This window comes from Homo sapiens, unplaced genomic scaffold (genome assembly GCF_000001405.40).
Source record: "Homo sapiens unplaced genomic scaffold, GRCh38.p14 Primary Assembly HSCHRUN_RANDOM_CTG16".
NCBI classification, from domain to species: Eukaryota; Metazoa; Chordata; class Mammalia; order Primates; family Hominidae; genus Homo; species Homo sapiens.
The window spans coordinates 98,053-170,141 of record NT_167218.1 but is presented as its reverse complement, the minus strand read 5'-3'; the positions used below and the strand labels follow the sequence as shown (position 1 = coordinate 170,141).

At 43.8% G+C, this 72,089-nt stretch overlaps 1 long non-coding RNA gene across 4 annotated transcripts; it reads right to left on the bottom strand.

The window, feature by feature from the left end:
• Positions 1–42,994: 42,994 nt before the first annotated feature.
• LOC100505874 (uncharacterized) lies at positions 42,995–67,639 on the bottom strand. 4 transcript variants are annotated; one of them, NR_184563.1, is made up of 4 exons: positions 67,551–67,639; positions 64,006–64,163; positions 59,877–59,954; positions 42,995–50,397 (listed from the first exon to the last, which is right to left on the bottom strand). It is a non-coding gene; the product is annotated as an uncharacterized LOC100505874 (long non-coding RNA). The 4 variants fall into 4 exon arrangements; NR_135482.2 differs by having other exon boundaries at positions 64,006–64,064; NR_184562.1 differs by lacking the exons at positions 42,995–50,397; positions 59,877–59,954 and adding an exon at positions 60,102–61,205.
• Between the last annotated feature and the right edge of the window lie 4,450 nt (positions 67,640–72,089).

Genomic DNA, 72,089 nt, shown 5'->3' with positions numbered 1-72,089 from the left:
TGTTTGTCCTTCACATAGGATTCCAGAACCCTCCTGCTGTGGTCTGAATGTTTGTCCCTCACATAAGATTCCAGAACACTGCTACAGGATTCTGAATGTTTGTTCCTCACCCAGGATTCCAGAACATTGCTGTTGTGGTCTGAATGTTTGTCCCTCACATAGGATCCCAGAACACTCCTGCTGTTGTCTGAATGTTTGTCCCACATGTAGGATTCCAGAAAAACCCAGCAGTGTTCTGAATGATTGTTCCTTACATAGGATTCCAGAACACTCCTGCTCTGGTCTGAATGTTTCTCCCTCACATAGGATTCCAGAACACTGCTACGAATGTCTGAATGATTCTTCCTCACATAGGATTCCAGAACACTCCTGCTCTGTTCTGAATGTTTCTCCCTCAGATAGGATTCCAGAACACTGCTGCTGGGTTCTGAGTGTTTGTTCCTCAAGTACGATTCCAGAACACTGCTACGTGGGTCTACGTTTGTCCATTACTTAGGATTCCAGAACACTGCTACGAGGGTCTGAAAGTTTGTCCATTACATAGGATTCGAGAACACTGCTACGAGGTTCTGAACTATTTTCCATCACGTAGGATTCCAGAACACTCCTGCTGTCGTCTGAATGTTTGTCCCTCACTTATGATTATAGAACACTGCTGTTGGTTTCTTAGTGTTTGTCCCTCACGAACGATTCCAACACTGCTACTTGGGTATGAATGTTTGTCTGTCACATAGGATTTCAGAACTCTCCTGCTGTGGTCTGAATATTTGTCCCTGTCTTAGGATTCCAGAACTCTGCTGCTGTGGTCTGAATGTTTGTCCCTCACAGAGGATTCCAGAACACTGCTGCTGTGGTCTGAAAGCTTTTCCCTCACATAAGATTCTGAACAGTGTTACGAGGGTCTGAATGTTTCTCCCACACTCAGGATTCCAGAACACACTAGCTGTGGTCTGAATGACTGTCCCTCATATAGGATTCCAGAACACTGCATCTGGGTTCTGAGTGTTTCTCCCTCACAAAGGATTCCAGACCACTGCTACGGGGTTCTGAATATCTGTCCTTCACATAAGATTCCAGAACACGGCTTCATGTGTCTCAATTTTGGTCCCTCACATAAGATTTCAAAACACTGCTGCTGTGGTCTAAATTTTTGTCCCTCACATAGGATTCCAGAACTCTCCTGCTGTTGTCTGAATATATGTACCTCACTTTGGACTCCAAAACAGTGCTACGAGGGTCTGAATGCTTGTGCTACACATGGGATTATAGAACACGCCATCTGTGGTCTGAATGATTGTCCCCCAAATGAGATTCCAGAACACTGCTACTGGGTTCTGTTTCACCCTCACATAGGATTCCAGAACACTGCTACAAGGTTCTGAATGTTTCTCCCTCAGATAGGATTCCAGAACACTCCTTCTCTTTTCTGAATGTTTCTCCTTCACATAGGATTCCAGAACTCTGCTACGAGAGTCTGAATGTTTGTCCCTCACATAATATTCCAGAACACTGCTACGAGGTTCTGAATGTTTGTTCCTCACATGGGATTCCAGAGCAGTGCTGCTGTGTTCTGAAAGTTTGTCCCTCACATAGGATTCCAGAACACTCCTCCTGTGGTCTGAATGTGTCTTCTTCACTTAGGATTCCAGAGAAATGCTACGTGGGTCTAAATGATTTTACCTCACATAGGATTACAGAACAATCCGGCTGTGGTCTGAATGTTTCTCCCTCAGATAGGATTCCAGAACACTGCTACGATGGTCTGTATCTTGGTCCTTCACATAGGATTCCAGAACACTCCTGCTGTCGTCTGAAAGTTTGTCCCTCACTGAGGATTCCAGAACAATGCTAGGAGGGTCTGAATGTTTGTCCCACACGTAGGATTCCAAATCATACCAGATTTTGTCTGAATGATTGACTCTCACATAGGATTCCAGAACACTGCTGCTGAATTCTGAGTGTTTGCACTCACATATGATTCCAGAACACTTCTGCTCTGGTCTGAATGTTTCTACCTCAGAGCGGATTCCAGAAAATTGCTGCTGGTTTCTGAGTGTTTGTCCCTCACGTACGATTCCAGAACACTGCTACGTAGGTCTAAAGATTTGTCCTTCTTATAGGATTCCAGAACACTGCTAAGAGGGTCTGAAAGTTTGTCCCTCAGAAAGGATTCCAGAACACTGCTGCTGTGGTCTGATAGTTGTCCCTCACATAGGATTCCAGAAGACTCCTGCTGTGGTCTGAATGTCCCTCACATAGTATTCCAGAACACTCCGGCTGTGATCTGAATGTTTGTCCAACACGTAGGATTCCAGAACACCCCAGCTGTGGACTGAATGATTGTCCCTCTCATAGGATTCCAGAAAACTCCTGCTGTGGTCTGAATGTTTCTCCCTCACATAGGATTCCACAACATTGCTACGAATGTCTGAATGATTGTAGCTCACATAGGATTCCAGAACACTCCTGCTGTAGTCTGAATGTTTCTCCTTCAGATAGGATTCCAGAACACTGCTGATGGGTTCTGAGAGTTGGTCCCTCACCGACGATTCCAGAACACTGCTACGTGGGTCTAAATGTTTGTCCATTACTTAGGATTCCAGAACACGGGTACGAGGGTCTGAAACTTTGCCCATTACATAGGATACGAGAACACTCCTACGAGGTTCTGAATTATTCTCCATCACGTAGGATTCCAGAACACTCTTGCTATGGTCTGAATATTTGTCCCTTACTTAGGATCCCAGAACACTGCTGTTGGGTTATGAGTGTTTGTCTCTCACGAACGATTCCAGTACACTGCTACGAGGGTCTGAATGTTTGTCCCTCACATAAGATTATAGAACACTGCTACGATGGTCCGAATGTTAGTCCCCCACATAGGATTCCAGAAAACTACTGCTGTGGTCTGAATGCCCCTCACATAGGATTCCAGAACACTCCTCCTGTGGTCTGAATGTTTGTCCCTCACGTAGGATTCCAGAATACTGCTGTTGTTGTCTGAAAGTTTGTACCTCATATAGGATTACAGAACACTGCTAAGAGGGTATTAATCTCTGTCCCTCACGTAGGATAAAAGAACACTCCTGCTGTGGTCTGAATGTTTGTCCCTCACTTTGGATTCCAGAACAATGCTACAAGGTTCTGAATGTTTGTCCCACACGTAGGATTCCAGAGCACCCCAGCTGTGTCTGAATGACTGTCCCTCACATAGCATTCCAGAATATTCCTGCTCTTGTCTGAATGGTTCTCCCACAGATAGAATTCCAGGACAGTGCTGCTGGGTTCTGAGTGTTTGACCCTCACTTATGATTCCAGAACACAGCTACGTGGGTCTAAATGTTTGTCCCTCATACAGGATTCCAGAAAACTGCTACGAGGGTCTGAATGTTGTCCATCACATAGGATTCCAGAATACTGCTACGAGGTTCTGAATTATTCTCCATCACATAGGATTCCAGAACACTCCTTCTGTGGTCTGAATGTTTGTTCCTCACTTAGAATTCCAGAACACTACGGTTGGGTTCTGAGGGTTTGTCCCTCACGTACAATTGCAGAACACTAGTACGTGGGTCTAAATGTTTTTCCCTCACATAGTATTACAGAACACTGCTGCTGTTGTCTGAATGTTTGTCCCTCACAAAGGATTCCAGAACACTGCTGCTGATTTCTGAGTGTTTCTCCCTCACATAGGATTCCAGAACACTGCTACAAAAATCTGAATGATTATACCTCACAGAGGATCCCCGAACACTCCTGCTCTGGTCCGAAAGTTTCTCCCTCAGATAGGATTGCAGAACACTGCTGCTGGGTTCTGAGTGTTTGTCCCTAACATACAATTCCAGAACACTGCTAAGTGGGTCTAAATGTTTATTCTTCATGTAGGATACCAGAACACTGCTGCTATGGTCTGAATGTTTGTCCCTCACTTAGGATTTCAGAACCATACTACGGGGGTCTGAATGTTTGTCCCTCACATAAGATTCCGGAACACTGATACGAGAGTCTGCGTGTTAGTCCCTCACATAGGATTCCACAGATAGGATTCCAGAACACTGCTGATGTGTTCTGAGTGTTTGACCCTCATATAGGATTCCAGAGCACTGCTACATGTGTCTAAAGGTTTGTCCCTCACATAGGATTCCAGAACACTGCTGTGAGGGTCTGAAAGTTTGTCCATCACATAGGTTTCCAGAACACTGCTACGAGGTTCTAAATTATTCTCCATCACATAGGATTCCAGAACACTCCTGCTGTGGTCTGAATGTTTGTCCCTCACTTAGGATTCCAGAACACTGCTACTTGTTTCTGAGTGTTTCTCCCTCACATAGCATTCCAGAACACTGGTACAAAGGTCTGAATGATTGTACCTCACGTAAGATTCCAGAACACTCCTACTCTGGTCTGAATGTTTCTCCCTTAGATAGTATTCCAGAACACTGCTGCTGAGTTCTGAGTGTTTGTCCTCACTTAAGATTCTAGAACACTGCTACGTGGGTCTAAATGTTTATCCCTCATATAGGATTCCAGAACACTGCTACGAGTTTCTGAATTATTCTCTGTTACATAGGATTCCAGAACTCTCCTGCTGAGGTCTGAATGTTTCTCCCTCACATAGGATTCCAGAACATTTCTGCTGGGTTCTGTGTGTTTCTCCCTCACATAGGATTCCAGAACACTGCTAAGAGGTTCTCAATGTTTGTCCATCACATATGATTCCAGAACCCTGCTACGAGTTTCTGAATTATTCTCTGTTATATATGATTCCAGAACACTCCTGGTGAGGTCCGAATGTTTCTCCCTCACATAGGATCTCAGAATATTTCTGCTGGGTTCTGTGTTTTTCTCCCTCACATAGGATTCCAGAACACTGCTACAAGTGTCTGAATGATTGTACCTCACGTAGTATTCCAGAACTCCCCAGGTATGGTCGGAATGATTGTCCCTCACATAGGATTCCAGAACACTCCTACTCTGGTCTGAATATTTGTCCCTCACGTAGGATTCCAGAACAATGCTACGAGGGTCTGAATGTTTGTCCAACACGTAGGATTACAGAACACCCCAGCTGTGTTATGAATGATTGTCCCTCACATAGGATTCCAGAAAACTCCTGCTCTGGTCTGAATGTTTCTCCCTCAGATAGGATTCCAGAACTCTGCTATGAATGTCTGAATGATTGTACCTCACATAGGATTCCAGAAGACTCCTGCTTTGGTCTGAATGTTCGTCTCTCACTTAGGATTCCATAACACTACTGTTGGGATGTGAGTGTTTGTCCCACACGTACGAATCCAGAACACTGCTATGTGGGTCTAAATGTTTGTCCCTCACAAAGGATTGCAGAACACTCCTGCTGTGGTCTGAATGTGTGTCCGTCACATAAGATTCCAGAACACTTCTGCTGTTGACTGAATATGTGTCCCTCACTTAGGATTCCAGAACATTCGTGCTCTGGTCTAAATGTTTGTTCCTCACATATTATTGCAGATCACTCCTGTGGTCGTCTGAATGTTTGTCCCTCACATAGGATTCCACAGCACTTCTGCTGTGGACTGAATGTATGTCCCTCACTTAAGATTCCAGAAGACTGCTGTTGGGTTCTGAGTGTTTCTCCCTCACTTACGATTCCAGAACACTGTTACGTGGGTCTGAAGGTTTTTCCCTCACATAGGATGCCAGAACATTGCTACGAGGGTCTGAATATTTGTCCCACACGTAGGATTCCAGAACACCCCAGCTGTGGTCTGAATGACTGTCCCTGACATACGTTTCCAGAACACTGCTGCTGGGTTCTGAGTGTTTCTCCCTCAGATAAGATTCCAGAACACTGCTATGAGGGTATGAATTTCTAAACCTCACATAGGATTCCAGAACACTCCTGCTATTGTCTGAGTGTTTGTCCCTCATGTAGGATTCCTGAACACTCCTGCTGTGGTCTAAATGTTTGTTCCTCACATACTATTTCAGAACACTCCTGCTGTCATCTGAATGTTTGTCCCTCACATAGGATTCCAGAACAATGCTACGAGGGTCTGAATGTTTGTCCCACACTTAGGATTTCAGAACACCCCAGCATTGGTCTGAATGATTGTTCCTCACATAGGATTCCAGAACACTGCTGGTGGGTTCTGAGTGTTTCTCCCTCACATTGGATTCCAGAACACTGCTACGAGGTTCTGAATAATTGTACCTCACATAGGATTCCAGAACACTTGTAAGAGGGTCTCAATGTTTGTCCCTCACATAGGATTCCAGAACACCGCTACAAGAGTCTGAATGTTTGTCCCACGCATAGGACTCCAGAACACTCCTGCTGTTTTCTAAATGTTTGTCCCTCACATAGGATTCCAGAACAATGTTGCCAGGGTCTGAATGTTTGTCCCACAAGTAGGATTCTAGAACACCCCAGCTGTGGTCTGAATGATTGTCCCTCACATAGGATTCCAGAACACTGCTTTTGGATTCTGAGTGTTTGTCCCTCACGTAAGATTACAGAACACTCTCACGTCGGTCTAAAAGTTTGTACTTCACATAGGGATCCATTTCACTGCTACCAGGATCTGAATGTTTGTCTCTCACATAGGATTCCAGAACACTCCTGCTGTGGTCTGAATGTGTGTTCGTCACATAGGATTTTAGAACATTCCCGCTGTGGACTGAATATTAGTCCCTCACATAGGATTCCAGAACACTGCTGTTGGGTTCTGAGTGTTTGCCCCTCACGTTCCAGAAAACTTCCACGTGGGTCTAAAAGTTTATGCCTCACATAGGAATCCATATCACTGTTATCAGGGTCTGAATGTTTGTCCTGCACATAGAATTCCAGAACAGTCCTGTTGTGTTCTAAATGTTTGCTCCTCACATAGGATTTCAGAACATGCCTGCTGTCCTCCGAATGTTTGTCCTTCACTTAGGATTCCAGAACCCTCCGGCTGTGGTACAAAGGTTTGTTCCTCGTATAGGACTTCAGGACACTTCTGCTGTCGTCTGAATATTTGTCCCTCACATAGGATTCCACAACACTCATGCTGTGGTCTGAAGGTTTGTCCCTCACTTATGATTCCAGAACACTGCTACGTGGGTCTAAATGTTTGTCCATCACATAGGATTCCAGAATACTGCTACGAGGGTCTAAATATTTGTCCCTCACATAGGATTCCGGAACACTGCTACGAGGGTCTAAATATTTGTCCCTCACATAGGATTCTGGAACACTCCTTTTGTAGTCTAAATGTTTGCTCCTCACATAGGATTTCAGAACAATCCTGCTGTCTTCTGAAAGTTTGTCCCTCATATAGGATTCCAGAACACTCCTGCTGTGGTCTCAATGTTTGTTCCTCACATAGGATTTCAGAACAATCCTGCTGTGGTCTGAATGTTTGTCCCCCACTTAGGATTCCAGGACACTGCTGTTGGTTCTGAGTATATGTCCCTCACGTACGAATCCAGAACACTGCCATGTGGGTCTAATATTTGGCCCTCACATAGGATTCCAGAACCCTGCTACGAGGGTCTGAAAGTTTGTCCCGCACATAGGACTCCAGAACACTTCTGCTGTTTTCTGAATGTTTCTCCCTCACATAGGATTCTAGAACAATGCTACGAGGGTCTGAATGTTTGTCCCACATGTTGGATTCCAGAACACCTTAGCTGTGGTGTGAATGACTGTCCCTGACATACGATTCCAGAACATTGCTGCAGGGTTCTGCGTGTTTCTCCCTCACATAAGATTCCAGAACACTGCTACGAGAGTATGAATGACTGAACCTCACATAGGATTCCAGAACACTCGTGCTATTGTGTGAGGGTTTGTCCCTCATATAGTATTCCCAAACACAACTGCTGTGGTCTAAATGTTTGTTCCTCGCATAGGATTTCAGAACACTCCTGCTGTCATCTGAATATTTGTACTTCACATAGGATTCCAGAACACTCCTCCTGTTGGGTTCTGAGTGTTTTTCCCTCATGTAGGATTCCAGAACACAGATACATGGGTCGAAATGATTCTCCCTCACATAGGATTCGAGAACACTGCTTTGAGTTTCTGAATATTTGTCCCGCACATAACATTCCAGCACACTTCTGCTGTGGTATAAATGTTTGTTCCTCACATTGGATTTCAGAGGACTCCTACTGTCGTCTGAATGTTTGTGACTCACTTAGGATTCCAGAGCACCCTTGTTGTGGAGTGAATGTTTGTCCCTCACTTAGGATTCCAGAACACTGCTCTTGGGTTCTCAGTGTTTGTCCCACATGTACGATTCCAGAACACTGCTACATGGGTCTAAAGGTTTGTGCCTCACATAGGATTCCAGAATACTGCTACGAGGATCTGAATGTTTGTCCCGCACATAGGATTCCACAACACTCCTGCTGTGGTCTAAATGTTTGTTCCTCACATGGGTTTCAGATCACTCCTGCTGTGGTCTAAAAGTTTGTTCCTCACATATTATTTGAGATCACTGCTGCTGTCGTCTGAATTTTTGTCCCTCACATAGGATTCCACAACACTACTGCTGTGGACTGAATGTATGTCCCTCTCTTAGGATTCCAGAACACTGCTGTTTTGAGTGTTTGTCCCTCACGTAGGATTCCAGAACACTGTTACGTGGGTCTGAATGTTCTTCCCTCAGATAGGATTCCAGAACACTGCTACGAAGTTGTGAATGTTTGTCTTGCACATAGGATTCCAGAACACTCCTGCTGTGTTCTAAATGTTTGTTCCTCACAAAGGATTTCGGAACAATCTTGCTGTCGTCTGAATGTTTGTCCCTCACATAGAATTCCAGAGCACTCCAGCTGTGATCTAAATGTTTGTTTCTCAGGTAGGATTTCAGAACACCCCTGCTGTCTTCAGAAGGTTTGTCCCTCACATGGGATTCCAAAACACTCCTGCTGTGGTCTGAAAGTTTGTTCCTCACTTAGGATTCCAGAACACTGCTGTTGTGTTCTGAGTCTTTGTCCTTCTTGTACGATTCCAGAACACAGCCACGTGGGTCTGAATGTTTGTCCTTCACATATGATTCCAGACGCTGCTACGAGGGACGAAATATTTGTACCACACATAGGACTCCAGAACACTCCTGCTGTGTTCTGAATGTTTGTCCCTCACAAAGGATTCCAGAATACTGCTGCGAGGGTCTGAATGTTTGTCCCACACATAGGATTCCAGAACACTCCTGCAGCGGTCTAAATGTTTGTTCCTCACACAGAGTTTCAGAACAATCCTGCTGTCGTCTGAATTTATGTCCCTCACATAGGATTCCAGAACACTCCAGCTGTGTTCTAAATGCTTGTTCCTCACGTAGGATTACAGAACACTCCTGCTGTCTTCAGAATGTTAGTCCCTCACATAGGACTCCAGAACACTCCTGCTGTGGTCTGAATTTTTGTCCCTCGCTTAGGATTCCAGAACACTGCTGTTGGGTTCTGAGTGTTTGTCCCTCAGGTACGATTCAAGAACACTGCCACGTGGGTCTAAATGTTTGTCCCTCACATAGGATTCCAGACACAGCTACGAGGGTCTGAACTTTTACCCCGCACATAGGACTTCAGAACACTCCTGCTGTGTTCTGAATGTTTGTCCCTCACATAGGATTTCAGAACAATGCTACGATGGTCTGAATGTTTGTCCCACACGTAGGGTCCAGAACACCCCAGCTGTGGTCTGAATGACTGTCCCTGACATGCGATTCCCAAACACCGCCGCTGGGTTCTGAGTGTTTCTCACTTAGATAGGATTCCAGAACACTGATATGAGGGTATCAATGACTGAACCTCACATAGGATTCCAGAACACTCCTGCAATTGTCTGAGTGTTTGTCCCTCACATAGGATTGCTGAACACTCCTGCTGTGGTCTAAATGTTTGTTCCTAACCTAAAATTTTAGAACACTCCTGCTGTCATCTGAATGTTTGTCCCTCACATAAGATTCCACAAGAATGCTACGAGTGTCTGAATGTTTATCCCACACTTAGGATTTCAGAGCACCCCAGTATTGGTCTGAAAGATTGTCTCTCTCATAGGATTCCAGAACACTGCTGGTGGGTTCTGAGTGTTTCTCCCTCACATTGGATTCCAGAACACTGCTACGAGGTTCTGAATGATTGTACCTCACCTAGGATTCCAGAAAACTGCTAGGAGGGTCTGAATGTTTGTCCCTCACATAGGATTCCAGAATATTGCTACGAGGGTCTAAAAGTTTTTCCTCACATAGGACTCCACAACACTCCTGCTTTGTTCTAAATGTCCCTCACATAGGATTCCAGAACAATTCTCCGAGGGTCTGGACGTTTGCCCCACACGTAGGAATCCAGAACACCCCACCTGTGGTCTGAATGATTGTCTCTCACATAAGATTCCAGAACACTGCTGCTGGGTTCTGAATGTTTCTCCCTCACATAGGATTCCAGAACACTGCTACGAGGGTCTGAATGTACGTCACATAGGATTGCAGAACACTCTTGTTAATGTCTGAATGTTTATCCCTCACATAGGATTCCAGAACACTCCTGCTGTGGTCTAAATGTTTGTTCCTCACTAAGGATTTCAGAACATTCCTGTTGTCGTCTGAATGTTTGTCCCTCACATAGGATACCACTACACTCCTGCTGTGGATTGAATGTTTCTCCTTCCTTTAGGGTTCCAGAAAACAGTTTTTGGGTTCTGAGTGTTTGTCCCTCACGTACGATTCAAGAACACTGCTAGGTGGGTCTAAATATTTGTCCCTCACATAGGATTCGAGAACCATGCTACGAGAGTCTGCATGTTTGTCCCACACGTAGGACTCAACAACACTCCTGCTGTGTTCTGAATGTTTGTCCCTCACATAGGATTCCAGAACAATGCTACAAGTGTCTGAATGTTTGTCCCACGCGTAGGATTCCAGGACACCCCAGCTGTGGTCTGAATGACTGTCCCTGACATTCGATTCCAGAGCACTGCTACTGGGTTCTGAGTGTTTCTCCCTCAGATAAGATTTCAGAACACTGCTACGAGGGCATGAATGACTGAACCTCACGTAGGATTCCAGAACACTCCTGCTGTTGTCTGAGTGTTTGTCTCTCACATAGGATTCCTGAACACTCCTGCTGTGGTCGAAATGTTTGTTCCTCACTTATGATTTCAGAATACTCCTGCTGTCATCTGAATGTTTGTACCTCACGTAGGATTCAAGAGACATTGCTGTTGGGTTCTGACTGTGTGTCCCTCACGTAAGATTCAAGTACACAGCTACGTGGGTCTAAATGATTCTCCCTCGTATAGGATTCCAAAACACTGCTATGAGGGTCTGAATGTTTGTCCCACACATAAAATTCCAGAACACTCCTGCTGTGGTATAAATGTTTGTACCTCACATAGGATTTCAGAACATTCCTACTGTCGTCTGAATGTCTGTCCTTCACAGAGGATTGCAGAACACCCCTGCTGTGCACTGACTGTTTGTCCCTCACTCAGAATTCCAGAACACTGCAGTTGGGTCCTGATTGTTTGTCCCTCACGTATGATTCCAGAACATTGCCACTTGGGTCTAAAAGTGTGTTACTCACATAGGAATCAAGAACACTGCTACCAGGGTCTGAATGTTTGTCCCTAACATAGGATTCCATATCACTCCTCCTGTGGTCTAAATGTTTGCTCCTTACATAGGATTTCAGAACCATTCTGCTGTCGTCTGAATGTTTGTCCGGCATATAGGATTCCAGAATTCTCCTGCAGTGGTCTAAATGTTTGTTCCTTACATAGGATTTCAGAACACTCCTGCTGTGGTGTAAATGCTTGTTCCTCACTTAGGATTTCAGAACGCTCCTGCTGTCATCTGAATATTTGTCCCTCACATAGGATTCCAGAACGCTCCTGATGTGGTGTGAATGTTTGTCCCTCACATAGGATTCCATATCATTCCTGCTGTGCTCATATCACACTGCTGCGTGGGTATAAATCTTTGTCCCTCAGATAGGATTCTAGAACACTGCTATGGAGTATGAATGTGTGTCCTGCACATAGGATTCCAGAACACTCCTGTTTTGGTCTGAATATTTGTCCCTCACTTAGGATTCCAGAACACTGCTGTTGGGTGCTGAATGTTTGTCCCTCACAAAGGCTTCCAGAACACAGCTACATGGTTCTAATGTTTGTCCCTCACATAGGATTCCAGAACACTGCTACGAAGGTCTGAATGTTGCTCCCTCACATGGGATTCCAGAACACTCCTGCTGTGGTGTGTTTGTTCCTCACATAAGATTTCACAACACTCCTGCTGTCTTCTGAATGTTTGTCCCTCACATAGGATTCCAGAACATTCCTGCTGTGTACTGAATGTTTGTCCCTCACTTAGGATTCCAGAACACTGTTGGGTTCTGAGTGTTCGTCCCTCACGTATGATTCCAGAACACTGCTACGTGTGTCTAAAGGTTTGTCCCTCACAAAATATTCCAGAACACTGCTATGAGGGTCTGAATGTTTGTCCCACACATGGGATTCCATAACCCTCCTGCTTTGGTCTAAATGTTTCTTCCTCACATAGGATTTCAGAACACTCGCTCTGTCGACTGATGGTCCCTCCCATACGATTAGAGAACAAACCTGCTGTGGTCCAAATGTTTGTTCCTAACATCTGATTTCAGAACACTCCTGCTGTTGTCTGAATGTTTGTCCCTCCCATAGGTTTCCAGAACACTCCTCCTGTGGTCTGAATGTTTGTCCCTCACTTAGGATTCCAGAACAATGCTATCGTGCTCTGAGTGTTGGTCCCTCATGTATGATTCCAGAACACTGTTACATGTGTCTGAATGTTTCTCCCACATATAGGATTCCAGAACACTGGGACGAGGGTCTGAATGTTTGTCCCACACATAGGATTCCAGAACATTCCCGCTGTTGTCGAAATGTTTGTTCCTCACATAGGATTTCAGAACACTCCTGCTGTAGTCTGAATGATTGTCCCTCACATAGGATTCCAGAACAATACTGCTGTGGCCTAAATGTTTGTCCCTCACTTAGGAATCCAGAACACTGCTGTTGGGTTCTGAGTGTATGTACCTCACGTACGATTCCAGAACACTGCTATGTGGGTCTAAATGTTTGTTCTTCACGGAGGATTCGAGCACACTGCTATGAGGTTCTGAATGTTTGTCCCTCACATAGGATTCCAGAACACTCCTGCTGTGGACTGAATGTCCCTAACTTAGGATTCCAGAACACTGTTGTGGGGTTCTGATTGTTTGTCCCTCTCTTACAGTTCCAGAACACTGCTACGTGGCTCTAATGGTTTCTCCGTCACAAAGGATTCCAAACACTGATACAAGGCTCTGAATATTTGTCCTGCACACAGGATTCCAGAACACTAACGCTGTTTTCTAAATATATGTTCTTCACATAGGATTGCAGAACACTCCTGCTGTCGTCTGAATGTTTATCCCTCACATAGGATTCCAGAGAACTCCCGCTGTGGACTGAATGTTTGTCCCTCACTTAGGATTCCAGAACACTACTGTGCGGTTCTGAGTGTTTGTCCCTCACATACGATTCCAGAACACTGCTACATGGGTCTAAATGTTTATTCCTCACCTAGGATTACAGAACACTGCTACGAGGTTCTGAATGTTTGTCCCACACATAGGATTCTAGAACACTCCTACTGTGGTCTAAATGTTGTTCCTCACATAGGATTCCAGAACACTCCTACTGTGGTCTAAATGTTGTTCCTCACATAGGATTCCAGAACACTCCTGCTGTCATCTGAATGTTTGTCCCTCACATAGGATTCCAGAACACCCCTGCTGTGGTACAAATGTTTGCTCCTCACATAGGATTCCAGAACACTGCTACGTGGGTCTAATTATTTGTCTCCCACATAGGATTCCAGAACACTGCTACAAGGGTCTGACTGTTTGTCCCGCACAAAGGACACCAGAACACTCCGGTGGGCTCCGGAAGTATTTTCCTCACATAGGATTCCAGAAAAATGCTACAAGGTTCTGAATTTTATTCCCACACGTTGGATTCCAGAACACCCCAGCTGTGGTCTGAATGATTGTCCTTCACATAGGATTCCTGTACACTGCTACGAGGGTCTGAATGTTTTCCCGCACATAGGACTCCAGAACACTCTTGCAGTATTCTCAATGTATTGTCCTCAATTAGGCTTCTAGAAAAATGCTACGAGGTTCTGAATGTTTGTACCACAGGCAGGATTCCAGAACACCCTAGCTGTGGTCCTAATGATTGTCCATCACATAGGATTCCAGAACACTGCTATTGGGTTCTCAGTGTTTCTACCTCACATAGGATTCCAGAACAATGCTATGAGGATCTGAATGATTGTACATCACATAGGATTCCAGAACACTCCTGCTGTTGTCTGAATATTTGTTCCTCAGGTAGGATTCGAGAACACTGCTGCTGGGTTCTGAGAGTTAGTCCCTCACATAGGATTCCAGAACCCTGCTGCTGTGGTCTGAATGTTTGTCCCTCACATAGGATTCCAGAACACTACTGCTGTGGTCTGTATGGTTGACCCTCAAATTGGATTCCAGAACACTCCTGCTTTTGTCACGGTGTTTGTATCTTACATCGGATTCCAGAAAAATCTTGCTGTGGTCTGAATATTTCTCTCTCACATAGGATTGCAAAACATTCCTGCTGTGGTCTGAGTGTTTGTTCCTTAAATAGGATTCCGGAACACTGCTGCTGTGGTCAGAATCTTTGTTCCTCACATAGGATTCCAGAACACTCCTACTGTGAGCTGAATGTTTGTCTCTCATATAGTATTCCAGGACACTACTGCTGTGTTCTGAATGGTTGACCCTCACATAGCATTCCAGAACACCCCTCCTGTGTTTTGGGTGTTTTTGCCTCACATGGGATTCGAAAACAATCCTGCTGTTGTCTGAATGTTTCTCCTTCACATAGGATTCCAAACATTCCTGCTCTGGTCTGAGTGTTGGTCCCTCAAATGGAATTCCAGAATAATGGTACTGAGTTCTGAGTTTTGTCCCTCACATTGGATTCAAGAACACTGCCACGAGGGTCTCAATTATTCTACCTCGCAGAGGATTCCAGAACACCCCTGCTGTGGTCTGAATGTTTGTCCCTCACTTAGGTTTCCAGAACTCTGCTGTTGGATTCTGAGTGTTTGTCCCTCAGGTACGATTGCAGAACACTGGTATATGGGTCTAAATGTTTGGCCCTCACATAGGATTCCAGAACACTGCTACGAGGGTCTGAATGTTTGTCCTGCTGATAGGATTCCAGAACACTCCTGCAGTGTTCTGAATGTATTTTCCTCACGAGATTCCAGAACAATGCTACGAGGGTCTTAATGTTTATCCCTCACATGGGATTCCAGAACACCTCAGCTGTGGTCTGAATGGTTGTCTCTCACATAGGATTCCAGAACACTGCTGTTGGGTTCTGAGTGTTTCTTCCTCATATAGGATTCCAGAACACTGCTATTGGGGTCTGAATATTTATCCCTACATAGTGTTCCAGAATACTGCTACGAGGGTCTCAATTATTCTGCCTCACTTAGGATTCCAGAACACTCCCGCTGTGGTCTGAATGTTTGTCCCTCACTTAGGATTCCAGAACACTGCTGTTGGGTTCTGAGTGTTTGTCCCTCACTTATGCTTCAAGAACACTGCTACGTGGGTCTAAATGTTTGTCCCTTACAGAGGATTCCGCAGCACTTATACGTGGGTCTGAATGTTTGTCCCGCACATTGGACTCCAGAACACTCCTGCTGTGTTCTGAATGTATTTACTCACATCGGATTCCAGAACAATGCTACAAGGGTCTAAATGTTTGTCTCACACGTAGGATTCCAGAAAACCAAAGCTGTGACCTGAATGATTCTCCCTTACATAGGATTCCAGAAGACTGCTGCTGATTTCTGTGTTTTTCTCTCTCACATAGGATACCACAGCACTGCTACGAGGATCTGAATGATTGTTCCTCACATAAGATTCCAGAACACTCCTGCTCTGATCTAAATGTTTATCCCTCAGATGGGATTCCAGAACACTGCTGCTGTGGTCAGAATCTTTGTTCCTCACATAGGATTCCAGAACACTCCTGCTGTGAACTGAATGTTTGTCTCTCATATAGTATTCCAGGACACTACTGCTGTGTTCTGAATGGTTGACCCTCACATAGGATTCCAGAACACCCCTCCTGCGTTCTGGGTGTTTTTGCCTCACATGGAATTCCAGAACAATCCTGCTGTGGTCTGAATGTTTCTCCCCCACATAGGATTCCAAAACTTTCCTGCTGTGGTCTGAATGTTTGTCCCTCAAATAGTATTCTGGAACACTGCTACTGTGTTCTAAGTGTTTCTCCACCGTATAGCATCCCAGAACACTGCCACTTGGGTCTAAATGTTTCCCCCTCACGTAGGATTCCAGAACAGTGCTACAAGGGGCTGAATTTTTGTCCCGCACATAGGACTCCAGAACACTCATGCTGTTTCCTGAATGCATTTTCCTCACCTAGGACTCCACAACAATGGTACGATGGTCTGAATGTTTGCCCCTGAAGTAGGATTCCAGAAAACCCGAGCTGTGGTCTGAATGTTTTTCCCTCACATAGGATTCCACAACACTTCTACTGGGGTCTGATTTGTCCCTCTCATAGGATTCCAGAACACTGCTAAGAGGGTCTGAATTATTCACCCTCACATTGGATTCCAGAACACTCCTGCTGTGGTCTGATTGTTTTTCACCAACTTAGGATTACAGAACACTCCTTTTTTTTTTTTGAGTGTTTGTCCCTCACGTACAATTCAAGAACACTGCTATGTGGGTCTAAATGTTTGTCCTCACTTAGAATTCCAGAGCACTGTTACGAGGGCCTGAATTTTTGTCCCCCACAAGGGACTCCAGAACTCTTCTGCTGTGTTCTGAATGTATTTTCCTCACATAGGATTCCAGAGCAAGGCTACGAGGGTCTGAAAGTTTGTCCCACACTTAGGATACCAGAACACCACAGCTGTGGTCTCAATGATTGTCCCTCACATGGGATTCCAGAACTCCGCTGCTGGGTTCTGAGTGTTTCTCCCTCATATATGATTCCAGAAATCTCCTATTCTGGTCTGAATGTTTGACCCTCAGTTAGGATTCCAGAACACTGCAGTTGGTTTTTGAGTGTTTGTCTCACACCTACGATTCCAGAAAACTGCTAAATGGTTCTGAAGGTTTGTCCTCATATGGGATTCCAGAACATGGCTATGAGGTTCTCAATTATTGTACCTCACATAGGATTGCAGAACACTCCTGCTGTGGTCTGAATGTTGTCCCTGAGATACGATTCCAGAACACTGCTTTTGGGTTCTGAGTGTTTGTCCCTCATATAGGATTCCAGAACAATGCTGCTGCAGTCTGAATGTTTATCCCTCACATAGGATTCCAGAACAATCCTGCTGTGGTCTGAATGTTTGTCCCACATATAGGATTTCAGAACACTACAGCTGTGGTCTGAATGGTTGACCCTCACATAGGAATCCAGAACAATCCTGCTGTCGTCTGAATGTTTCTCCCTCACATAGGATTCCAAAAACATTCCTGCAGTGGTCTGAGTGTTTGTCCCTCAAACAGGATTCCAGACACTGCTACTGGGGTCTGAATGTTTGTCCCTCATATAGGATTACAGAATACTGCTATGAGGGTCTGAATTATTCTCCCTCACATAAGATTCCAAACACTCCTGATGTGGTCTGAATATTTCTCTCTCACTTAGGATTCCAGAACCCTGCTGTTGGGTTCTGAGTGTTTGTCCCTCACGTATGATTCCAGAACACCGCTACGTGTGTCTAAATGTTTTTCCTTCACATAGGATTCCAGAACAATGCTACGGGGATCTGAATGTTTGTCCCACACATTGGACTGCGGAAAACTCCTTCTGTATTCTGAATGAATTTTCCACACATAGCATTGCAGTACAATCCTACGAGGGTAGGAATGTTTGTCCCACAATAGGGTTCCAGAACACCCCAGCTGTCATGTGAATGGTTGACCATCACATAAGACTCCAGAACACTCCTGCTGTGGTCTGGGTGTTTGTGCCTCACATGGGATTCCAGAACCATCCTACTGTGGTCTGAATGTTTCCCCTTCACATAGGATTCCAAAACATTCCTGCCATGGTCTGATGGTTTTTCCTTCAAATTGGATTCCAGAACACTGCTACTGGGGTCTGAAAGTTTGTCCCTCACATAGGATTCCACAACACTGCTACGAGGGTCTGAATTATTCTCCCTCACAAAGGATTCCAGAACACTCCTACTGTGGTCTGAATGTTTGTCCCTCAATTCAGATTCCAGAACACTGCTGTTGGTTTCTCAGTGTTTGTCCCTTACGTACGATTCCAGAAGACTGCAACATTGGTCTAAATGTTTGCCCCTTCACATAGGATTCCAGAGCACTTCTACGAAAGTCTGAATGTTTGTCCCTTACATAGGACTCCAGAACACTCCTGCTGTGTTCCGAATGTATTTTCCTGTCATAGGATTCCAGAACAATGCTACGAGGGTCTGAATGTTTGTCCCACACATAGGATGTCAGAACACCCTAGCTTTAGGTCTGAATGATTGTCCCTCACAAAAGACTCCAGAAAAGTTCTGCTGGTTCTGAATGTTTCTCTCTCCCATAGGTCTCCAGAACACTGCTACGAGTGTCTGAATGATTGTACCTCACATAGGATTCCAGACCACTCCTGCTCTGGTCTGAATGTTTTTCATTCAAATAGGATTCCAGAACACTGCTGCTGTGGGCTGAATGTTTCTTCCTCACATAGGATTCGAGAACATTCCTGCTGTGGTCTGAATGTTTGTCCCTCATATAGGACTCCAGATCACTACTGCTGTGGTCTGAATGGTTGACCTCACATAGGATTCCAGAACACTCCTGCTGTGGTTTGGCTGTATGTGCATCACAAAGGATTCAAGAACAATCCTACTGTGGTCTGAATGTTTCTCCCTCATATAGGATTCCAAACATTCCTGCTCTGGTCTGAGTGTTGTTCCCTCAAATGGAATTCCAGAATAATGGTACTGAGTTCTGAGTTTTTATCCCTCACATTGGATACAAGAACACTGTCACGAGAGTCTCAATTATTCTACCTCACAGAGGATTCCAGAACACCCCTGCTGTGGTCTGAATGTTTGTCCGTCACTTAAGTTTCCAGAACTCTGCTGTTGGGTTCTGAGTGTTCGTCCCTCAGGTAAGATTACAGAACACTGCTACGTGGGTCTAAATGTTTGGCCCTCACATAGCATCCCAGAACACTGTTACGAGGGTCTGAAAGTTTGTCCCACTCATAGGATTCCAGAACACTCCTGAAGTGCTCTGAATGTATTTTCCTCACATGGGATTCCAGAACAATGCTACGAGGGTTTGAATGTTTGTCCCACAAGCAGGATTCCAGAACACTCCAGCTGTGGTCTGAATGATTGTCCCTCACATAGGATTCCAGAACACTGCTGCTGGGTTCTGAGTGTTTCTCCCTCACATAAGATTCCAGAACACTGCTACCGGGATCTGTATGTTTGTCCCTCACATAGTGTTCCAGAATAGTGCTACGAGTGTCTCAATTATTCTCCCTCACATAGGATTCCAGAAAACTCCTGCTGTGGTCTGAATGTTTGTCCCTCACTTAGGATTCCAGAACACTGCTGTTGTGTTCTGAGTGTTTGTCCCTCACATATGCTTCCAGAACAATGTTACCTGGGTCTAAATGTTTGTCCTTCACATAGGATTCCAGAACACAGCTACGTGGGTCTGAATGTTTGTCCCGCAAGTAGGATTCCAGAAGAGCAAAGCTGTGGTATGAATGATTGTCCCTCACATAGGATTCCAGAACATTGCTGCTGGTTTTTGTGTGTTTCTCCCTCACATAGGATACCACAACACTGCTACATGGATCTGAATGATTGCACCTCACAAAGGATGCCAGAACACTCCTGCTCTGGTTTGAATCTTTGTCCCTCAGTTAGGATTCTAGAACACTGCTGCTGTGTTCTGAGTGTTTTTCCCTGACATAGGATTCTAGAATACTGCTGCTGTGTCTGAAGGTTTGTTCCTCACACAGGACTCCAGAAAAATCCTGCTCTGGACTGAATGTTTGTCCCTCATATTGGATTCCAGAACGCTGCTGCAGTTGTCTGAATGGTTGACCCTCACATAGAATTCCAGAACATCCCTGCTTTGGTCTGGGTGTTTTTGCCTTACATGGGATTCCAGAAGAATCTTGCTGTAGTCTGAATGTTTCTCCCTCACATAGGATTCCAAAACTTTTCTGCTGTGGTCTCAGTGTTTGTCCCTCAAGTAGGATTCCAGAGCACTGTTACTGGTTTCTGAGTGTTTATCAATCACATAGGATTCCAGAACACTGCTATGTGGGTCTAAATATTTTTCCATCACATAGGATTCCAGAACACTGCTACGAGGGTCTGAATTTTTGTCCGGCACATAGGACTCCAGAACACTCCTGCTGAGTCCTGAATGTATTTTCCTCACATAGGATTCCACAACAATGCTTCGAGGCTCTGAATGTTTGTCCTACACGTAGGATTCCAGAACAACCCAGCTGTGGTCTGAAAGATTGTTCCCCACATAAAATTCCAGAACACTTCTACTGGAGTCTGAATGTTTGTCTTTCACATAGGGTTCCAGAACACTGCTACGAGGGTCTGAATTACTCTCCCTCACATTGGATTCCAGAAAACTCCTTCTGTGGTCTGATTGTTTGTCCCTCACTTAGGATTACAGAACACTGCTGTTTTATTTTTTTGAGTGTTTGTCCCTCACGTACGATTCCAGAACAGTGCTATGAGTGTCTGAATTTCTGTCCTGCACATAGGAATCCAGAACGCCCCTGCTGTGTTCTGAATGTATTTTCCTCACATAAGATTCCAGAATTGTGCTACTAGTGTCTGAATGCTTTTCCCACACTTAGGATTCCAGAACACCACAGCTGTGGTCTGAATGATTGCCACTCAAATAGGATTACAGAACACTGATTCTGGGTTCTGAGTGTTTCTCCCTCACATAGGATTCCAGAACATTCCTGTTCTGGTTTGAATGTTTGTCCCTCACTTAGGATTCTAGAACACTGCTGTTGGGTTCTGAGTTTTTGTCCCTCACGTACGATTCCAGAACACTGCTATGTGGATCTAAAGGTTTTTCCTCACATAGGATTCCAGAACACGGCTATGAGGGGATGAATGATTGTCCTTCACATGGGATTCCAGTATACTGCTGGAGGGTTCTGAGAGTTTCTCCCTCACATACGATTCGAGAACACTGCTACAAGGCTCTGAATGATTGTACCTCACATGGAATTCCAGAGAACTCTTGCTCTCATCTGAATGTTTGTCCCTCAGATAGCATTCCAGAACACTGCTACTGGGTTCTGAGTGTTTGTCCCTCACATAAGATTCCAGATCACTCCTGCTGTGGCCCGAATGTTTGTTCCTCACATAGTATTCCAGAACACTCCTGCTGTGGTCTGAATGTTTCTCCCTCATATAGGATTATAGAACATTACCGCTGTGGTCTGATGGTTGACCCTCACATAGGATTCCAGAACACTCTTGCTGGGTTCTGGGTGTTTGTGCCTCACATGGGATTCCAGAACAATCCCCCTGTGGTCTGAATGATTGTCCCTCACATAGGATTCTGGAACACTGCTGCAGGGCTCTGAGTATTTCCCCCTCACATAGGATTACAGAACATTGCTACTGGGGTCTGAATGTTTGTCCCTCACAAAGGATTCGAGAACACTGCTACGATGGTCTGAATTATTCTTCCTCACATAGGATTCTAGAAAACTCCTGCTGTGGTCTGAATGTTTGTCCATCACTTAGGATTCCAGAACACTGTTGTTGCATTCTGAGTGTTTTTCCCTCACGTAGGATTCCAGAAAACTCCTGCTGTTTTCTGAATGTATTTTCCTCACATGGGATTCCAGAACAATGCTAAGAGGGTCTGAATGTTTGTCCCACACGCAGGATTCCAGAACATGCCAGATGTGATCTGAATGATTGTCCCTCAAATAGGATTCCAGAACAGTGCTGCTGTGGTCTGAATGTTTGTTCCTCATATAGGGAAGGACAAACATGTAGACCCACGTAACATTTTTCTGGATTCATAGAAGAGGGACAAACTCTTAGAACCCAACAGCAGTGTTCTGGAATCCTCAGTGAGGGACAAACATTCAGACCACAGCAGGAGGATTGTGGAATCCTATCTGAGGGAGAAACACTCAGAACCCAGCAGCAATGTTCTGGAATCCTATGTGATGGATAATCATTCAGACCACAGCTGGGGTTTCCTGCAATTCTACATGCAAGACAAGCATTCAGACCCTCGTAGCATTGTTCTGGAATCCTATGTGAGGACAATGCATTCAGAACACAGCAGGAGTGATATGGAGTCCTATGTGTGGGACAAACATTCAGACCATGTTAGCAGTGTTCTGGAATCCTATGTTAGGGACAAGCATTTAGACACATGCTGCAGTGTTATGGAATTGTACGTGAGGGACAAATACTCAAAACCCAACAACTGTGTTCTGGAATCCTAGGTGAGGGAGAAAAATTCAGAACCTCATAGCAGAGTTCTGGAATCCTATGTGAGGGACAAACATTCAGACACCAGTACCAGTGTTCTGGAATCCTATTTGAAGGAGAAACACTCAGAAAACAGCAGGAAGGTTTTAATGCTATGTAAGAAACATTCAGACCACAGCAGGATTGTTCTGGAATCCCATGTGAGGTGCAAACACCTAGACCACAGCAGGAGTGTTCGGGAATCCTATATTAGGGACAACCATTCCGACCACAGCAGTAGTGTTCTGGATTCCTGTATGAGGGACAAACCTTAAGACCACAGCAAGAGTGATCTGGAATCCTATGTGAGGAACAAACATTCAGACCACAGCAGCAGTGTTCTGGAACCCTATGTGAGGGACAAACACTCAGAAGCCCACAGCAGTCTTCTGGAATCCTATCTGAGGGAAAAACATTCACAGCAGGGCAGGAGTTTTCTGGAATCCTATGTGAGGTACAATCATTCAGACCATCGTAGCAGTGTTCTGGAATTTTAAGTGAGGGAGAAACACTCAGAAACTAGCAGCAGTGTTCTGGAATCTTATGTGAGGGAGAGTAATTCAGACCCTCGTAGCAGTGTTCTGGAATCCTATGTGAGAGACAAGCATTCAGACCCCAGTAGCAGTGTTGTGGAATCCTATGCGAGGTAGAAACACTCAGAACCCAGCAGCAGAGTTCCGGAATCCTATGTGAGGGACAATCATTCAGACCACAGCAGGGTGTTCTGGAATATTAAGTATGGGACAAACATTCAGACCCTAGTAGCATTGTTCTGGAATCCTATGTAAGGAAAATACATTCAAAGCACAGCAGGAGTGTTCTGGAGTCCTATGTGCGTGACAAACATTCAGACCCTCGTAGCAGTCTTCTGGAATCCTACGTGAAGGAAAAACATTTAGTCCCACGTAGAAGTGTTCTGGAATCATACGTGAGGGAGAAACACTCAGAACGCAACAGCAGTGATCTGGAATCCTAAGTGGGAGATAAACATTCAGATCACAGCGAGTGTTCTGGAACCCTATGTGAGGGGGAGATGCTCAGAACCCAGCAGCAGTGTTACGGAGTCTTATGTGAGGGACAATTATTCAGATCACAGCTGGGGTGTTCTGGAATCCTACGTGTGGGACAAACTTTCAGACCCTTGTAGCATTGTACTGGAATCCTATGTGAGGAAAATACATTCAGAACACAGCAGGAGTGTTCTGGAGTCCTACGTGCAGGACAAACATTCAGACCCTTGTAGCAGTGTTCTGAAATCCTATGTGAGGGATAAAAATTTAGACCCACGTCTCAGTGTTCTGGAGTCATACGTGAGGGACAAACAGACAGAACTCAACAGCAGTGTTCTGGAATCCTAAGTGAAGGACAAACATTGAGACCACAGTAGGAGTGTTCTGGAATCCTATGTGAGGGAGAATAATTAAGACCCTCATAGCAGTGTACTGGAATCCTATGTGAGGAACAAATATTCACACCCGAGTTGCAGTGTTCTGGAATACTTTTTGAGGGACAAACATTCACACTAGAGAAGGAATGTTTTGGAATCATATGTGAGGGAGAAATATTCAGACCACAGCAGGATTGTTCTGGAATCCCATGTGAGGCGCAAACACCTAGACCACAGCAGGGGTGTTCTGGAATGCTACGTGAGGGTCAACCATTCAGAAAACAACAGTAGTGTTTGGGAATCCTATATGAGGTACACACATTCAGAACAGAGTGGGAGTGTTCTGCAATCTTACCTGAGGAACAAACATTCAGACCACAGCAGCAGTGTTCTAGAATCCTATGTGAGGGACAACAACTAAGAACACAGCAGCAGTGTTCTGGAATCCTATCTGAGGAACCAACATTCAAAACAGAGCTGGAGAGTTCTGGAATCCTCTGTGAGGTACAATCATTCAGATTCTCGAACAGCGTTCTGGAATCCTATGTTAGGGAGAATAATTCAGACCCTTGCAGCAGTGTTCTGGAATCCTATGTGCGGGACAAACATTCAGACCCCAGTAGCATTGTTCTGGAATCCTACATGAGGGACAAACTCTCAGGACCCAACAGCAGTGTTCTGGAATCCTAAGTAAGGGACAAACATTCTGACCACAGCAGGAATGTTCTGGAATCCTACCTGAGGGACAATAATTAAGACCCTCATAGCAGTATTCTGGAATCCTATGTGAGGGACAAACATCCAGACCCCAGTAGCAGTGTTCTGGAATCCTATGTGAGGGACAAACACTCAGCACCCCGCAGCAGTGTTCTGGAATTCTATATGAAGCACAAACATTCAGATCACAGCAGGAGTGTTCTGGAATCCTATGTGATTAACGAACATTCAGACAACAGCAGCAATGTTCTGGAATACTATGTGAGGGACAAACACTCAGAATCTAGCAGCAGTGTCTGGAATCCTATCAGAGGGGCAAACATTCAGACCACAGCAGGAGGGTTCTGGAATCCTGTGTGAGGTACAATCATTCAGACTCTCGTAGTAGTGTTCTGGAATCCTGTGTGAGGGAGAAACACTCAGAACCCAGTAGCAGTGTTCTGGCACTGTATGTGAGGGACAATCATTGAGACCTCAGCAGGGGTGTTCTGGAATCCTACATGTGGGACAAACATTCAGACCCTCGTAGCATTGTTGTGGAATCCTATGTGAGGAAAATACGTTCAGAAAACAGCAGGATTGTTCTGGAGTCCTATGTGCGGTACATTCAGACCCTCGTAGTAGTGTTCTTGAATTCTATGTGACGGACAAACATTTAGAGCCACGTAGCAGTGTTCTGGAATCGTGTGTGTGGGACAAACACTCAGAACCCAAAAACAGTGTTCTGGAATAATAAGATAGGGACAAACATTCAGACCACAGCAGGAGTGTTCTAGAATCTTAAGTTCGGGAGAATAATTCAGACGCTCTTAGCAGTGTTCTGGAATCCTATGTGAGGGACAATCATTCACACCCCAGTAGCAGTGTTCCGGAATCCTATTTTAGGGAGAAACACTCAGACCACAGCAGGAATGTTTTGGAAACCTATGTGAGGGAGAAACATTCAGACAACAGCAGGTTTGTTCTAGAATCCCATGTGAGGTACAAACACCCAGACCAAAGCAGGATTGTACTGGAATCCTATATGAGGTTCAACCATTGAGACCACAGCAGGAGTGTTCTGAAATCCTGTGTGATGAACAGACATTCAGAAGACAGGAGCAGTGTTCTGGAATCTTATGTGAGTGACAAACACTCAGAACCAAGCAGTAGTGTTCTGGAATCCTATCTGAGAGACAAACATTCAGAACACAGCAGGAGTGTTCTGGAATCCTATGTGAGGTACAATCATTCAGACATTCGTAGCAGTGTTCTGGAATCCTATTTGAGGGAGAAACACTCAGAACCCAGAAGCAGTGTTCTGGAATCCTATGTGAGGGACAATCATTCAGACCACAGCTAAGGTGTTCTGGAATCCTATGTGTGGGACAAATATTTGGACCCTCGTAGCATTGTTCTGCAATCCTGTGTGAGGAAAATACATTCAGAACACAGCAGGGGTGCTCTGGAGTCCAATGTGCGGGACAAACATTCATGCCCTTGTAGCAGTGTTCTGGAATACTATGTAAGGGACAAACTTTTAGACCCATGTAGCAGTGTTCTGGAATCGTAAGTGAGGGACACTCAGAAGCCAACAGCAGTGTTCTGGAATCCTAAGTGAGGGACAAACGTTCAGACATCAGCAGTATTGTTCTGGAATCCTATGTGAAGGAGAATAATTCAAACCCTTGTAGCAGTGTTCTGGAATCCCACGTGAGGGAGAAACACTCAGAACCAGCAGCAGTGTTCCAGAAACCTATGTGAGGGACAATCATTGAGACCACAGCAGGGGTGTTCTGGAGTCCTACGTGTGGAACAAACATTCAGACCCTGTTAGCATTGTCCTTGAATCCTATGTGAGGAAAATACATTCAGAACACTACAGTAGTGTTTTGGAGTCCTCTGTGTGGGAGAAACATTCAGACCCTCGTAGCAGTGTTCTGAAATCGTATGTGAGGGACAAACATTTAGACCCACACAGCAGTGTTCTGGAATCATACATGAGGGACAAACACTCAGAACTCAACAGCAGTGTTCTGGAGTCCTAAGTGAGGGACAAATATTCAGAAAACAGCAGGAATGTTCTGGAATCCTATGTGAGGAACAAACATTCAGACCACAGCAGAAGGGTTCTGCAGTCCCATGTGAGAGACAAACCCTCAGAACCCAGCAGCAGTGTTCTGGAATCTTATCTGGGGACAAACATTCAGACCAGAGCCGGAGTGTTCTGGAATCCTATGTGAGGGAGAAAACCTCAGAACCCAGCAGCTGTGTTCTGGAATCCTATGTGAGGGACAATCATTCAGATCACAGCTGGGGTGTTCTGCAATCCTACTTGTGGGACAAACATTCATAGCCTCGTAGTATTCTTCTGGAATCCTACGTATGGAAAAAATATTCAGGACACTGCAGGAGTATTCTGGAGTCATAAGAGCTTGACATACATTCAGACACTTGTAGCAGTGTTCTGAAATCCTATGTGAGAGATAAACATTGAGACCCCAGTAGCAGTGTTATGGAATACTATGTGAGGGAGAAACACTCAGAACCCAGCAGCAGTGTTCTGGAATCCTATGGGAAGGATAATCATTCAGACCACAGCTCGGGTGTTCTGGAATCCTACGTGTGAGACAAACATTCAGACCCTCATAGCACTGTTTTGGAATCCTATGTGAAGAAAATACATTCAGAACACATCAGGATTGTTCTGGAGTCCTATGAGCGGGAGAAACATTCATACCCTCGTAGCAGTGTTCTGCAACCCTATGTGAGTGACCAACATTTAGACCCACATAGCAGTGTTCTGGAATCGTATGTGACGGACAAAAACTCAGAACTCAACAACAGTATTCTGGAATCGTAACTGAGGGACAAACATTCCGACCACAGCAGGAGTGTTCTGCAATCATATGTGAGGGAGAATAATTCAGACCCTCTTAGTATTGTTCTGGAACCCTAAGTGAGGGACAAACATTCAGACCCCAGTGGAAATTTTATGGAATCCTATTTGAGGGACAAACACTGAGACCAGAGCAGGAATGCTTTGGTATCCTATGTGGGGGAGAAACATTCAGACCACAGAAGGATTGTTCTGGAAATCCATGTGAGGCACAAACACCCAGACCACAACAGCAGTACTCTGGAATCCTATGTGAGGGTCAACCATTCACACCTGAGCAGTTGTGTTCTGGAATCCTATATGAGGGAGAAAAATTCAGACCACAGCAGGAGTGTTCTGGAGTGCTATGTGAGAAACAAACATTCAGACCGCAGCAGCAGTGTTCTGGAATCCTATGTGAGGGACAGACACTCAGAACCCAGCAGCAGTGTTCTGGAATCCCATCTGAGGGACAAACATTCAGAGCAGAGCAGGAGTGTTCTGGAATCCTATGTGAGGTACAATCATTCAGACCCTTGTAGCAGTGTTCTGGAATTCTCTGTGAGGAGATACACTGAGAACCCAAAAACAGTGTTCTGGAATCCTTTGAGAGTGAGAGTAATTCAGACCCTCGTTGCAGGGTTCTGGAATCCTATGTGAGAGACAAACATTCAGATCCCTGTAGCAGTGTTCTGGAATCCTATGTGAGGGGCAAAATTTCAGATCCCCGTAGCAGTGTTCCGGAATCCTATATGTGGGAGAAACACTCAGAAACCAGCAGCAGTGTTCTGTAATCCTTTGTGAGAGACAGTCAATCAGACCACTGCTGGGGTGTTCTGGAATACTAAGTGTGGGACAAACATTCAGACCCTCGTAGCATTGTTGTGGAATCCTATGTGAGGAAAATACATTCAGAACACAGCAGGAGTGTTCTGGAGTCCTATGTGCGGGACTAACATTCAGACCCTCATAGCAGTGTTCAGATAGCCTATGTGAGGGACAAACATTTAGACCCACGTAGTTATGTTCTGGAATCGTACGTGAAGGACAAACACTCAGAACCCAACAGCAGTGATCTGGAATCCTAAGTGAGGGACAAATATTCACAACACAGCAAGAGTGTTCTGGAATCCTACTTGACGGGGAAACACTCAGAACGCAGCAGCAATGTTCTGGAATCCTATGTGAGGGACAGTCATTCAGAACACAGCTGGGGTGTTCTGGAATCCTACGTGTGGGACAAACATTCAGACCCTCGTAGCATTGTACTGGAATCCTACGTGAGGAAAATACATTCTGAACACAGCAGGAGTGTTCTGGAGTCCTATTGGGGGGACAAACATTCAGACCCTCTTAGAAGTGTTCTGGAATCCTATGAGAGGGACAAACATTTAGACCCTCTTAGAAGTGTTCTGGAATCCTATGAGAGGGACAAACATTTAGACCCTCTTAGAAGTGTTCTGGAATCCTATGAGAGGGACAAACATTTAGACCCTCTTAGAAGTGTTCTGGAATCCTATGAGAGGGACAAACATTTAGACCCTCTTAGAAGTGTTCTGGAATCCTATGAGAGGGACAAACATTTAGACCCTCTAGTAGCAGTGTCCTCGAATACTATGTGCGGGACAAATATTCAGACTGCAGTAGCAGTGTTCTGGAATCATAAGTGAGTGACAATCACTTAGAAACCAACAGCAGTGTCCTGGAATCCTAAGTGAAGGACAAACTTTCAGAAGAAAGCAGGTGTGTTCTGGAATCCTATGTGAGGGGCAGTAATTCAGACCCTCGTAACAGTGTGCTGGAATCCTACGTGAGGGACAAACATTCAGACCCCAGTAGCAGTGTTCTGTATTCCTATTTGAGGGACAAACACACAGACCACAGCAGGAATGCTTTGGAATCCTATAAGAGTGAGTAACATTCAGACCACAGCAGGATTGTTCTGGAAACCCATGTGAGGCACAAACACCCAGACCACAACAGGATTGTTCTGGAATCCTATGTGAGGGATCAACACACAGAACCCAGCAGCAGTGTTCTGGAATCCTATTTGAGGGACAGTCCTGCAGACCACAGCTCTGACGTTCTGGAATCCTACGTGTGGGACAAACATTCAGACCCTTGTAGCATTGTTCTGCAATCCTATGTGAGGAAAATACATTAAGAACACAGCAGGAGTGTTATGGAGTCCTACGGGCAGAACAAACATTGAGACCCTCGCAACAGTGTTCTGGAATAGTTTGTGAGGGACAAACATTTAGACACATGTAGCAGTATTCTGGAATCGTACTTGAGGGAGAAACACTCAGAATCCAACAGCAGTGTTCTGGAATCCTAAGTGAGGAACAAACATTCAGACCACAACAGGAGTGTTCTGAAATCCTATGAGAAGGAGAATAATTCAGACCCTCGTAGAAGTGTTCTGGAATCCTATGTTAGGGACAAACATTCAGACCGCAGTAGCAGTGTTCTGGAATCCCACGTGAGGGATAAACACTCAGACCACAACAAGAATGTTTTGGAATCCTATGTGAGGGAGAAACATTCAGACGACAGCAGGATTATTCTGGAATCCCATATGAGGCACAAACACCCAGACCACAGAAGGAGGGTTCTGGAATCCTTTGTGATGGTCAAACATTCAGACCACAATAGTCATGTTCTGGAACCCAATAGGAGGAAAAAACTTTCAGACCACAACTGGAGTGTCCTGGAATCCTATGTGAGGAACAAACACTCAGACCACAGCAGCAGTGTTCTGGAATCCTACGTGAGAAACAAACATTTAGACTCACGTAGCAGTGTTCTGGCCTCATACGTGAGGGACAGACACTCAGAAACCAATAGCAGTGTTCTGTCATCCTAACTGAGGGACAAACATTCAGACAACAACAGGAATGTTCTGGAATCCTATGGGAGGGAGAAACACTCAGAACTCAGCAGCAGTGATCTGGAATCCTAAGTGAGGGACAAACATTCATACCACAGCACGAGTGTTCCAGAATCCTATGTAAGGAAGAATAATTCAGACCCTCGGATCAGTGTTCTGGACTCCTATGTGAGGGACAAACATTCAGAACCCAGTAGCAGTGTTCTGGAATCCTATGTGAGGGACAAGCACTCAGAACCCAGCAGCAAGGTTCTGGAATCCTATGTGAGGGACAGTCACTCAGACCACCCCTGGGGTGGTCTGCAATCCTACGTGTGGGTCAAGCATTCAGACCCTCGTAGCATTGTTCTAGAATTTTATGCTAGGAAAATACATTCAGAAAACAGCAGGAGTGTTCTGAAGTCCTACGTGTGGTGCAAACATTCAGACCCTCGTAGCAGTGTTCTGGAGTCCTATGTGCCTGGGAAACATTCAGACCCTCATAGCAGTGTTCTGGAATCCTATGTGAGGGACAAGCATTTGGACCCACGCAGCAGTGTTCTGCAATCGTACGCGAGGGAGAAACTCTCAGAATCCAACAGCAGAGTTCTGTAATCCTAAGTGAGGGACAAACGTTCATACAACAGCAGGAGTGTTCTGGAATCCTAAGTGAGGAACAAACATTCAGACTCCTGCCGGTGTGTTCTGGAATCCTATGAGAGGGAGAATAATTTAAACACTCCTAGCAGTGTTCTGGAATCCTACGTGATGGACCAACATTCAGACAACAGCAGGAGTGTTCTGGAATCCTACGTGTGGGAAAAAATATTCAGATCCTCGTAGCAGTGTTCTGGAATCCTATGTGAGGGTCAAACATTTAGATCCACGTAGCAGTGCTGTGGAATTTTATGTCAGGGACAAACACTCAGAACCCACAGAAGTGTTCTGGAGTCCTAAGTGAGGGACAAACATTCAGTCCACAGCAGGAGTGTTATGGAATCCTATGTGAGGGAGAATAATACAGACACAAGTAGCAGTGTCCTGGAATCGTATGTGAGGGACAAACACCCAGAACTGAACAGCCGTGTTCTGGAATCCGAAGTGAAGTACAAACATTTAGACCACAGCAGGAGTTTTCTCGAATCCTATGTGAGGGAGAATAATTCAGATGCTCGTAGCAGTGTTCTGGAATCCTATCTGAGGGAAAAATATTCATAACACAGCACGAGTGTTCTGCAATCCTATGTGTGGGACAAATATTCAGACCACAGCAGGAGTGCTCAGCAATCCTATCTGAGGGACAAACATTCAGAACACAGCAGAAGTGTTCTGGAATCCTATGTGGAGGACAAACATTCAGATCCTCACAGCAGTGTTCTGGAATCCTGCGTGCGGGAGAAATAGTGAGACAATAGTAGCAGTGTTCTGGAATCCTATGTTAGGGACAAACATTGAAACAACAGCGGGTGTGTTCTGGAATTGTAAGCAGATGACAAACACTCAGACCCTCGTAGCAGTGTTCTTGAATACTATGTGAGGGACAAACATTCAGAACCCAGCAGCAGTGTTCTGGAACCCTATGTGAGGGACAAACATTCAGGCCACAGAGTGACTCTTCTGGAATCCTATCTGAGGTACAAACACTCAGAACACAGCAGTAGTGTTGTGGAATATTATGTAACGGACAAACATTCAGACCCTCGTAGTAGTGTTCTGGAATCCTAAGTGAGGGATGAACATTCAGACAATCGTAGAAGTGTTCTGCAATATTATGTGAGGGACAAACATTCAGACCTTCATAGCAGTGTTCTGGAATCCTATGTGAGGGACAAACTTTCAGACCCCAACATAAGTGTTCTTGAGTCCTATATGGGGGACAAACATTGAGATACCAAGAGGAGTATTCTGGAATCTTTTGTGAGGGATAAAAATAGAGACCACAGCAGGAATGTTCTGGAATGCTATGTGAGCAACAATCATTGAGACCCTAGCAGCAGTGTTCTTTGGTCATATGTGAGGCACAAACATTCAGACCCCAGCAGCAGTGTTCTGGAACACTATGTGAGGGACAAACATTCAGACAATCGTAGCACTGTTCTGGAATCCTATGTGAGGGACAAACATTAAGACTCCAGCTTCAGTGTTGTGGAATCCTATGTGAGGAACCAAAATTCAAACAACAGCGGGAGTGTTCTGGAATCTTATGTAACGGAGAAATAGTCAGACCCTCGTCGCAGTGTTCTGGAGTTCTATGTGAGGGAGAAACACTCAGAACCCAGCAAAAGCGTTCTTGAATTCTATGGGACTGACATTCATATAGACCCCAACAGCAGTGTTCTGGAATCCTATTTGAGGGACAAACATTAAAACCCCAGAAGCAGTGTTCTGGAATCCTATGTGAGGGACAATCATTCAGACCCTCGTAACAGTGTTTTGGAATTCTGTGTGAGGGACAAACATTCATATGCTCATAGCAGTGTTCTAGAATCTAATGTGAGGAACAAACGTTCAGACCACAAGAGGAATGTTCTGGAATTCCCTGTGAGGAACAAGCATTCAGACCCTCGTAACAGTGTTCTGGAATCCTATGTGACAGAAAAACATTTAGACCCCTGCAGCAGTGTTCTGGAGTCCTATCTGAGGGACAAATATTCAGACAATCGAAGCAGTGTTCTGGAATCCTATGTGGGGGACAAACATTCGGACCCTTGTAGCAGGGTTCTGGAATCCTATGTGAAAGACAAACTTTCAGACCCCAGCATCAGTGTTATTGATTCCTATGTGATGGACAAACATTGAGACCCCAGCGGGAGTGATCGGGAATCTTTTGTGAGGGACAAAAATTCAGACCACAGCAGAAGTGTTCTGGAATGCTATGTGAGCAACAAACATTCAGAACGTAGCAGCAGAGTTCTTTGGTCATATGTGTGGAAAAAACATTGAGACCCCATCAGCAGTGTTCTGGAATCCTATGTGAGTTAAAAACATTCAGACAATCATAACCATGTTCTGGAATCCTATGTGAGGGACAAACATTCAGACCGCAGCAGCAGTGTTCTGGATTTCTAGGCGAGGGATAAACATTCAAACAACAGCGGGAGTGTTCTGGAATCCTACGTAACGGAAAAAGGTTCAGACCCTCATCGCAGTGTTATGGAGTTATATGTGAGGGAGAAACACTCAGAACCCAGCAGCAGTGTTCTGGAATCCTATGTGATGGACACACATGGAGAACCCAGCAGCAGTGTTCTGGATTCCTATGTGAAGGACAAACATTCAGTCCCCGGCAGCAGTGCTCTGGTTTCCTATGTGAGGGACAATCATTCAGACACTCGTAGCAGTGTTCTGGAATTCTGTGTTAGGGACAACCATTGAGAACCTCGTAGCAGTGTTCTGGAATCCTGTGTGTGGGATAAACATTGAGACCACAGCAGGAGTGTTCTGGAGTCCTAAGTCAGGTTCCAACATTCAGACCCTAGCAGCAGTGTTCTGGAAGCCCCTGTGAGGGACAAACATTCGGACCCTTGTAGCAGTGTTCTGGAATCCTATGTGAGGGAGAAACACTCAGAACCCATCACCATTGTTCTGAAATCCTATGTGAGGGAGAATCATTCAGACCCCAGTAGCAGTGTTCTGGAATCCTATGTGAGGGACAAACATTGAGACCCACGTAGCCGTGTTCTATAATCGTATGTGGGGGATAAACTCTCAGAACCAAACAGCAGTTCTCTGGAATCCTAAGTGAGGGAAAAACATTCTGAGCCCAGCAGGAGTGTTATGGAATACTATGTGAGGGACAAACATTCAGACTGCAGCAGGATTGTTCTGGAAGTGTATGCAAGGGAGAAACACTCAGAACCCAGCAGCAGTGTTCTGGAGTCCTATGTGAGGAACAATCTTACAGACCACAGCTGTGGTGCTTTGGAATCCTATGTGTGAGACAAACATTCAGACCCTCGTAGCATTGTTCTGGAATCTATGTGAGGAAAATACATTCAGAACAGAGAACGAGAGATCTGGAGTCCTATGTGCTGGACAAACAATCAGATCCTCGTAGCAGTGTCATGGAATCCTATGTGAGTGACAAACATTTAGACCCACGTTGCAGTGTTCTGGAATCGTACGTGAGGGACATACACTCAGAACACAACAGCAGTGTTCTGGAATCCTAAGTGAGGGACAAACATTCAGACCACAGCAGGAGTGTTCTGGAATCCTATGTGAGGGAGAATAATTCAGAAACTCTTAGTAGTGTTCCAGAATCCTATGTGAGGAACAAACACTCAGAACCCTGTAGCAGTGTTCTGGAATCCTTTCAGAGGGTCAAAAATTCAGAAGAGAGCAGGAGAATTCTGGAATCCTATGTGAGGTTCACTCATTCACACCCTCATAGCATTGTTCTGGAATCCTATGTGAGAGACAAACACTCAGAACCCAGTAGCAGTGTTCTGGAATCCTATGTGAGGGAGATACATTCAGACCACAGCAGGAGTGTTCTGGAATCCTATGTGAGGGAGAGACACTCAGAACCCAGCAGCAGTGTTCTGGAATCCTATGTGAGGGACAATCATTCTGACCACAGCTGGGTGTTCTGGAATCCTTCGTGTGGGACAAACATTCATACCTTCATAGCATTGTTCTTTAATCTTATATGAGGAAAATACATTCAGAACACTGCAGGAATGTTCTGGAGTCCTAGGTGAGGGAGAAACATTCAAACCCTCCTAGCAGTGTTCTGGATTCCTATGTGAGGTACAAACATTTAGACCTACTTAGCAGTGTTCTGGAATCATACATTAAGGGCAAACACTGAGAACCCAACAACTGTGTTCTGGAATCCTAAGTGAGGGACAAACATTCAAACCACAAGAGGAGTGTTCTGGAATGCTACGTGAGGGAGAATTATTCAGACCCTCCTAGCAGTGTTCTGGAATCCTAAGTGAGGGCAAACATTCCGACCCCAGTAGCAGTGTTCTTGAATCCTATTTGAGGGACAAACACTCACACCACAGCAGGATGGTTCTGGAATCCCTTGTGAGGCATGAACACCCAGACCACAGCAGAAGTGTTCTGGAATCCTGTGAGAGAGTCAACTATTCAGACCACAGCAGTAGAGTTCTGGAATCCTACATGTGGGACAAACATTCAGACAACAGCAGGAGAGTTCTGGAATCCTATGTGAGGAAAAAGCATTCAGTCCACAGCAGGAGTGCTCTGGAATCCTATGTGAGGGACAATCATTCAGACAACAGCTGGGGTGTTCTGGAATCCTACGTCTGGGACAAACTTTCAGAGCCTTGTAGCATTCGTGTGGAATCCTATGTCAGGAAAATATGTTGAGAACACAGCAGCAGCGTTCTGGAGTCCTTTGTGTGGGACAAACATTCAGACTCTAGTAGCTGTGTTCTGGAATCCCATGTGATCGAGAAACATTTAGACCCACGTAGCAGTGTTATGGAATCATACCTGAGGGACAAACACTCAGAACTCAACAGCAGTATTCTGGAATCCTAAGTGAGTTGCAAACATTCAGACTACAGCAGGAGTGTTCTGGAATCCTATGTGAGGGAGAAACATTCAGAACACAGCAGCAGTGTTCTGGAATCCTACGTGAGGGACAATCATTCAGACCACAGCAGTAGTGTTCTGCAATCCTACCTGTGGGACAAACATTCACACCCTCGTAGCATTGTTCTGGTATCCAATGTGAGGAAAATACATTCAGAACACAGCAGGAGTTTTCTGGAGTCCTCTGTGTGGGACAAACATTCAGACCCTAATAGCTGTGTTCTGCAATCCTATGTGATCGACAAGCATTTGGACCCACGTAGCAGTGTTCTGGAATTATAACTGAGGGACAAACACTCAGAGCCTAACAGCAGTGTTCTGGAATCCCATGTGAGGGAGAAACATTCAGAACCCAGGAGCAATATTCCAGAATCCTATGTGAGGGACAATCATTCAGACCACCGATGGGATGTTCTGGAATCCTACGTGTGGGACAGACATTCAGACCCTCGTAGCATTGTTCTGGTATCCTATGTGAGGAAAATGCATTTGGAACACAGCAGGAGTGTTCTGGAGTCCTATGTGTGAGACAAACATTCAGAACCTCATAGCAGTGTTCTGGAAACCTATGTGGGGGACAAACCCTGAAACCCACATAGCCGTGATCTAGAATTGTATGTGAGGGACAAACACTCAGAACCCAACAGCAGTGTTCTGGAATCCTAAGTGAGAGACAAGGATTCAGACTACAGCAGGAAAGTTCTGGAATCCTATGTGAGGGAGAATAATTCAGACCCTTGTAGTAGTGTTCTGGAATCCTATGTGAATGAAAGACATTCAGACCGCAGTAGCAATGTTCTGGAATCATGAGGGAGAAACACTCAGAACCCAGCATCAGTGTTCTGTAATCCTATGTGAGGGACAATCATTCACACTACAGCTGGGGTGTTCGAGAATCCTACGTGTGGGACAAACATTCAGACCCTCGTAGCATTGTTCTGGAGTCCTATCTGAGGAAAATACTTTCAAAATACAGCAGTTGTGTTCTGGAGCTCTATGTGGGGGACAAACATTCAGACTCTCATAGCAGTGTTCTGGAATACTATGTAAGGGACAAACATTTACACCCAGGTAACAGTGTTGTGGAATCGTACATGAGGGACAAAAACTAAGAACCATATAGCAGTGTTCTGGAATCCTAAGAGAGGGCCAAACATTCAGAACATACCAGGAGTGTTCTGGAATCCTATGTGAGGGAAAATAATTCAGAGCATCGTAGCAGTGTTCTGGAATCTTACGTGAGGGACAAACATTTAGGCCCCAGTAGCAGTTTTCTGGAATCCTATGGGACAAACATTTAGACCCCAGTAGCAGTTTTCTGGAATCCTATGTGAGGGAGAAATGCTGAGAACCCAGCAGCAGTGTTCTGGAATTCCAAGTGAGGTACAAACATTCAGACCACAGCAGGGGTGTTATGGAATCCTATGTGAGGCAGAAACATTCAGATCACAGAAGGATTGTTCTGGAATCCCATATTAGGCACAAACACCAAGACCACAGCAGGAGTGTTCTGGAATCCTATGTGAGGGTCAACCATTCAGACCACAGCAGGAGTGTTCTGGAATCCTATGTGAGGGTCAACCATTCAGACCACAGCAGTAGTGTTCTGCAATGTTCTATGAGGGACAAACATTCAGACCACAGCAGGTGTGCTCTGGAATCCTATGTGAGGAACAAACATTCAGACCACAGCAGGTGTGCTCTGGAAACCTATGTGAGAAACAAACATTCAGACCACAGCATCAGTGTTCTGGAATCCTATGTGAGGGACCAACACTCAGAACCCAGCAGCACTGTTTGGAATCCTATCTGAGGGGAAAACATTCAAACCACTGTAGGAGTGTTCTGGAATCCTATGTGAGGTACAATCATTAAGACCCTCGTAGCAGTGTTCTGGATTCCCATGTGAGGGAGAAACACTCAGAACCTAGCAGCAGTGTTCTGGAATCCTATGTGAGGGACAGTAATTCAGACCACAGCTTGGGTGTTCTGCAATCCTATGTGAGGGACAAACATTCAGACCCTCTTAGCATTTTTCTGGAATCCTATGTGAGGAAAATACATTCAGAATACAGCAGGAGTGTTCTGGAGTCCTATGTGTGGGACATATATTCAGATCCTCGTAGCAGTGTTCTGGAATCCTATGTGAGTTACGAATATTTAGACCCACATATCAGTGTTCTGGAATCCTATTGGAGGGACAAACACTCAGACTACAGAAGGAATGTTCTGGAATCCTATGTGAGGGAGAGTAATTCGGACCCTCGTTGCAATGTTATGGAATCCTATGTGAAGGACAAACATTCAGACCCCAGTAGCAGTGTTCTGGAATCCTATTTGAGGGACAAACACTCAGACCACAGCAGGAATGTTTTGGAATCCTATGTGAGGGTGAACCATTGAGACCACAGCAGTAGTGTTCTCGTATCCTATATGAAGGACAATCATTTAGACCCATGTAGCAGTGTTCTGCAATCCTAACACTAAGATTAACACAAACACTAAATCCCAACAGCAGTGTTCTGTAATCCTAAGTGAGGAAAAAACATTCAGACCACAGCAGGAGTGTTCTGGAATCCTATGTGAGGGTGATTAATTCAGACACTCGTATCAGTGTTCTGGAATCCTATGTGAGGGACAAACATTCAGACCCCAGTAGCAGTGTTCTGGAATCTTATGTGAGGAAGAAACAGTCAGAATCCGGCAGCAGTGCTCTGGAATCCTTTGTGAGGGACAATCATTCAGACCACAGAGGATTGGTCTGGAATCCTACGTTTGGAACAAACATTCAGACCCTCGTAGCATTGTTTTGGAATCCTATGTGAGGAAAATACATTCAGAACACAGCAGGAGTGTTCTGGATTCCTATGTGCGGGAGACACATTCAAACACTTGTAGCAGTGTTCTGGAATCCTATGTGACAGACAAACATTTAGACCCACATAGAAGTGTTCTGGAATCGTACGTGAAGCACAAACACTCAAAACAGAGCAGTTGTGTTCTGGAATCCTATCTGAGGAACAAACATTCAGACCAGAGCAGGAGTGTTCTGGAATCCTATGTGAGGTACAATCATTCAGACACTCGTAACATTGTTCTGGAAACGTATATGAGGAGAATACATTCAGAACACAGCAGGAGTGTTCTGGAGTCCCATGAGCGGGGCAAACATTCATACCCTCGTAGCTAAGTTCTGGAATCCTATGTGAGGGACAAACATTTAAACCCACATAGCAGTGTTCTGGAATCATACGTCAGGGATAAACACTCAGAACCCAACAGCAGTGTTCTGGAATACAAAGTGAGGGACCAACATACAGACCACAGCAGGAGTGTTCTGGAAAACTATGTGAGGGAGAAAAATTCAGACCCTTGGAGCAGTTTTCTGGAATCCTTTGTGAGGGACAAACATTTAGAGAACCCAGTAGCAGTGTTCTGGAACCCTATGTGAGGGAGAAACAATAAGAACCCAGCAGCAGTGCTCTCGAAACCTATGTGAGGGACAATCATTCAGACCACAGCTGTGGTGTTCTGGAATCCTACCAGTGGGACAACCATTCAGACCCTTCCATTGTTATGGAATCCTATGTGAGGAAAATACATTCATAACACAGCAGGAGAGTTCTTGAGTCCTATGTGTGGGACAAACATTCAGACCCTCGTAGCAGTGTTCTGTAATCCTATGTGAGGGACAGACATTTAGACCCACATAGCAGTATTCTGGAATCGTTTGTGAGGGACAAACACTCAGAACCCAACAGCAGTGTTCTGTAATCCGAAGTGAAGAACAAACATTCAGACCACAGCAGGAGTGTTCTGGTATCCTATGTGAGGGAAAATACTTCAAACCCTGGTAGCAATGTTCTGGAATCCTATGTGAGGGACAAATTTTCAGACCCCAGTAGCAGTGTTCTAGAATACTACTTGAGGAACAAACACTTAGACCACAGCAGGAATGTTCTGCAATCCTATGTGAGGGAGAAACATACAGACCACAGCAGGATTGCTCTGGAATCTCATGTGAGGCACAAACAGCCAGACCACAGCAGGATTGTTCTGGAATACTATGTGTGGTACAACCATTCAGACCACAGGAGTAGTGTTCTGGAATCCTACATGAGGGACAAACATTCAGAGAGTACAGGAGTGTTCTGGAATCATATGGGAGGAACAAACATTCAGACCACAGCAGCGCTTTTTTGGAATCCTATGTGAGGGACAAACACTCAGAACCCAGCAGCAGTGTTCTGGAATCTTATCTGAGAGACAAACATTCAGACCAGAGCAGGGGCGTTCTGGAATCCTATGTGAGGTACAATCATTCAGACCCTCGTAGCAGTGTTCTGGAATCCGATGTGAGGGAGAAACACTCAGAATCCAGCAGCAGTGTTCTGGAATTCTATGTAAGGGACATTCATTCAGACCACAGGTGGGCTATTCTGCAGTCCTTCGTGTGTGACAAACATTCAGACCCTGGTAGCATTGCTCTGGAATCTCATGTGAGAAAAATTATTCAGAACACAGCAGGAGTGTTCTGGAGACCTATGTGCGGGAGAGACATTCAGACCCTCGTAGCAGTGTTGTGGAATCCTATGTGAAGGAGAAACTTTTGGATCCACGTGACAGTGTTCTAGAATCGTACGTGAGGAACACTCAGAACCCAACAGCAGTGTTCTGTAATCCTAAGTGAGGGACAAACATTCAGGCCACAGCCACAGTGTTCTGGAATCCTATCTGAGGGAGAAACACTCAGAACCAAGCAGCAGTGATCTGGAATCCTATGTGAGGGACAAACATTCAGACCACAGCAGGAGTGTTCTGGAATCCTATGTTAGGGAGAATAATTCAGATCCTTTTAGCAATTTCCTGAAATCCGACGTGAGGGACAAACATTCAGACACCAGTAGCAGTTTTCTGGAATCCTATGTGAGGGAGAAACACTCAGAACCCAACAGCAGTTTTCCGGAATCCTATGTGAGGGACAATCATTCAGAACACAGCTGGGACGTTTTGGAATCCTGCATATCGGACAAACATTCAAACCCTCATAGCATTGTTCTGGAATCCTAAGTGAGGAAAATATTTTCAGAAAACAGCAGATGTTTTCTGGAGTCCTGTGGGTGGGACAACATTCAGACCCTCGTAGCAGTGTTCTGGAATCCTATGTGAGAGAAAAACATTTAGACCCACGTAGCAGTGTTCTGGACTAGTATGTAAGTGAGAAATACACAGAACCCAACAACAGTGTTCTCGAATAGTAAGTGAGGGACAAACATTCAGACAACAGGTGGAGTGTTCTGGAATCCGATGGGATGGGGAATAATTAAGACACCCGTAGCAGTGTTCTGGAATCCTATGTGAGGGGCAAACATTCAGACCTTCATAGCAGTGTTCTGGAATCCTGTGTGACGGACAAACATTTAGAATCAAGTAGCAGTGTTCTGTAATCAAAGGTGAGGGACAAACACTCAGAACCCAACAGCAGTGTTCTAGAATCCTCAGTGAGCGACAAACATTCAGACCACAGCAGGAGAGTTCTGGAACCCTATGTGAGGGACAAACATTCAGACACTCATAGCAGTGTTCTGGAATCCTATGAGAGGGACAAACATTTAGACCCACGTACCAGTGTGCTGGAATAGTACGTGAGGGACAAACACTCAGAACACAACAGCAGTGTTCTGGAATCCTAAGTGAGGGACATTCAGATGATGGCAGGAGTGTTCTGGAATCCTATGTGAGGGAGAATAATTCAGAACCTCGTAGCAGTGCTCTGGAATCCTATGTGAGGGACAAACTTTCAGACCCCAGCAGCAGTGTTCTGAAATCCTATGTGAGAGAGAACCTCTCAGAAACCAGCAGCAGTTTTCCAGAATCTTATATGAAGGCCAATCATTCAGACGATAGCTGGGGTGTTCTGGAAACCTAACTGTGGGACAAACATTCAGACCCTCGTAGCGGTGTTCGGGAATCCTATCTGAGGGACAAACATTTAGAGACACGTAGCAGTGGTCTGGAATCGTAAATGAGGGACAAACACTCAGAACCCAACAGCAGTATTCTGGAAACCTAAGTGAGAGACACGCATTCAGACAACAGCAAGAGTGTTCTGGATTCCTATGTGAGGGAGAAACACTCAGAACCCAGCGTCATTGTTCTGGATCCTATGTGAGAGACCATCAGAAAGATCACAGCTGGTGGGTTCTGGAATCCAAGTTTGGGACAAAGATTCAGACCCTCGTAGCATTGTTCTGGAGTCCTGTGTGAGGGACAAACATTTAGACCCACGTGGCAGGGTTCTGGAATCGTACATGAGGGACAAACACTCAGAACCCAACAGCAGTGTTCTGGAATCCTCAGTGAGGGATAAACATTCAGACGACAACAGGAGTGTTCTGGAATCCTATATGATGGAGAATAATTCAGACCCTTGTAGCAGTGTTCTGGAATCCTATGTGAGGGAGAAACTTTCAGACCACAGTAGCAGTGTTCTGGAATCCTATTTGTGGGAGAAACACTCAGAAAACAGCAGGAATGTTTTGGAACCTATGTGAGGGAGAAACATTCAGACCACAGCAGGATTCTGGTCAACAATTCAGACCAAGGCAGTAATGTTCTGGATTCCTATATGAGGGACAATCGTTCAGACCATAGCAGGTGAGTTCTGGAGTCCTATGCGAGGAACAAACATTTTGAACACAGCAGCAGTGTTCTGGAATCCTATTTGAGGGACAAACGTGCAGAACCTAAGAGCAGTGATCTGGAATCCTATCTGTGGGACAAATATTCAGAACGGAGCAGGAGGGTTCTGGAATACTATGTGAGGTACAATCATTCAGAACCTCGTAGCAGAGTTCTGGAGTCCTATGTGAAGGAGAAACACTCAGAACCCAGCAGCAGTGTTCGGGAATCCAATGTGAGGGACGATCTTTCAGACCACAGCTGTGGTGTTCTGGATTCCTAAGTGTGGGACAAACATTCAGACCCTCTTAGCATTGTTCTGGAATTTTATGTGAGGTAAATACATTCAGAACACAGAAGGAGATTTCTGGAGTCCATTGTGCGGGACAAACATTCAGAACCTCACAGCAGTATTCTGCAATCCTATGTGAGGGATAAACATTTAAACCCACGGAACAGTGTTCTGGAATCTTACATAAGGGACAAACACTCAGAACCCAACAGCAGTGTCCTAGAATCCCAAGTGAGGGACAAACATTCAGACCACAGCAGGAATCTTCTGGAATCCTATGTGAGGGAGAATAATTCAGACACTCGTAGCAGTGTTCTGGAATCCTATGTGAGGGACAAACATTCAGACCACAGCAGTAGTGTTCTGGAATCCTATGTGAGGGAGAAACACTCACAACTGAGCAGCAGTGTTCTGGAATCCTATGGGAGGGACAATCATTCAGATCACACCTGGGGTGCTCTGAAATCCTACATGTGAAAGAAACATTCACACGCTAGTAGCGTTGTTCTGGAATCCTGTGTGAGTAAAATACTTTCAAAACACAGCAGGAGTGTTCTGGAAGCCTATATGCGGGATATAAATGCAGTCCACAGTAGCAGTGTTCTGGAATCCTATGTGAGGCAAACACTCAGTACCCAAGGGCAGGGATCTGGAATCCTCAGTGAGGGACAAACATTCTGACCACAACAGGAGAGTTCTGGAAACCTATTTGAGGGAGAAAGCTTCAGAACCCAGCAGCAGTGTTCTGGAGTCCTATGTGTGGGACAATCATTCAGAAAACCGCTAGGGTGTACTAGAATCCTAAGTGTGGAACAAAGATTCAGAACCTTGTAGCATTGTTCGGGACTTCTATGTGAATAAAATACATTCAGAACACAGCAGGAGTGTTCTGTAGTCTTATATGAAGAAAAAGCATTCAGTCCTTCATAGCACGGTTCTGGAATCCTATGTGAGGGACAAACATTTAGACTCATGTAGAATTGTTCTGTAACCCTACGTGAGGGACACTCAGAACCCAACAGCAGTGTTCTGGATTCCTAAGTGAGCGACAAACATTCAGACCACAGAAGGAGTGTTCTGTAATCCTATGTGAGGGAGAAACACTCAGAACCCATAAGCCATGTTCTGGAATCCTATGTAAGAGACAATCATCCAGACCATTGTAACATTGTTCTGGAATCCTATGTGAGAAAAACACCTTCAAAACACAGCAGTAGTATTCTGGAGATCTATGTGCGAGACAAACATACAGACCCTCGAAACAGTGTTCTGGAATCCTAGGTAAGGGAAAAACATTTAGACCCACATAGCAGTCTTCTGGAATCGTACGTGAGGAACAAACATTCCGAACCCAACAACAGTGTTCTGGAATCTTAAGTGAGGGACAAACATTCAGACCACAGCAGGAGTGTTCTGGAATCCCATGTGTGGGAGAATAATTGAGACCCTTGTAGCAGTGTTCTCGAATCCTATCTGAGGGAAAAAAATTCAGACCCCAGTAGCAGTGTTATGGAATCCTCAGTGAGGGAGAAACACTCAGAACCCAGCAGCAGTGTTCTGGAATCCTATGTGTTGGACAATCATTCAGACCACAGCTGGGGTGTTCTGGATCCCTAGGTGTGGGACAAACATTCAGACCCTCGTAGTAATGTTCTGGAATCCTATGTGAGGAAGAACATTCAGAAGACAGCAGGAGTGTTGTGGAGTCCTATGTGTGGGACAAACATTCAGACCCTCGTAGCAGTGCTCTGGAATCCTACGTGAGGAACAAACTTTCAGACCACAGTAGAAGTATTCTGGAATCCTATTTGTGGGACAAACACTCAGACCACAGCAGGAATGTTTTGGAATCCTATGTGAGGGAGAATCATGCAGACCACAGCAGGATTGTTCTGGAATCCCACGTAAGGCACAAACACCCAGACCACAACAGGAGTGTTCTGGAATCCTATGTAAGGGTCAACCTTTCAGAACACAGCAGCAGTGTTCTGGAATCCTATAGGAGGGACAAACATTCAGACCACAGCAAGAGAGTTCTGGAATCCTATGTGAGGAACAAACATTCAGGCCACAGCAGCAGTGTTCTGGAATTCTATGTAAGGGACAATCATTCAGAACACAGCTGGGGTGTTCTGGAATCCTACGTGTGGGACAAACATTCAGACCCTCGTATCATTGTTCCAGAATCCTATGTGAGGAAGAACATTCAGAACACAGAAGGAGTGTTCTGGAGTCCTATGTGCATGACAAACACTCATACTCTCATGGTAGTGTTCTGGAATCCTATGTGAGGGACAAACATTTAGAAGCACGTAGCAGTGTTCTGGAATCGTACATGAGGGACAAACACTCAGAACCCAACAGCAGTGTTTTGGAGTCCTAAGTGAGGGAAAAACATTCAGACCACAGTAGGAGTGTCCTGGAGTCCTATGTGAGGGAGAATAATTCAGACCATTGCAGCAGTGTTCTGGAATCCTTTGTGAGGGACAAATATTCAGATGTCAGTAGCAGGGTTCTGCAATCCTATGTGAGGGAGAAACACTCAGAACCCAGCAGCGGTGTCCTGGAATGCTAATTGAGGGAAAAACACACAGATCACAGAAGGAATATTCTGGAATCCATTGTGAGGGAGAATAATACAGACCCTCGTAGCAGTGTTCTGGAATCCTATGTGAGGGAGAAATGCTCAACCCAGAAGCAGTGTTCTGCAATCCTATGTGAGGGACAATCATTCAGACTACAGCCGGGGTGTTCTGGAGTCCTACGTGTGGGACAAACATGCAGACCCGCGTAGCATTTTTCTGGAATCCTCTTTGAGGAAAATACATTCAGAACACAACAGGAGTGTTGTGGAGTCCTATGTGCGGGACAAACATTCAGTCCCTCGTAGCAGTGTTCTGGAATGCCATGTGAGGGAGAAACACTCATAACCCAGTAGTAGTATTGTGGAATCCTATATGAGGGACAATCATTCATACCACAGTTGAGGCATTCTGGAATCCTATGTGTGGGGCAAACATTCAGACCCGGACCCTTGTAGCACTGTTCTGCAATCCTATGTGAGGAACAAACTTTTAGACCCAGGGAGCAGTGTTCTGGAACCGCAAGTGAGAGACAAACACTTGGAACCCTACAGCAGTGTCCTGGAATCCTAATTGAGGGACAAACATACAGACCACGAAGGAATCTTCTGGAATCCTATGTGAGGGAGAATAATTCAGACCCTCGTAGCAGTGTTCTGCAATCCTATGTGAGGGAAAAACTTTCAGACCACAGTAGCAGTGTTCTGGAATACCATGTGAGGGAGAAACACTCACAACCCAGCAGCAGTGTTCTGGAATCCTATGTGAGGGACAATCATTCAGACCACAGCTGAGTTGTTCTGGAGTCCTAGGTTTGGGACAAAGATTCAGACTCACGTAGCATTGCTGTGGAATCCTATGTGAGGAAAATACTTTCAGAACACACTAGGTGTGTTCCAGAGTCCTATGTGCGAGACAAACATTCAGTCCCTTGTAGCAGTGTTCTAGAATCCTATGTGAGGGACAAACATTTACACCCATGTATCAGTGTTCTGTAACCGTACGTGAAGGACAAACAGTCAGAACCCAACAGCAGTGTTCTGCATTCCTAAGTGAGGGACAAACATTCAGATCATAGAAGGAGTGTTCTGTAATCCTATGTGAGGGAGAAACATTCAGAACCCAGAAGAAGTGTGCTGGAATCCTCTGTGAGGGACAATCATTTATACCATTGTAGCATTGTTCTGGAATCCTATGTGAGGAAAAACCCTTCAGAACACAGCAGTAGTGTTCTGCGGACCTACGTGCGGGACAAACATACAGACCCTCATAGCAGTGTTCTGGAATCTTATGTGAGGGAAAAACATTTAGACACACGTAGCAGTGTTTTGGAATCGTACGTGAGGGTCAAACACACAGAACCCGACAGCAGTGTTCTGGAAGCTTAAGTGAGGGACAAACATTCAGACCACAACAGGAGTGTTCTGGAATCCTATGTGAGGGAGAATAATTAAGATCCTCATAGCAGAGTTCTGGAATCCTATGTGAGGGAGAAAAATTCAGATCCCAGTAGCAATGTTTTGGAATCCTACGTAAAGGAGAAACACTCAGAACCCAGCAGCTGCGTTCTGGAATCCTATGTGAGGGACAATCATTCACACCACATCTGGGATGTTCTGGGTCCCTATGTGTGAGACAAACATTCAGACCCTCATAGCAATGTTATGGAATACTATGTGAGGAAGAACATTCAGAACACAGCAGCAGTGTTCTGGAGTCCTATGTGAGGGACAGTCATTCAGACCCCAGTTGGGGTGTTTTGGATCCCTAGGTGTGGGACAAATATTCAGAACCTCGTAGCATTGTTCTGGAATCCTATGTGAGGAAGAACATTCAGAACACAGTAGGAGTGTTCTGGAGTCCTATGTGCGGGACAAGCATTCAGAACCTCGTAGCAGTGTTCTGGAATTCTATGGGAGGGACCAACATTTAGACCCACGTAGCAATGTTCTGGAATCGTATGGGGGGGGAAACACTCAGTACCCAAGAACAGGGATCTGGAATCTTCAGTGAGTGACAAACATTCTGACCAGAGCAGGAGTGTTCTGGAAACATATTTGAAGGACAAACACTCAGAACCCAGCAGCTTTGTTCTGGAATCCTATGTGTGGGACAATCATTCAGAAAACCACTGAGGTGTTCTGGAATCCCACGTGTGGAACAAACATTCAGACCCTTGTAGCATTGTTCTGGAATCCTATGTGAGGAAAATACCTTCAGAACAAAGCAGGAGTGTTCTGGAGTCCTATGTGTGGGACAAACATTCAGAGCCTCGTAGCAGTGTTCTGGAATCTGATGTGAGGGAAAATCATTTAGACCCACGTAGCAGTGTTCTGGAATCGTACATGAGGGACAAACACTCAGACTCCAACAGCAGTGTTCTGGAATCCTAAGAGTGGGACAAACATTCAGACCACAGCAGGAGTGTTCTGGAATCCTATATGAGGGAGAATAAATCAGACGCTGTTAGCAGTGTTCTGTAATCCAATGTGAGGGACAAACTTTCAGACACCAGTAGCAGTATTCTGGAATCCTATTTGTGGTACAAACACTCAGACCACAGCAGGAATGTTTTGGAATCCTATGTGAGGGACAAACAGTCAGACCACAGCAGGATTGTTATGAAATCCCATGTGAGGCAAAAACACCCAGACCACAGCAGGAATGTACTGGAATCCTATGTGAGGGTCAACCATTCAGAATACAGCAGGAATGTTCTGGAATCCTATGTGAGTGTCAACCATTCAGACCACAGCACTAGTGTAATGGAATCCTACGTGAGGGACAAACTTTCAGAACCTCGTAACAGTGTTCTGGAATCCTATGTGAGGGACAAACACTCAGAACCCCGCAGCAGTGTTCTGGAATCCTAAGTGAGGGGCAAACATTCAGACCACAGCAGGAGTGTTCTGGAATCCTATGTGAGGGAGAATAATTCAGACCCTCGTAGCAGTGGTCTGGAATCCTATGTGAGGGAAAAACACTCAGAACCCAGCAGCAGTGTTCTGGAATCCTATGTGAGGGACAATCATTGAGACCACAACTGGGGTCTTCTTGAATCCTACGGGTTGGAAACGCATTCAGACTCTCGTAGCATTGTTCTGGAATCCTATTTTAGGAAAATACATTCAGAACACAGCGGGAGTGTTCTGGAGTCCTATGTGTGGGACAAATATTCAGACTCTCGTAGCAGTGTTCCGGAATCCTATGAGAGGGACAAATACTCAGAAACCCACAGCAGTGTTCTGTAATCCTATGTGATGTTCAAACATTCAGACCACAGCAGGAGTGTTCTGGAATCCAATGTGAGGGACAAGCATTCAGACCCCATCAGCAGTGTTCTGGAATCCTATCTGAGGGACAAACATTGACACCCAAGTAGCAGTGTTCTGGAATCTTATGTGCGGGACAAACACTCAGAACCCAACAGCAGTGTTCTGGAATCCTAAGTGAGGGACAACCATTCAGACCACAGCAGGAATGTTCTGGAATCCTGAGTGAGGCATAAACATTCAGACCACAGCAGGAGTGTTCTGGAATGCTATGTGAGGGAGAATAATTCAGACCCTCATAGCAGTGTTCTGGAATCCTATTTGAGGCACAAACATTCAGACCCCAGTAGCAGTGTTTTGGAATCCTATTTGAGAGACAAACACTCAGACCACAGAAGGAATGTTTTGGAATCCTATCTGAGGGGGAAACATTCAGAACACAGCAGGATAGATCTGGAAACCCTTGTGAGTCACAAACACCCAGAAGACAACAGGAATATTCTGGAATCCTATGTGAGGGTCAAGCATTCAGACCACATCAGTAGTGTTCTGGAATCCTATGTGAGGGACAAACATTTAGACCCACGTAGCAGTGTTCTGGAATCCTATGTATGAGACAAACATTCAGAAACTCTTAGCAGTGTTGTGGAATCCTATGTGAGGGAGAAACACTCAGAACCCAGTAGCAGTGTTCTGGAATCCTATGTGAGGGACAAATACTCAGAACCCAGAAGCTGTGTTCTGGAATCCTATCTGAGGGACAAACATTCAGACCAGAGCAGGAGTGTTCTGGAGTCCTATGTGTGGGACAAACATTCAGACCCTCGTAGCAGTGTTGTGGAATCCTACGTGGGAGACAAACACTCAGAACCCAGTAGTAGTGTTCTGGAATCCTATCTGAGGGACAAAAATTCAGACCAGAGCAGGAGTGTTCTGGAATCCTATGTGAGGTACAATCATTCAGACCCTTGTACCAGTGTTCTGGAATCCTATGTGAGGGAGAAACACTCAGAACCCAGCAGCAGTGTTCTGGAATCCTATGTGAGGGACAATCATTCAGACTGCAGCTGGGGTGTTCTGGAATCCTACTTGTGGGAGAAGCATTCAGACCCTCGTAGCATTGTTCTGGAATCCTATGTTAGGAAAACACATTCAGAACACAGCAGGAGTGTTCTGGAGTCCTATGTATGGGACAAAGATTCAGACCCTCGTAGAAGTGTTCTGGAATCTTATGTGAGGTAGAAACAATCGTACCCTCTTAGCAGTGTTCTGCAATCTCATGTGAAGGACAAACATTCAGACCCTCTTAGCAGTGTTCTGGAATCCTATGTGAGGGACAAACACTCAGAACCCAGCAGCAGTGTTCCGGAATATTATCTGAGGGACAAACATTCAGACTAGAGGAGGAGTGTTCTGGAATCCTGTGTGAGGTACAATCATTCAGACCGCAGCAGCAGTGTTCTGGAATCATATGTGGGGGGCAATCATTCAGACGACAGCTGGGGTGTTCTAGAATCCTATGTGTGGGACAGGCATTCAGACCCTCGTAGCATTGTTCTGGAATCCTATGTTAAGAAAATACAAATGTAAGGCTGAAAGTTGTAAAACTCCTACACAAAAATATAAGGGAAAAAATATCCTACATTATGCCATTGAATTTGGCAAAGGGTTCTTGACTGTCAGCAGCCCCACATCCCTGGAGCATCCATCCGCTCACCGCTGCCTGGTGCTAGGTCCCTCCACACCTAGCCCTGCTTTGTGAGGGGCTCTGAGGGGCACCAGCCAGGACCCCACTCTGAGCACACGGCACAGGCCGGGCATTCTCGGGCTATTCACTGGCAGGCTATCCCCACGTGTGCCTCAAGTACCAGGAGGAAGGGCAGCCTGATTGGAGTCTGTGGAAGTAGGAAGAAGCTCGTTTCCTGAGCCAGCAGGTACACAGAGGCGGATGCGGGACACAGGGACCCAGGGGTGGATGCCATAAAAATATATGGCATGTATTTTGAAACATGGCTGCAATTTCAATAATTAGAATATCTAAAAACTCCAAAGATTGTTATGCTAAAACTGCACCAAAATTTATCATTCCAGTGACTACAGGGAATTTTTAATAGTTGTTATTTTTGTAATAAAATTGAACTGTAATGAAATAACTGACTTTCAAACTTCAGCAAGAGGACAAATATTCAGCCAGAGATATCAGTTCCCAGTTTCTGCTCCGGGTCTTCTCTGGTCTCCCACAGCCCCTCTTGCATCACCCAGGGCTAAGGGGCCACCTGATCTGGCCTGCATCCCCTCATCCCTCCCCTTCCCCACCCAGCTCCTGCAGCAACCTCCTGGGGCAGGTTTGGCGAACCGTCCAGAGCGGGAGGCTCCCTCGACCAGGGCAGCACTGCTTCGCCCCTCTCCGCACCTGCCCAGTCTCTGGCAAAGGACGTGCCTGGGCCTGGCCCACTGCCCGCCCCCCCAACGCCTGCCTTGTCCCTGCAATGGCAATGCTGCCAACAAGAGTTGCCAGAAGCTGAGGCGCAACCACCCCAGAGTGCAGCGTTCCCACTCATCTGGGAGCAGGGACACGCCCCTCCTGGTAGGTTGTACAGTCAAGATTATTTCCTCATTTATTTTACTTAAAACTGGTAGAATGTTACTATTATATGGTGTACTCATGATTCTGCCAGTAAATTTGGGCATACGTTTATTAGTTTTTGTCAGTTTAACTAGTTCTTTTGTTTCTGTTATTAAGGTGAAATTTAACTTCTATCTGAAATCAGTAAGATACAGAGAGATTTTAATGAGAAGTGAATATTTTTTTCTAAGGGGGAACTGATATCTCTGTCTGAATATGTGTCCTCTTGCTAAAGTTTGAAAGTCAGTTATTTTATTAAAATTTAATTTATTATAAAAATAACTATTAAAAATTCCCTGTCATCAATGGAAGGATAAATTTTAGTGCAGTGTTGGTATAACAATCTTCGGAATTTTTAAATATTCTAATTATTCAAATTGTGGTCATGCTTTAAAAATATATTCCATAGAAGTTATGCTATTTTAAAATACCATTCTCTATTGTGGGAAGAAGCAGTAAATTCACCTTAACCATAGCAGCCTGTAGAGCTGGCTAAAACAACCTTTAGAGGTTAAATTGTAATGAGGTAGGTCATCAATGCAAAAAACAGTTTTTTTAGTTGTTCCGCTACCATACAAAACTTATTAGAAGAATGTTCATAAATTAAAATCTGTGTTTGTTAAGACTTCTTTCTGCTGGGGGTTTAGAATGTAATAAAAGCTAAAAATAAAATTCTAAGCCACGTATCACTGAACATACTTCCTCTTGAGCAAGAAGACCCCAGAAAAAAACTTAAAAACTGAATTTCTGGCTATGACAGGAAGAGAGGTGTTATGTGCAGGAGATGCTCCAGGGGAGGAGAAAACACACACACACAAAACTTTAAAGGTCAACAAACTCTATCCCACATAAATGGCAATGCAGATATAATAAGCAAATGATGATAAAATAAGCAAATTGATACAACAAGCAAATTACAATGGGAAAGGGGAGAAGGAAAAAAATGTGTATACATATGTATATATATATATATATATAGATAGACTATGGAAGATTGATCACCAGACCGAGAAGCAACAGCCTGGGCTCCAGAGTCAGCCATTCGTCCATGCACAAAGGAACACAAAAAGGTCAATTTGTTTTTGCCATTGTCTGTTGTTTTTCAATAACTAACGTATAGGAATAGATTGAAATAGAGATTTCTCTGAAACAGTGCTGGATGAATGCCTCAAGGGGCTCACAAAACCTATTCTGGGACTTGGTGACCATTGTGTCCATGTTCAATTGAGTTGAAATATATTATTTAACTTTTTCTCTGTATTCGGTCCCACTTGATACTCAATTGTAGGAAAACACCCTTGCAGATATACGGGGAATACATCATTGGTAGAGGTTAAAGAAGCAGGGTAAGCAGAGGAGAATTAAAGCACAATTAAATAAAATCACACCCACCAAGGCCAACGCCAATGTCAGTTGGACAGCCAATTCATGATGGGGTCCTGACAGATTCTAACTGTTTTAGTTGTCCTTGCATGTCTTGGGCAAGGAAAGTAATATTGTGAGAACTGTCAGGGATACACACACAACATTCAGTATGCAGCAAGGTTCAAACCCCTCCTTTGGCTGCTGCAAGCATACCTAATGGCATTCGATTTTGCTCCCAGTGTAATCAAGCAGAAAATGGTTGATTTCTGCATTTCCAACTGAGGTACCTGATTCATCTCATCGGGATTGGTTGGACAGTGGGTTCATCACATGGAGGGTTAGCCGAAGCAGGACAGGGCATCAACTCATCAAGGAAGTGCAAGGGTTTGAGGGATTTTCCTTTCCTAGCTGAGGGAAGGCATGACAGACTGTACCTGGAAAAACAGGACACTCTCACCCAAATGCTGCACTTTTCCCACAGTCTTAGCACCTGGCAGACCAGGAGATTCTCTCCTGTGCTGGGTTCATTGAGTCCCACACCCAGAGAGCCTTGTTCACTGCTAGGGAAGCAGTCTGAGATTAACCTTCAAGGCAGCAGCTGGGCAGGGGGAGGTGAATCTGCAATTTTTGAGGTTTGAGTAGGTAAATAAAGTGGTCAGGAAGCTTGAACTGGGTAGAGCCACTCACAGCTCAGCAAGGCCTACTGCCTTAATAAACTCAAACTCTGTGGGCAGGGCATAGCTGAGTAAAAGGTAGCAGAAACTTCTGCGGACTTAAACATCCCATCTGACAGCTCTGAAGAGAGCCGTGGTACTCCCGGCATGGTGTTTGAGCTCTGAGAATGGACATACTGCCTCCTCAAGTGGGTCCCTGAACCCCATGTAGCCTAACTGGGAGACAACTCCTAGTAAGGGCCAACAGACACCTCATACAGGTGGGAGCCCCTCTTCAATGAAGCTTCCAGGGAAGGATCAGGAAGCAATATTTGCTGTTCTTCAGCCTCTTCTGGTGATACCCAGGCAAACAAGGCCTGGAGTGGACCTCCAGCAAAATCCAACAGACCTGCAGCTGAGGGATCTGACTGTTAGTAGGAAAACTAACAAACAGAAAGGAATAGCATCAACATAAAAAAAAAGGACATCCACACCAAAACCCCATCTCTAGGTTAACAACATCAAAGACCAAAGGTAGAGAAAACCACAAAGATGGGAAGAATCCAGAGCAGAAAAGATGAAAATCCTAAAACCCAGAACACTTCTTTTCCTTCAAAGGATTGCAGCTCCTCACCAGCAACAGAACAAAGCTGAAGGGAGAATGACTTTGACCTGTTGACAGAAGGAGGCTTCAGAAGGTTGCTAATAAGAAACTTCTCTGAGCTAAAAGAGCGTGTTTGAACACACTGCAAGGAAGCTAAAAACCATGAAAAATGGTCAGACAATGGCTAACTAGTATAAACAGTGTAGAGAATACATTAATGACATTATGGAGCTGATATGGCACAAGAACTTTGTGGCACATGCACAACCTTCAAAAGCTGATTCAATCCAGTGGAAGAAAGCATATCAGTGATTGAAGATCAAATTAATAAAATACAGTGAGAAGGTAAGTTTAGAGTAAAAAGATTGGAAAGAAACAAACAAAGCCTCCATGAAAAATGGAACAATGTGAAAAGACCAAATCTACATTTGCTTGGTGTACCTAAATGTGATGGAGAGATTGGAACCAAGTTGGAAAACACTCCTTAGGTTATTATTCAGAAGAACTTTTCCAACATAGCAAGGCAGGCCAACATTCAAATTCAGGAAATACAGAGAATACCACAAAGATACTTCTAGATAAGAGCAACCCCAAGACACTAATTGTCAGATTCACCAGGGTTGAAATGAAGGAAAAAATGTTAAGGGCAGCCAGAGAGAAAGGTTGGGTTATCCACAAAGGGAAGCCCATCAGACTAACAGCAGATCTGTCAGCAGAAACCCTGCAAGCCAGAAGAAAGTGGGGACCAATATTCAACATTCTTAAAGAAAAGAATTTTCAGCCCAAAATTTCATATCCAGCTAAACTAAGCTTCATAAGTGAAGGAGAAATAAAATCCTTTACAGACAAGCAAATGCAGAGAGATTTTGTCACCACCTGGCCTGCCTTACAAGAGCTCCTGAAGGAAGCACTAAGAATGGAAAGGAACTACCAGTACAAGCCCCTGCAAAAAACATGTCAAATTGTAAAGAACATTGATACTATGAAGAAGCTGCATCAAAAAATGGGCAAAAGATCAAGCTAACATTATAATGACAGGATCAAATTCACACATAACAATATTGATCTTAAATGTAAATGGACTAAATGCCCCAATTAAAAGACATAGACTGGCAAATTGGATAAAGAGTCAAGACCCATCAATGTGCTGTATTCAGAAGACACATCTCACGTGCAGAGACACACATAGGCTCAAAATAAAGGGATGAGGAAGATCTACCAAGCAAATGGAAAGCAAAAAAAAAAAAATTTTAAAGCAGGGGTTGCAATCCTAGTCTCTGATAAAACAGACTTTAAACAAACAAAGATCAAAGGACACTAAGAAGGCCATTATACAATGGCAAAAGGATTAATTCAGCAAGAAGAGCTAACTACTGTAAATATATATGCACCCAACACAGGAGGACCCGGATTCATAAATTAAGTCCTTAGATACCTACAAACAGACTTAGACTTCCACAAAATAATCATGGGAGATTTTAACACCCTACTGTCAATATTAGACAAATCAACAAGACAGAAGGTTAACAAGGATATCCAGGACTTCAGCTCAGCTCTGCACCAAGCAGACCTAACAGAAATCTACAGAACTCTCCACCCCATATCAGCAGAATAAACATTCTTCTCAGTACCACATCACACTTATTCTAAAATGGATCACATAATTGGAAGTAAGCACTCCTCAGCAAATGTAAAAGAACAGATATCACAACAAACTGTCTCTCAGATCACAGAGCAATCAAATTAGGACTCAGGATTAAGAAACTCACTCAAAACAGCATAAGTTCGTGGAAACTGAACAAACTGCTCATGAATGACTACTGGGTAAATAATGAAATAAAGGTAACAATAAAGATGTTCTTGGAAACCAGTGAGAACAAAGACAAAAAACACCAGAATCTCAGGGACACATTTAAAGCAGTGTGTAGAGGGAAATTTATAGCACTAACTGCCCACAAGAGAAAGCAGAAAAGATCCAAAATTGACACCCTAACATCACAATTAAAAGAACTAGAAAAGCAAGAGCAAACACATTCAAAAGCTAGCAGAAGGCAAGAAATAACTAAAATCAGAGCAGAACTGAAGGAAATAGAGACACCCTTCAAAAAATTAATGGATCCAGGAGCTGTTTTTTTGAAAGGATCAACAAAATTGATAGACCACTAGCAAGACTAATACAGAAGAAAAGAGAGAAGAATCAAATAGATGCAATAAAAAATGATAAAGGGGATATCACCACCGATCCCACAGAAATACAAACTACCATCAGATAATACTACCAACACCTCTACACAAATAAACTAGAAAATCTAGAAGAAATGGATAAATTCCTATATACATACACTCTACCAAGACTAAACCAGGAATAACTTGAATCTCTGAATAGACCAATAACAGGTTCTGAAATTGTGGCAATAATCAATAGCTTACCAACCAAAAGGAGTCCAGGACCAGATGGATTCACAGACGAATTCTGCCAGAGGTACAAGGAGGAACTGGTACCGTTCCTTCTGAAACTATTCCAATCAATAGAAAAAGAGGAAATCCTCCCTAACTCATTTTATGAGGCCAGCATCATCCTGATACCAAAGCCAGGCAGAGACACAACCAAAAAAGAGAATTTTAGACCAATATCCTTGATGAACATTGATGCAAAAACCCTCAATAAAATACTGGCAAACTGAATACAGCAGCACATCAAAAAGCTTGTCCACCATGATCAAGTGGGCTTCATCCCTGGGATGCAAGGCTGGTTCAATATACACAAATCAATAAATGTAGTCCAGCATATAAACAGAACCAAAGACAAAAACCACATGATTATCTCAATAGATACAGAAAAGGCCTTTGACAAAATTCAACAACCCTTCATGCTAAAAACTCTCAATAAATTAGGTATTGATGGGACGTATTTCAAAATAATAAGAGCTATCTATGACAAACCCACAGCCAATATCATACTGAATGGTCAAAAACTGGAAGCATTCCCTTTGAAAACTGACACAAGACAGGGATGCCCTCTCTCACCACTCCTATTCAACATAGTGTTGGAAGTTCTGGCCAGGGCAATTAGGCAGGAGAAGGAAATAAAGGGTATTCAATTAGGAAAAGAGGAAGTCAAATTGTCCCTGTTTGCAGATGACATGATTGTGTATCTAGAAAACCCCATTGTCTCAGCCCAAAATCTCCTTCAGCTGATAAGCAACTTCAGCAAAGTCTCAGGATACAAAATCAATGTACAAAAATCACAAGCATTTTTATACACCAATAATAGACAAACAGAGAGCCAAATCATAAGTGAACTCCCATTCACAATTGCTTCAAAGAGAATAAAATACCCAGGAATCCAACCTACAAGGGACGTGAAGGACCTCTTCAAGGTGAACTACAAACCACTGCTCAAGGAAATAAAAGAGGATACAAACAAATGGAAGAACATTCCATGCTCATGGGTAGGAAGAATCAATATCGTAAAAATGGTCATAATGCCCAAGGTAATTTATAGATTCAATGCCATCCCCATCAAGCTACCAATGACTTTCCTCACAGAATTGGAAAAACTACTTTAAAGTTCATATGGAACCAAAAAAGAGCCCGTATCGCCACGTCAATCTTAAGTCAAAAGAACAAAGCTGGAGGCATCACACTACCTGACTTCAAACAATACTACAAGGCTACAGTAACCAGTAACCAAAACAGCACGGTACTGGTACCAAAACAGAGATATAGACCAATGGAACAAAACAGAGCCCTCAGAAATAATGCCACATATCTACAACTATCTGATCTTTGACAAACCTGAGAAAAACAAGCAATGGGGAAAGGATTCCCTATTTAATAAATGGTGCTGGGAAAACAGGCTAGCCATTTGTAGAAAGCTAAAGCTGGATCCCTTCCTTACACCTTATACAAAAATTAATTCAAGAAGGTTTAAAGACTTAAACATTAGACCTAAAACCATAAAAACCCTAGAAGAAAACCTAGGCAATACCATTCAGGACATAGGCATGTGCAAGGACTTCATGTCTAAAACACCAAAAGCAATGGCAACCAAAGCCAAATTGACAAATGGGATCTAATTAAAGAGCTTCTGCACAGAAAAGAAACTACCATCAGAGTGAACAGGCAACCTACAGAATGGGAGAAAAGTTTTGCAACTTACTCATCTGACAAAGGGCTAATATCCAGAATCTACAATGAACTCAAACAAATTTACAAGAAAAAAACAAACAATCCCATCAAAAAGTGGGTGAAGGACATGAACAGACACTTCTCAAAAGAAGACATTTATACAGCCAGAAAACACATGAAAAAATTCTCACCATCACTGCCCATCAGAGAAATGCAAATCAAAACCACAATGAGATACCATCTCACACCAGTTAGAATGGTGATCATTAAAAAGTCAGGAGGCAACAGGTGTTGGAGAGGATGTGGAGAAATAGGAACACTTTTACACTGTTTGTGGGACTGTAAACTAGTTCAACCATTGTGGAAGTCAGTGTGGTGATTCCTCAGGGATCTAGAACTAGAACTACCATTTGACCCAGCCATCCCATTATTGGGTATATACCCAAATGACTATAAATCATGCTGCTATAAAGACACATGAACACGTATGTTTATTGCGGCTCTATTCATAATAGCAAAGACTTGGAACCAACCCAAATGTCCAACAATGATAGACTGGATTAAGCAAATGTGGCACATATACACCATGGAATACTATGCAGCCATGAAAAATGATGAGTTCATGTCCTTTGTAGGGACATGGATGAAACTGGAATCCATCATTCTCAGCAAACTATCACAAGGACAAAAAACCAAACACTGCATGTTCTCACTCATAGTTGGGAGTTGAAAAATGATTACACATGGACACAGGAAGAGGAACATCACACTCTGGGGACAGTTATAGGGTGCAGGGAGAGGGGAGAGATAGCATTAGGAGATATACCTAATGCTAAATGACGAGTTAATGTGTGCAGCACACCAGCATGGCACATGTATACATATGTAACTAACCTGCACATTGTTCACATGTACCCTATAACTTAAAGTATAATAAAAAATTAATTAATAAATATATATTCCTCAATTAAAAAAAAGAACTCTGAGTGTACTGATAGCCAAGCTGAGACAGTAAAAAGCATGATATAGTAAAGTCATGATCAATTTGGACACATACTGATATTGGGCTAAGATGGAGATTAAAATATGTATATCAGTGTTAAAAAAAAAAAGAAAGACTGTTATGCAACACTCCAGAAACTCTTAAAACTCACATTTGATAAAGAGACTGTTACTCAAAACACTTCAATAACTCTTAAAACTCACATCTGATAAAGAGACTTTACACAAAACACTCCAATAACCCTTAAAACTGACATCCGATAAAGAGACTGTTTTGCAAAACATTCCAAAAACTCTTAAAACTCACATCTGATAAAGAGACTGTTAGGCAAAACATTCCGAATACTCTTAAAACTCGCATCTGATAAAGTGGCTGTTATACAAAGCACTCCAAAAACTGTTAAAACTCACATCTGATAAAGAGACTGTTTCACAAAACATTCCAAAAACTAAACTCACATCTGATAAAGAGACTGTTACGCAAAACATTCCAAAAACTCTTAAAACTGTACAGTAAGAAAACCACCTAATAAAATAGACCAAAGACCTTAACAGATACCTCACCAATTATGAGAACCATATAGGAAATAAACTCATAAAAGAATGCATTATATTGTGTAACGTTAGGGTAACATATTAAAACAATGAGATACCGCTACATACCTAGTAGAATGGCCAAAATCTGGAGCACTGACAACAACTGATATTGAGAATGTGCAGCAACAGGAACTCTCATTCAGACTGTGGAAATGCAAAGCGGTACAGTCACTCAGTTGGAGGACAATTTGTTCTTAGAAAAATAAACATATTCTCACCATATGATCCAGCAACTGCATCCCTTGGTAGTTACCCAAAGTAAGTGAAAATAAATGCTATCATAAAAACCTGTGAACAGGGATTTATAGCAGCTTTATTCAAAATAACTAAAATTTGGAAGCAACCAAGATGCCCTTCAGTAAGTGAATGGATAAACTATGGTACACACAATAGAACATAATTCAGCACTAAAAAGAAATGGGCTATCTTGTCCTCAAAAGATGAGGAAACTTAAAAGCATATTACTAAGTAAAAGAAGGCAGTCTGAAAAGGCTACTTACTATATAACTGCAACTATGTAACATGCGAAATGATGGAGATGGTTTGCAGGGTTAAGGGGATGATATGTAATAAACAGGAAGAGCAGGGATGACTTTTAGAACAAAGTGTTCTGTGAGGTACTATAAGGCTGGATACATGTCATTATACATTTACTCAAACCCATAGCATGTAAAACCACAAGAGTAAACCCTAATGTAAACTATGGCCTTTGGACAACTATGATGTCTCAATGTAGGTTCCTCATTTTAACAAAGGTACTACCATGGTTGGGGGAGGTGTTGAAAAGGGCGAAGGATACATATATATGTGCATTAGGGTATATAGGAAATCTATGTACTTCTTAATTCTGCTGTGAAGTTAAAACTGCCTTAACTAATGAAGTATATTTATTCTAAAAAGGAATCTAACCATCTAAAAATGTTTTTAATAACAAAAATTAAATCAATATTAAAAACCACTTCGCCATTTGTAATAAGAACTCTCACTAATAATGAATGCATAAAGAAAATGTGGTCTATACATGCAATGAATTATTACTCAGCCTTAAAAAGGAAGAAAATCTTGCCATTTGCAGAAACATGCACATACCAGAAAGATATTGTGCTAAGAAATAAGCCAAACAGGAACAAAGTATTACATAATCCCATCTGCAATAGTCTGGATGTATGTATTCCCCTCTAATTCCTATGTTGAAATCTTATCACCAAGGTGATAGTATTAGAAGGTGAGGCCTCAGGGAAGTGATGAGGTGAGGGCTCTTCCCTCTCGAATGGACTGGGAGTATATTCATTCTCTGCCACTCTTTTGTCTTCCACCATGTAAGGATGCAGGAAGAAGTCTCTCATCAGGTACCAGATGACAGTGCCTTGATCCTGGACTTCCCAGCTTCCAGAACTGTTAAGAATAAATTTCTGTCCTTTATTAATTACCAAGTCTGAAGGATGCTGTTGTTCCAGCTCAAATGAAGCCATGCTTCCTGTACAGCCTGAGGAACTCCAAGTATATAAAAATGTAAAACAGTTAAACTTACACAAACATAGAGCTGAATCTTGGTTACCAAGGGCTGAGGGGGAAGGGTAACTGGGGGGGTATTGGTCGCAGGGTATAAGTTTTAGTTATGCAATGAGTAAGTTCTAAATATCGAATCTACAGATCAAAGCCTGTAGTTAATACGGAATTGCATACTTAAAAATTTGTTAAGAGGATGGTATTGTTTCGATTTGTTTACTTGCCCAAATCTCATGTCAAATTGTAAGCCTCAAGGCTGGCTGTAGGAGGGGCCTGGTGGGAGGTGACTAGATCAGGGGGCAGACTTGCCCCTTGCTGTTCTCCTGTTAGTAAATTCTCACGAGATCTGGTTGTTAAAAGTGTATAGAACCTCCCTCTTCACCACCCACTTTCTCCTGCTCCAGACACATAGGACGTGCCTGCTTCCCCTTCATCTTACACCATAATTGTAAGTTTCATGAGGCCTCCCCAGCCATGCTTCCTCTACAGTCTGTGGAACTGTGAGCAAATTAAACCTCTTTTCTTTATAAATTACCCAGTCTGAGGTAGTTTTTTATAGCAATGGGAGAATGGACTTATACAGAGAATATATCTTAAGTCAGATGGTTGTATCCCAAAAGGGGCAGGGAGGGGGGAAGAAATTTGTGGAGGCAAAGGTTGTTTATCACACTGTTTGTGGTGTCAGTTCGATGGGTGAATACTTATCTCTACAGGTAAGTATATTTCGCATGTGGAAGGAATGTAAACAATTTGTAGCCAGAGGGAAAACTGTGGTTTATTAAAGACTGATAAAGATTCTTACTATTCCTCTTATTGAGATGTAGAAGCTAATTACTGTCTAATCTAATACTGTATGTAAAGGAAAAGAGAAGGATATAATTTTATTTTGGATTTAAGCTTGAGGTGCCTTTCGGATAGCTACAAAGAATCATTCAATGGAGAGCTGAACCTGTGGTCTAGAGCAGTGATCCCCAAACTTTTTGGCACCAGGTTTTGTGAAAGACAATTTTTCCATATACCAGGGTGTGAGGGGGGATGGTTTTGGGATGAAATTGTTCATCAGACATTAGATTCTCATAAGGAGCAGGTAACCTAGATCCCTCACATGCATATTTCACAATAGGGTTCATGCTCCTGTGAGAATTTAATGCTGTCATTCATCTGACAGGAGGCAGAGTGCAGGCAGTAATTCTTGCTTGCCTGCTACTCATCTCCTGCTGTGCAGCGCAGTTCCTCACAGGACACACATTGGAGCAGTCCATGGCCTGGGGGTTTGGGATCCCTGGTCTAAAGGCCGGAGAAGTCCAAGCTGGAGAGAAACACAACTGCTACAACACAGACAGCAGAACTGGTAATAAACAAACAACCAACAACAAAAAAAGAACTGCACATTGGGATGGATGGGGAATTGGATGAAACAACTGGATAAGCTATGTAAAGGAGAAGTAGAAGAATTCAGGAAAAAAAGACAAGCAGCATCAGTGAGGTCATGATAGAAACTAACACAGAAGAATTTCCAGGAGAAGATCATGAACAATAATTTGAAATGCAGGAATCCCCCCTTATCCATGAGGGATACATTCCAGGTCCCCTAGTGGGTCCCTGAAACTGTGTATAGTACCAAACCCTATATACACTATGTTTTTTCCTATATATACACACCCTTGACAGTTTAATTTATAAATTAGGCACAGTATGATATTACCGACAATAAAATGGAACAATTAGGTCAACATACTATACTAAAAGTTATAGGAATGTGGTGTCTCAAAATATCTTCTTCTACTGTATTCAACATATTCAAAATATCAAAATATTCAAGATATTCAAAATATCTTATTGTCTTTTCTGTCTGCAGTTGACTACAGGGAACTGAAACAACAGAAAGCAAAACTGTGGATAAAGGGGATTACTGTACGGCACAAGATTCAAGTAAGGCAGACTAGCGTATAGCCATTGGAGTTGCATATAATTTGGGTTAATGGGTAGCATTAGAATAAACCAATTAAGACTACATTGAATGAAAGTGCAAGTGAGCAGTGGAAATATTTGTCAGAGAATACAATTGTGAACAATCTGCTACAAATTCTCCATGTACAGATGAATTGACAGAAATGTATGGGGGGTTAGTTAAGGACCTGTGGTCAACTCAATCCTCCAGATGTTCTAGGATTTAGCCATGAATCAAGTAGGGCCTTCCAAAATCTGTCTGGGACCACACTGTTTCAGCAACCAGAAAAACCTCATTACAGGAGTTATGCTTTAGCACTAAGTGACTATTTATACTGCAAAATGCTAAAAGTGTTTACTTCCAGGTTGGCAGTAAAAAAACCTTTTCACTACATCATCTCTGTGACCAATGCAGTCAGTGTTCCAGACTTTGGTGACAGCAAGTCTTCCTGTCCCATGAGAATGGAACATACACTCTTTCCAGGTTCCATTCCAATCATGTAACAAATGTGACTGCCTCTTTGTTGCAGCATCGGAAAGACCAGAGACACATTTGTACTCAAGTTCTATAGCTTATAACCTGCATATGTCTACATGCCAGCATTATTTTATTAATGTGTATTTCCTTTAACCTGAATTTTACTTATTTCTATCTTTTCATTTTAATCCATGGACTCCATAAAGGCAAAAAATACAATGTAAAACAAAGTGAGGAATATATAAACAAATGACTCACCAGAGATTTATTCATTGTTTGCTGATCGTGAAAATGCACAGAGCACTCTGGAAGCATAGCTGTGATAACAGTCGAATGGAGTGGGTTAAGGAGAGAACTGATGTGGCTTGGTCCTAGATTCTCCTGCCCAAAATGTTCTACACAATAGCTGGAAAAGACTAAAACAACAAAAAAACCTCCCTGTGACAGAATAGTCATTCATGCCTCAATAAGGGACAACAAATATCCCACTGAAGATGTACCCACAAGTATATTAACTAGTAGAGATACATACAATTTATTTTGGGATTAATGAAAGCATGTATTACCTACTGATTTAGGGACAATTAATTTATCCAAAAAACAATGTAATAATTTAAAACAAAGAAATATACATTTAGTCTTCAATGAAATTAATATTATAGAAATATAATTCAGCTGCATTAACTATTTCACTACTAATATGGAGATTCTACATGATTCCATATAGGTGTTTCCACTAGAACACATCTTGCTTTTATACCTATGCATCATTGAAAGGATGCATCTTTTATATACCTAAGCATCATTGAAAGGATGTATCTTGCAACCCAACATTTTTTGCCTACAATTATATAGGGGGAAAAATGTACATATTGTATATTTCTTGGGATATACTGTTTTAGTAATGTTTCCTAGTGACAAGTCTCCCTGTATCTAAGACCTCATAGAGTGTGCTCTGATAACAAATGGGGCTCTGTCATTTGACTTGCTTTGGCCAATGGGACATAGAAAATATGATGAAAATGTAGGTTGGAAAAGTACTTGCCCACTGGTGCTTGCCTTCTTGAACAAGTGTCAGCATGAACCACCAGACATGCGAGTGAAGGCACCAGATGACCAAAGCCTCATTTGTGATCCAGACAACATTAGCAAAGGAAATGCCCAGGTGAACACACACCAAAATGTGAATCAACAGAACTTCTTTTTAAGCCATTGAGTTTCGTTGGTTCTTTACACAGAAAACAGTAACTGATACACCTAAGCCACCAGAACTTAATGTTTTTAAGAAAATCATGTGAAGGAGATAATGTGAAGTTACTTGTCAAATACAATCACTAGAACGTCACAACCTCATGTAGAAGTTTTGTAAATCACAATAAATGCCAACTTGATGGAAATCAGTGAGACTGCTAGTGCTAAGATACCATGTGAATCATAAAAAGCAACTCTTTGCATATTAGTAAACTGTGTTTTAAGGTTCTTTACATCATAAAAATGTCTGTTGACTTTAAAAAAATGCAAAAAAAGGATCTCTTACAAGTGAGCATTGTACTGTATTTTACTTAAGTTTTAAGATACTGGTTGGAATAGAAGTGAGACACTGTCTAATCTTCCCTTTTTAAATATGTAAAATACTCTATTGTTTTCCTACAGAATTTATAATTTCCAAGAACAGATTACTGACACTGAGCGGTAAACACTTGTGTCATTTGTCCTTGAGGTCACATAATTCACAGAAAGAGTTGGGTATAAAAAGGAACAGAGATGGTTAAGGAAATGTTTCTGCTTGGTTGGTTGGTTTGAGACAGAGTCTCATTCTGTCACCCAGGCTGGAGTGCAGTGGCACAACCATAGCTCACTGTAACTTCGCCCTCCTGGGCTCAAGTGATCTTCCCACCTCAGCCCCCCAAGTAGTTAGATCCACAGGTGCATGCCACCACGACCAGCTAAATTTTTTTTTTTTTTTTTTGTAAACACATAGGGTCTCCCTATGTGGCCAAGACTAGTCTCAAACTCCTGGGTGCAAGCGATCCTCCTGTCTTGGCCTCCCAAAATGCTATGATTATGGCTGTGAGACACTGCACCCGGCAAGGGAAAGTACTTTATTATTATTTTTTCCAGTGGGAGGGTTTGGTCAGGCAGTGAGCGGCTGAGAAAGTATTTTAAAGCAATGTTTGTTCTTAGTTGACTTCAGTGTCAACAAAAATCTAAAAAAAAAAAAAAGGAAAAAAAAGTTTTGACTTAACTGGGGCAAAATGAGTAACACTAGCCAAAAAGTCAGGATGCATAACATCTGTATATCATGTGACCCTGGCAAGTCCCAGCTCCTCAAAGCCAAATTTTTTTCATCTTTCTCATAAGGTAGAAATAGTTTGGCAAACGCTTACTGAACTACCAGGAAGAGCTACCAGGATAGAGGGAGCTTTGGCATATCACTAGATGCTAAATTTCGTGACTGGATGCTACATTTGGTGACAAGCTTTTTTTTCTTTTCCTTTTTTTTTTTTTTTTTTTGAGAGACAGAGTCTCGCTCTGTTGCCCAGGCTAGAGTAGGGTGGCACAATCTCGGCTCACTGCAACCTCCACCTGCCCAGTACAAGTGATTCTCTTGCCTCAGTTTCCCAAGTAGCTGGGACTATACAGGTGTGCACCACTATGCCCAGCTAATTTCTGTATTTTTTAGTAGAGACAAGGTTTCACTATATGTTGGCCAGGCTGGTGTCAAACTCCTAACCTCAGGTGATCCTCCCGTCTTGGCCTACACTACTTTTAAGAAAGTTCAGCCACTAGAAACAATGAGAAAAGATTGAAGGAATGAAAGTGTCTTTACAGAGTACTCCAGACAGATCCTCTCAGGAGTAACAGGTTATTTTTCCACCGAAGACCACACTATTAAGTCCCCTCCAATAAGTCACATCTCTTTGGCCCTTGCCTGCATTCGCAGCCAAACTCCCCTCTTCCTTCTGAATGTTGGTCCAAACCTTCCGCTACCACCCAGTGTTTGAGAGCTACTGGATAAGGTCTTATCAACCAAATCTTGGCCACTCTGGGGAGTGGGAAAATAACTGCTTGGGTCATACAAACTGGAATCTTCACCTGTGACGCTTCCTCTGCTTTGAAGTACCAGTGAGAAGGTTTGTCCAAAGAGGGGTTCTTTCAGGTGGGATTCCTAAAAGGCGCCCTCTTCCAAACTTTGTACTTACCTTATTACACAGAAAACAGGACCATCATCTGGATCCCCAACTTCCCTAGAAACCAGATCTTTTATAAACTCCTATAAACTAAAACATGGATGGGATGAGTAGGAATGGGACACAAGGAGAATCTTCACTTGCTGAAAGACACCGGGAAACCCTACTAATACACTCGCCAGGCAGTAGGACGGTGTGCACGCATTTCGTAGTCCTCTTCTGGGAATGAGGGGCATCTCCCTAGAACTGTCCATATGCTGATCTTACAATGGCGTGCACGGAATGCTGCACAAGGTCCATGCAGTGCCGGAGCGCAGCCTCCCCGCAGACCTCCCAGGCTCGGGCGGTCTGCAGACCCCTTTCCCGCGCCACCGGCTTCGCCCAGCCGCTTTGGCGCCTCTGGAACTGGCTTCAGTGCGGGGATTCCACGCCCGCCCTCCCAGCAGCGCCGCCCTTTCAGCCCCAGCCGGGGTCCGCGGCCCGCACCTGTGCGTCAGGCCCCGCCCCCTCAATATGTGCCCACGCCTCTGCTCCCACCAACTGTGGCACGTCGGTCCCGCCTCCCAGTGGTGCCTCCAAGCCCGCTGTCTCCTGTTTCATCCCACCACCAACCTGCAGGGACAAAGACCCGAACCCCAGAGCTTCCAGAACAGCCTCTTATTGCAGCAGGAGCCGGGATTCTCTGACGGAAGATGGCGGGAGTGGGCGGGGCGGCGTTTGAGCAAAGAGCCCTTCCCACCGTCCTGTGCTGGTGACGTGATTGGAAGCCGAGACTGCATTTCCCACTAGACATTGCAGTATTGAGGCGGGAAATTCTGTTCCAAGCGGGAGACGAGGATGGATAGGGATTGGTGTCTGTCCGCCTGGCAGACGTGTAATCTGGTTATTAAATCCTGGCTTGACAACTAGGCACACTGTGCAAATATTGGGAAAATTCGAATGCCGGCCAACTAGTCAATTATATTAGCAAGTAATCTTACTTTTTTTTTTTTTTTTTAGTTCTAAGTGTTGCTGTCACAGAAAAAAACTTTTTTTTTCCTTTTTTAACGGATTCTCCCTCTGTCTCCCAGGCTGGAGTGCAGTGACGGGATCTCAGCTCACTGCAGCCTCCGCCTCCCAAGTTCAAGCAATCCTCCTGCCTCAGCCTCCAGAGGAGCTGGGACTACAGGCATGCGCCACCATGCTCGGCTAATTTTTGTATTTTTAATAGAGATGGGGAATCCCCATGTAGGCTAGACTGGTCTCGAATTCGTGGCCTCAAGTGATCTGCCCACCTTAGCCTTCAAAAATGCTGGACTAGAGGACTAAAGAGAATAGAGAGACCAATATGAAATAGAGGACTAGAGAGACTAGAGAGACCGATATGGAGAACAGGATGATTGTTTATTTTAGGGTACTCACTGGATTCGTGGATTCATATCTAAAAATATGAGCACTGAACAAAGACTGAGCAGGGCTTTTCTAAGCAAACTTACAGAAGCAAAACAAAAGCAGTTAATCCTACAGTGACAGGTCACGTAATCTATAGCATAACTGTTGACTTGGCATAACTTGTGGCCTTGCATGGCTAGTGGCCTTGTAGCTGCATCAAAAGAAAAATAAGAACTGGCTAAATACAGAAATTTGTAAAACATCATCATGCTTAAGAAGCCAGGGAAAGGAGTAACAGTAAAGGAATTTGTCTTTCTTTCTTGTTTTTTTTCTTTTCACTTTGCTCTGGAAGTGGGAGTTGTCTGGAGCCTATTCCTTTGGCCTTGGCTTCTCAAACAGTGTTATAACTGTCTTTGAAGTGAGCTTACTAGGCAGAGGAAAACTTGTTCTTTTCTTTTTAACCTTTGCCTTGCCTGTTACTTTTCTTGGAGTGAATGAATGCTTATTTATTTTTAAATTTCTGCCTCAGTTTCCTCCTTTTGATGTCTTTTATAAAAGAAGTTTAATAGAAGGCATCACTATTACTTAATTCTGCCTGAAGAGACAAGTTTTCTTCTTTAGGCACAGGCTGATATTTATATAGATCCATTAGCTGAGTGGTAGTTTGCTTAGCTGCTTTTGCCTCTATAGTTGATTGAATGCTTCTAACAAGGAGGGGTAAGAGGGAAGGGAGTACTGGGCAAACTCTTAGTATGGCCAGGACTATTCTTATTGAAGTCTTGAATCCACTGAAGGAGGAAAACCAGCCTCCAAAGAGGGAATCTGGAGACTAACTTTTCCAAGTTTGAACTGGAACATGGGGTAATTTTCTCATTCTTGCAGTTATTTCTATAATTGCCTTTCCATTGTCATCGATTTCCAGGCAGAAATTAGTTAGATTGAACCTTCCACATTCTCCTCCTTCCTGGGCTTCCTAGCTAATAGTATAAAGCTAATCTGTTGTGATAAATAACATTCTTCATTTTTGTGGCTTGCTGGGCCAGTAAATCTAATGCTTTTGCTGTTTCATTAGTGATCATTTCAAGTACTGCCTTCAACCTTATGATATGGCTAAGCATGTAAATAGGAGTGCGGTACCCTCATGACCTATCTTGTGCCTAGGTAGCTGGCCTATAGTATTGAATTATTCTTTTAGGGGGGTAATCTGTGTCTTTCTAATTTCCTATTTCTGTATCTCTTTTTATGTCTGCATCTCTTTTGCTTCTTCTTCTAACTTCATCATAGACGGGATACCTTAAAGTTTCTCCCTGTTGCAGTGGGAGTAGGAGGAAAGATGGTCTAATTGTTTCAAACACACAGGACTTTGTCCATTTAGCTGGCAACTGTCGATATGCCTGTGGCTTACAGATGCCAATAAAGACCAAGGGGCGCTTGCCAAGTATTTCGAGCTTCAAGCTGATACTAGGTGTGGTTTAGAGGAGAGAAACAGGAGAACGGATTTGGTTGAGGTGCTTTGGAGTCATCTCTGCCTCGCCACAAAGTTTTCTTTAGTGTTTCATTATAATATTGCTGTCCTAAGAAGGTTAGTTCTCCTACTGCGTCTGTAAAAGCGTTTCTTCAGGGAGCAACACAGTATCTCCTGATAATAGAAGTTTTTAAGAGTCAGACGCTTGGACTTGTGGGCATCGGTTCGGAGGAAGGGTCTATTAGAGTCAAATTATTTTGTGGCATTAACTGTTTTGCTTCCTAAGGCCATTGGTCTACTACGTTAGTCTTTCTAGAAACATAACATGAAACGCCCATGCTGCCGGCAGTGTGTTCAGCCAGCTGAGCAAACAGGTTTTTGGCTAAAGGAGTAGGCTCTGGTAACTTCTGGTCTACATGCTTATAGAATGACTTAAAGATTTGGAACTGTTGCTGGGCTGGATGGGTCTGGGTTCTTTGTTTGATAACATATAGGAGGATTGCTGGGTATGTATGCATATACAAATGAATGGGGTAACATGCAGTCTACATGGGTAAGTCTGGCTTTAGAAGGGTGAAATTTACAGGATTACAGGTTTTTGCTTCACAATCTGGTTTCAACAGCATTTTGGTAAAAGCATAATTGACCTTTGTTGTGTGCTAGGGTGCTACGACATGCAAGGCCAAAAATCTTTTTCTGGGGTCCTAGGGGAAGAAGATAGAGTTACTCTTGGCATGCATACATATTTGTAGTCATTTTCTATAGTATCTTTCTAAAGGTAGGTTACCACAGACAAGGGAGTCTTGGTCTGCTGCCTGACAAGCATCAAAATACAGATAAATAGGCCCTTGGTTAAAGGGAGGGACCCTGGTTTGGTTTAAGAGGGGACCTTCCTTTGACCTCTCATGATAAGTCTCTGGGCAATGTTTCTTCAGTAACTGCTTGAGTGTCTGGTTCATGCGTTCTACTTTTCTTGAACTTTGCAGCCGACAGGCTGTGTATAACTTCTATTTTATTTTTAACATTCTTGTTAAATCTTGCACTCTTTCAGCTACAAATGCTGGCCTATTGTCTGACTTTAAAGTTACAGGCTGTCAAAACCTAGGGATAATGTCTTTTAGTAGTACTTTAGTCATTTCTCGTGCTTTTCTGTCTTGGTGGGGAATGCCTCAACCTATCCTGAAAAAGTGCAAATAAACACTAGCATAAACGGATAGCCTCTGGCACGGGGCATTTTGGTAAAGTCTATAAGCAAGTTTTCACAAGGCACGAAGGCATGGCTCCTTCTCCTGTTCCATTTCTTAGAGGAGAGGTTTTTTTTTTTTTTCTCTCTCTCTCTGTCTCTTTTTCTTTTGTACCTTCATATAATGGCTTAGCCATCAGTGAGAAATTTATAATCTAGATACAGCAGAATCTTGCTGCTTTAAACTTCTAATGTGACGATGGGCTTTTGGAGGCCTAATAAGAAGAAGCGTGGTCTGTTTTAGTCCTCACATCTTTCAGCTCCTGCTAGCCTGATCAGATCAGTATCTGGTTCCTCCAAGGTGCGGCAGCCTTTGGCCAATGGCCTCTTTGTCTTGCGGCCTTGGCCATTTCTTTCATTGCCTTCTGGACATTCATCTTTATAGTGTCCTTTCTTTTTGCATCTTGCACACTGATCCTTCTCTAGCCTTGGGCAACTTTGAAATACTTATCTAACTTGACTTATTCTATGTCCACACCTGTGTCCACGTCATCTTACATTGCTAATCTCTTTTTCTATAAAGGCTGCTGCCAACAGATCTTAAGCCTCCAGTCTGCTCCTTTCTTTGATTTCTGGTCACGGTTAACAACACTTTGGTGGCTACTTCTACAATCTGGGTGTCATTCATACCTGAAAAACTTTCTAACTTCTTCTTCTTTTTTTTTTTTTTTTTTTTTTCAGACGGAGTTTCACTCTTTCTCCCAGGCTGGAGTGCAGTAGTACGATCTTGGCTCACTGCAACCTCTGCCTCCTGGGTTCAAGCAATTCTCTGCCTCTGCCTCCCAAGTAGCTGGGATTACAGGTGCCTATCACCACTGCCAGCTAATTTTTTGTATTTTTAGTAGAGATGGGATTTCACCATCATGGCCATGCTGATCTTGAACTGCTGACCTCGTGATCCACCCACCTTGGCCTCCCAAAGTGCTGGGATTACAGGTGTGAGCCACCGCACCCGGCCAAAACTTTCTAACTTCTGAAGATTTCATTTGATATCACCTTGGGCCTGTCCTACAAATGACATATTCATTATACACTGATTTTCAGTGGCCTCAGGGTCAAACGGGGTGAAAGC